Source organism: Gopherus evgoodei, chromosome 23 (genome assembly GCF_007399415.2).
Source record: "Gopherus evgoodei ecotype Sinaloan lineage chromosome 23, rGopEvg1_v1.p, whole genome shotgun sequence".
NCBI lineage: Eukaryota > Metazoa > Chordata > Testudines > Testudinidae > Gopherus > Gopherus evgoodei.
Window position 1 is genome coordinate 5,473,447 of NC_044344.1, and position 52,621 is coordinate 5,526,067.

At 50.4% G+C, this 52,621-nt stretch overlaps 2 protein-coding genes across 10 annotated transcripts; one reads left to right on the forward strand and one right to left on the reverse strand.

The window, feature by feature from the left end:
• Nucleotides 1–1,720: 1,720 nt before the first annotated feature.
• On the reverse strand, nt 1,721–17,245 carry COPZ2 (coatomer protein complex subunit zeta 2). 7 transcript variants are annotated; one of them, XR_003997601.1, is made up of 11 exons: nt 17,105–17,245; nt 14,008–14,082; nt 11,610–11,691; nt 10,822–10,913; nt 10,394–10,449; nt 9,590–9,667; nt 8,675–8,726; nt 8,564–8,589; nt 5,382–5,420; nt 4,217–4,305; nt 1,721–2,825 (listed from the first exon to the last, which is right to left on the reverse strand). XR_003997601.1 is itself a non-coding variant. In XM_030541466.1 (10 exons), the coding sequence occupies exons 1-10, from the start codon at nt 17,222–17,224 to the stop codon at nt 2,783–2,785; spliced, it is 657 nt and encodes a 218-aa protein (XP_030397326.1). In that variant the 5' UTR covers nt 17,225–17,245; the 3' UTR covers nt 1,721–2,782. The 7 variants fall into 7 exon arrangements, 4 of the variants coding, with proteins under 4 accessions (XP_030397326.1, XP_030397325.1, XP_030397327.1 ...); XR_003997602.1 differs by lacking the exon at nt 8,564–8,589; XM_030541466.1 differs by lacking the exon at nt 4,217–4,305 and having other exon boundaries at nt 14,008–14,076.
• Nucleotides 17,246–27,354: 10,109 nt separating this feature from the next.
• Nucleotides 27,355–45,355, forward strand: NFE2L1 (nuclear factor, erythroid 2 like 1). Of its 3 annotated transcripts, none has more exons than XM_030541176.1 (7): nt 27,355–27,443; nt 29,665–29,878; nt 30,199–30,710; nt 39,392–39,607; nt 40,765–40,854; nt 41,268–41,429; nt 42,093–45,355. In XM_030541176.1, the coding sequence occupies exons 3-7, from the start codon at nt 30,201–30,203 to the stop codon at nt 43,377–43,379; spliced, it is 2,265 nt and encodes a 754-aa protein (XP_030397036.1). In that variant the 5' UTR covers nt 27,355–27,443; nt 29,665–29,878; nt 30,199–30,200; the 3' UTR covers nt 43,380–45,355. The 3 variants fall into 3 exon arrangements, with proteins under 3 accessions (XP_030397036.1, XP_030397037.1, XP_030397038.1); XM_030541177.1 differs by lacking the exon at nt 27,355–27,443 and adding an exon at nt 27,804–28,308; XM_030541178.1 differs by lacking the exons at nt 27,355–27,443; nt 29,665–29,878; nt 30,199–30,710 and adding an exon at nt 37,334–37,549.
• The last annotated feature ends 7,266 nt before the right edge of the window (nt 45,356–52,621 follow it).

The window sequence follows — 52,621 nt, forward strand, 5'->3', positions numbered from 1 at the left end:
GAGGAACAAGAGACAGTCCCAAGCCGAAGCGTTAGGGACCGTCACCAAAGGAGGAGAAATCAAGCCGTGATTAGCGAGAACCCTGGCTTTACCTGGACATCTTTGGAGGAGCCCAGGCCAGGTGCATGAGGTTCCCAAGAGATGAGGCGCCAGGAGGCCACCCCAAACAGAGTGACTTTCTTGGAACTAGGGTGAGTTGACGTCCAAATATTAGGGGCTTTATCTTATATAGGACTCTATTACCCATCCTTCCTGTCCCAATTTTTCACTCCTGCTGTCTGGTCACCTTGTTTGGAACCCTGCCCTGGCCATGTGGCCGTGCTGCATTAACCCATTCTGTCATGCTGGGCACGGCCACTCTAGGTATTTTGCCGCCCCAAGCACAGCAGGCAGGCTGCCTTCGGCAGTTTGTCTGCGGGAGGTCCCCGGTCCCGCGGCACACCTGCAGGAGTCCGCCGAAGTTGCGGGACCAGAAGACCCTCCGCAGGTGTGCCGCCGAAGGCAACCTGCCTGCCACCCTCGCAGCAACCAGCAGAGCACTCCCCATGGCTTGCCGCCCCAAGCACGTGCTTGGCATGCTGGTGCCTGGAGCCACCCCTGATTCTGGGTCCACTCCAGACATGGTTCCTGCCCCCACTAAAGAGCAAGATGTGAAAAGACAGTCCCTCATACACTTTAGGTTGACTGGATGTCTTGTTCTATAGGGACAGTCCCGTTTTTTGGGACTTTTTCTTATATAGGCGCCTATTACCTCCCCACCTCCATCCTGGTTTTTCACAGTTACTGTCTGGTCACCCTAGCACACTTACACATTTGATCTGCGCCACTTCTAGTGGCTCCTAATGAAAAATCACTAGATGTTCCCTTTTTTCAGAGAGACTCCTGGCCCTACAGTGCTGTGAGGACACACGCAGCAGCCATGCAGGCTGAAGGCAGACCCGGACCATTTTTCATGTACACTAGGCCATGAAATAAATCTGCTGTCCCGAAGTAAAATAAATATTTCAGCCCCCTCAAAGCCATGGTATGAAGCTGCAGGGTGCAGAAGTTCACTGCAAAGATAACAAATGCAGGCTCCCCGGGAGCGCTGCTGCCACCGAAGGAAAAACATTTAACAAAAATAGACACGTCCCAGGCTGACACTGTGCTTGTGTCCGGAGTGATTTTAATGGATGAGTTATAAACCCCTCAAAAAAATCAAGCCCTGTAATGGAAAAAGTGACAGTCTTAATTCTGCATGCTACAGTAATAGGAGCACGCCGGCACCCACATGCATTACAGATAGGAGAGACCAATAGGGAAAGATGACCCATGTGCTATAAAACTTTATTTGTTGAGCATAAAAGAAGCTGGACATGCCCAGTTTACAGAAATGGATTGAAACGTACCAAGCCCTCGATGAAGCATCACAAAGCTAGCCAATTCCCCTTCATTTGGTTTTCATATTTTTTTATTATTGATAATCTGAGGTGTTAAAGGGAAGGAAATGATCATTCTGAAAATAGGATTTTTACCATAGCTGAGTCCTTTCATGATGTTTGAGCCGACAGCTATTTGCAGCAGGATTGTTTTTACAAAATTAACGACAGCCAAAGCTACATGAGGGAGGCAGTGCTGCCTAGTGGCTGGAGCACTGGATTGGTATTTAGGAGACCTGGATTCTATTCCCAGCTCTGCCAATGGCCTACTTGATGACCTTGGACAAGTCACTGCCCTGCTCTGTGCCTCAGTTTCCCCATCTGTATAATGACCTGACCTCTTTTGTAAAGTGCTTTGAGATCTACTGATGAAAAGCACCCTGTAAGAGCTTGGGGGGGTTATTAGTGGTCGTCACTGAATCTTACTCTGACAGGGTGATAATGATTCCTGTGCACTCATCCCCACCCTGCATGTGGGAAGATGTGACAGTGGCACTTACTTTACGCCAACCCTCTGCACAGGCATGGCCATCCCCAAAAGGGATCAAAGCGCCGGTTCCCTTGGGAGACAGTGGAAGAAATTTTGGAAGTGGCTGAGATATTCCAAAGAGCTTAGCGCCACCTGGATGACCAAGCCCCATTTGTCTGAATGAGAAAAGGGCAAGCAAATCCCTTCCTATGGTTTTGAAAGCCTCAGGCTGTGTCTGTAGGGCCCGACCCTCACTGAGAAGCAAGCAAGCATCGGCTGGCTGTTTTGATCAACAAGTGTGCAGGCACTAGTGACAGCCCTGCAAAAGAAGGAGCCAGCTCTTTACTGGTGAAACTGAAGATTCAACTCGTTACGTTCTGGCTCTGCTAGTACCAATCAAATTCTAATTGACTCTCGTGCAGGGTTTGAGGTGGTGCAATTACAAATGATCAATCCGCCTATTCATTCCTTAAATAACTGTAATAACGCTGAGGAATTCTGGAGCTCTTCATGGATCTTGGGCCAGGTTCTGCTCTCAGTTACACCACTGTCAATCTGAAATAACCCCATCGATGTCACTCCTCATTTACACTGGTTTAAGGAGCAGAATTTGGTCTGTTAACCAGTTAATTCGCCCAACCCCCACCCTCCCCTTTAGCATGCAGATAATTTCATGGTACCGAGACTGGGTTTAAACCCGTGTCCGTGGAAGGCTGGCGTTCCCCCAGGAGGCGCGGCCAATGTCAGCCATCTTGCATCCTACCCAAAAGCTTTTATCAGACTTTTCATGCCAATTTGCAAACGGCTAATCGAATAAGGCGAGGAATCATTTGCCGTCGCAGTTCAGATCCATCCAATCGGGAGGATCCAGGCGCTCTCCTCTGGGACGTTCACTTTAATAAGGACCATTTAATTTGCTCTTTGGCAGATTGCAGAACCTATTAAGGAAGTGGGGGGAGGGAAAGGAGAAGAAAAACAGAGAGACATTAAGCCCCACAGCCTCGGGGATTCTGCAAACGGATTATGACTCCATATGAACTCAGCAGGACTCCTTCACAGGCACCAAGAGACCCATTTAGTGCCAACATAAACCTGCCCCATTCAAGAGAGGGAGATTTCTGATGTCTCCATGAGGCAAGCAGGGTGGTTTGCATCCTGATTTCTCAAAAACAGTCACTAGGTGGCAGATGTGCCTCTTCGAGGAGTGGCCCCTGTGTAGCAAGGGTGAATTCGCTCCTTTTGCCTGTTTATCTCTACAGTTCCCCTCATCCCTGGAAGGAAACAGGGACTCAACTCCCAGAGACCTGACAGCCATAGTGTCCCCTTGTTCTCGAAAGCCCTCCAGGCTCAGATGCCCAGGAAGATGCAGCAGTTTTGCAATGTCCTGGGGGAAGGCACTTCTCTCATCTCGCCAGGTCTCCGTGACCCTCCTCCAGCTGAAGAGGGCTCTACTCAAGCCAGCAAACTCCATTCCAGGAATTAGTCCTGGAACCCCATTTTAGCCTCAGTCGGCATCCTGGACACTAAGCACCAATCAGCAGGTGCTACCCCACCACCAGAGTTTGCTGGGGCTAGAGTTCGAAAAGAACCCCCGGTTTGAACATCCTCGGATCCAGGAGGCCTTCACATTGGGCTCTGCATATCGCAGCTCAGGGGAAATGCTGGCTGGAACTGATGTTTAAAACCCGGCCTCGCACCTGTCCACCAAATACAGTTCCTGATCCAACGTAGAGAGAAGATTTTTCCAAGGAACAACGCCATCAGTGCTGATGGGAACTGGCTTTAGACCCGTCCACCTGACTGGGCACTCCAAGCTGTGATCACCCTGGATACACATGCCAATTACATACCACAGAGTGCGTTTAGCAGCCAGCAAAGGGAATCCGGTGGTCGGGACCATTACAACAGGTGACCACGTACTGTCAACGAACCTCTCTAGTCACGGCTTAATGTCATTTTTAGCCACCCTGCCCTCAGTCTCAAATGGGCTTTTCCGTCCAGCCGTCCTGACCACCCGGTGATTTGCACAGCTGGGCACGTCTATGGGTGGAAACATGCTAAGCTCCCTGGGGCGAGGGGAATGAGTACTGAAGAGAGGCAATTCCCTACGAGTGGTCTGATGCCAGCCATGCACAGAGGTGAGCGGGCACAGCAGGTGGCCGAGTGCACTAGCTGCACTGTGTATACAGAGCAGACACCAGGGCAAGGTGTTTTCCAGCTGGGTCTTTGGAGGTGAGTGAAGGAAGGAGTTAAGGGAAGTGACTTGGGTGCTGCAGCCAGAGGAACAGAGGCATGTGCAGAGATGGGCCCAGCTGTGGGAGTCACTTACTCTGCCGGGTGTGAGAAGGTGGTTAGTGCTGGGTTAGACACGGACAGCCACAGGGCTCATGCTGACAGGATTAGTCTAGACAGAAAGACCTGCAAGGAGAGAGCACGTGAGGGGTATTGCAAGGTTCCTGCTGATACTCCCTGACAGACCCTGCCTTTCCAGCAGCCTGGAGACCCTCCCCAATCCCCCCCAGCATGTGATGTAAGGAGCCTGCCCAGAGAAGGACGCCCTGTTTCCAAGCCACCCACTCACCTTGCACCATCCTGAGTGGCTATTTGAGGAACCAGGTGGAGCTGGGGGCTTGGTCTGACGACTCACAAACCTGCTGTTGGCGCTCAGGCGCGTTGTTACAAGGCTGGACCCAGCAGAGCAAAGCCTGCTAGTGACATGTGAGTTCCAGGCATAGCACATTTCTAGTCCAATGTTTTCCCGATCTCCCGTCCCGCAAAATGTTGCCTACTGGTGAGAGCGGGGGAATTGGGAGTCAGGACGCCTGGGTTCTGTTCTTGGCTCAGGAAGGGGAGTGTGGTCTGGTGATTGGGAGTCAGGACTCTGGGGTTCCAGTCTAGAGGGAGGTGGGGGTCGGCTGGGGGGTTAGAGCAGAAGATTTTAAATCAGGACTGGTGAGTTCCCCCTCCTGCATTTGAAACACTGTGTGAACTTGGCCAATTCACTTCACCACTCTGTGCCACAAGGTCTTTAAATGGGGATAAAGATACACATCACGGGGGGCTCGGAAGCTTCCTTGGCCATGGAAAGGGATATTGACACATTGCTCTGAGTGGGAGCTGGTGATTTAAAGGTTGACAGCTCCCAGTGTTGCGAGGTGCTCTACTGATGCTACAGGTGCAAGGGGAGGGTGGATTCCGACAAACCCCTCTGTGCAGACAGCCCCAAGGGGTAGAAGAACCCCTCCAAGGGTCTGGATGCCCCCAGGGACTGGGACTATAGAATACCCACTATGCTTCCTTGTGTGACACAGCCTTGCCTGGGTACTCCTGGCTAGCACAGGGTGCCCAGGAGCTGATCCCTGCAGCGCACGGTGTCTGTCTCCTCCATGCTGGTGCTCTAGGGGCAGGTCACTTCACCAGGCCTCCTCCACTGCCCAGGTGCTGCCCTCCCACGCCAGCCTGCAGAGAGGAAAGGGGAGTCCTGGGATCCTTACCTGGGCAACGCTTTGCTCGGACAGAGGGCTGTCGTCCACCTAAAGGAAAGAAAAAGACAGGGAGGCTTAAGGAGGGAGATGCCTGGGGGAAGGGGATGGGAGCGAGGTGATGGATCAGACAGGGTACATGGGGGGAGCAGCTCAGAGGGGCTTGGATAATTTATAGTGTGTTCATGGTGCAGGTGATGATGGCCAGGAGACAGAAACCAACCTGAGACTTCCCAGGCTGTGCCTTTCTGAGCTGCAGCCTCTTGCCTTGGCTTGGCGGGCAGTGCAGGCTGGCAGCATGGACTGAAGCACGGCTGGCCGTTCTGTGTAGGTGCAGCTTGGGGCTGGGCTGTGTGCGTGGGGGGGAGATCACACAGGCTGGAGGGCAAGCTCCCCTCCACTAGACATGATGGGGAAGCCCACAGGGGCAAGGCCCCGCTTGGCACCTGCTTTCAGCCTCTGCTAAGGTGCTGTGTGCCTGCACCACTCCCCAAGGGCTCTAGCTGGTCTGCCTGCGCCTTCACCTACTGCCAGGCCACCTGCTTTGGGATCCCATCACTACAAGGAAGCTAGGTAGATGCAGGCCTGGCTCAGCACTTGGATGGGGGACCCTGCATGAAACACCTGGTGAGATTTTTCAAAAGCAGTTATAGGGACTTGGTTGTCTCATTCCTTAGCAAACCGCTAAAACCAATGCCTGAGTGTGACGGGGTGCTAAGCAGAAAGCCGCTTAGCCAACCCTCTGTCACTCCAGCTCCAATTAAGGGAGGTGAATTGGAGCTGGGTAGATCACCTGGCCCTGATTGGGAAACCTGGAACAGCTGCTGCCTCATCAGGCTGGGGCTGAATGGAAGCCAGGGAGCTGGGAAGAGGAGTAGCTTGTCCCCTCTCTCCTGCTGGTAGACAAGCAGAAAGGGATTGTGTGTATTGTGGTGAAAAGGTGGTGGAACACTACTTGTAAAATAAAGCACCAGGTGAGCACTGCAACAAAGGACTCTGACTCTGAGTGACTTTCTCAGCCCAGCGGGGGCAGGAGCCAGGTGGGCCCAGCAAGGACCCTGCTACACTGAGATTAGGGTGAGCTATTCTCTGGAGGGTCAGATGTGGGGCAACACACAAACCTGCGGTCATTATGACTGTTTGCCAGCATTAAAGACATGTAGGCACTTCAGGGCATTAACCCCAACGTCCTGGCCTTGTTCCCAGTCAGCTAATTGTGTCCTGCCCATCTAAATTCCCTCTGTAGGTTCATCTGAATAAAACAGGCTGCACTTCCTGTTGTGCTGTGTGGCTGTTAAAACAGCTGCCACGTTCCACCCCAGAGGTGGCTGCATTTCCGCCATGGGTGGAGTGAACCCGGCAGAGCCCTCCCCTGCCTTAAGAGGGTTTAATGAGATGAAGCACTGGGATCCTCAGACAGAGCCATGCACGACATTACGACGGTTATTCTCATTGGCCCACACACATGCACACTGCAAGAAAACCCATGATGAATATTCGCTCAGCCGACCACGCTGCCCTGCAGTCCACTGCTCAGCCCCCTGGAGCCCCTTGGAGTGACATCACGGCGGTGGAATGCTATTCTCCTTCCCAGCTGCCTGTGGCCATGCCGCTATCGGTCCACGGCTTGTGTTACGCAAACACCGAGTGCGCCAGAGATAGCAGTGCCTCCCGTCACAGCTGTTTCCAACAATCTTATGGAGCTGGATTAGGAAACGCCTATGCGGCTGGTGTGTCCGCTGTATTTGTTTACTCTGTTCTCAAACAGAACAGCCGCCTCCGCTCTGGCTAATGACATGTCTGGGCAGCTCTGGGCTCACATGCTCCCATTGCATCAGTACAGATCAGTTGCTGTGGAAGAGGCAAGTCTTGCTTGGGACAGTTCTACTTCTCCCCTTTGCTTCCAATTTAGGCCCTGGTAGAAGCATGGCAAGCGTAGCTCTGGACATGCTCAGTGGACAGCGCACAGCTAATGTGACTCAGTGTGTTCACGTAGCACCATTTTCCGTGTGCCCTGTGTCAACCATGCTGGATTTTCCACCCCCACCATACAACAGTGCATGCTGGGAAACTCTGCTGGCTATCCCACAATGCTTTAGCTGTTGGTGCACAGGACTGCTGGTGCAGCATGCTCTGGGATATCCTCCCAGCCAGAAGCCTGGGAGGCAAGATGACTGGTTAATTTGATTACATCTACTCAGATAGACCATCCAACCTCCACAGCAGGACAACCATGTCAGAAGCTGGTAATGACCAGATAACCGCGTCATGGGCAGAGTTGTTACACCGTAACCCCACAAGGTTCGGGACCCAGCTATGTCTTGACATGAACTTTGTACGGGGACAACCTCAGTACAAATGGGTATTGCCGAAACCTCCTTAGCAGGCAGCGAAATTCTCACTCTGTTAGCGTTGGATCTCTCCTTGAGCCCAGAGTTCAAATGGGACAATCCCAGAAGCAAGCACACATGGCTACTACAGGCTTGGAACGATCCAATTAGCCTCAATCCATTTTGAAGGCGATTGATGTTTATTTAGGAGAACTTTGGATTTTTTGTTTATTTTTTACAATATTTTTATCAACAAACTCTGTCTTGGCAGGAAATAAATATGATTACTTCATGTTAGTTAGTCAAAAGCTAGCAACAGTTGAGATGTGCAATAGGTTTGTTGATAAAAATCATGTGCCGTCGTTAATATTCCATAAGCATACCTGTCGGATACCGGTGAAGGCTGCAGGAGACTATAGTTCTCTATGAGAATACGGTATCCTACTGGGAACATTTTAAAAAGCACTCAAAGCCCAGCAGCTCTGTTTAGGTGCCTAAATGGGAGCTGATGGGTGCTGGATCCATGTGAAAATCTGTCCCTTCCTGCTTCCTCTGTGTCAGTTTTGTTAAAGATTTGGGGAAGGAGGCAGAAACTGACAATGAATAATAATTACTAATGAAAACAGATTCCCTCCAAGCCTGACTGCCACTCCAAAGTCACCCGTGGCATGCAGAAGAGGGTGTGACCTACCCAGCTAGCCCGCCTGAGCGCCCCATGGCCACGGAGCGGGACCACGTGTGACATGCTTAGAAGGAAGTGACCTCACACCTGCTTCCCAGCTGGCCGCTGCCTATTTGCCACCCCTGGCAGGCATGGATTCACTTTGCTCTGAGTTACTGGCGATGTAATCAAAGAGAACAAACCCGTACGCCGCCGGCTCCGAGACTGTCTGGGGTGGAGAGAGTTAGAGAGGGAGATTAAAGCAGAGGGCTCGAAGGGCAGAGAAATGAAGGGGAGCAGCGGGAAGCACTCACCCTGAAGTTCACCTTCTGGATCACTTGTTGAGGATCGCTCTCCAGAATCACCCTAGGACCAGGGGGAGCAATGGGATTTTCCAATCAGATCACAGCTCTCTTAAGGGTGCTTTCATGGTGCATTTGCTCCCCGTTGCTACAAAATGGGACACGAGTTCTGAGCTGGGGCAAGAGGCCAGATGGACAGCCGTGGAAACTGACCCCCTCTCCTTGCCCTAGGAACGTGTACAGCATAGGCCCTAGCAGGGCAGGCTTTTCCCTCCTCCCCACCAGCAAGCCTCAGCTCTGATAGGACACTGGACTGGGACTCAGGAGTTGTGGGTTCAATTCGTAGCTCTGCCACTGGCCTGCTGAGTGGCCATAAGCAGGTCACTTTCCCCTCTTTGTGCCTCAGTTTCCCCATCTGTAAAATGGGGGTGGTGATACTGCCCTCTTTTGCAAACCACTTTGAGAGCTCTGGATAGCAAGGTGTGTAATGTAATAACCAGGTCGTGGTGCTAGCGGTGGGTGTGAAGTTCTGCTGTCTTGGCCTGTTCGTTACTCAGCTGACAAAGGGGTCGGCGAGCGCTGATGGTGGCTGTGGTTGGTTCACTGGGGGTTGGACTGAGACTTGCCAAGCTCAGTTCACGTTGGCCATCAGCAGCCACCAGATGGTAAAGGCTCTGGGTTACTACCAACATAGGCTAGATTTGAACTGGAGACCCAGAGATGGAATGTTCCCGCCCCAAGCCAGCAACCAGTGCACCCAACACTGTAGTGGGAAGCCTGGCTCTGATGCTTCCCTCATCCTCCTGGGACCGTCAGACTTTTGGCCTCTCTCCCCTCAGTGCATGACTAGCCCGTCTGCCCTCTCCCTCTCTTCCCCGCCCCAGTTCTGAGCGAAGCCCCAGTGAGCAACTGCACATGATGCCTCACCCCCCATCGACGATCTCATCCACCACGAGGAACGCCCCGTCCAGGTTGTCCAGCAGGGAGCGCTTCTCTACATTCTTCCTGAGGGCAAGACAGCATGAGCCGGTGAGAGTTTGGGACGCTCTGTACCACCAGCATTCAGACCCGGCACTGCTCCGGAGCACTGAGTCCCAGAGCAGCTGCAGAGACCTCCCCCCACTCCCAGCCCCCTTTTTCCTCCCAGCAGAGTAATAGGAGACCAGAGGCCCTCATGTGTGGGGGAAAAGGTGACACCCACTGTCTCATTCCAAGACCCTGCAGCGGGAACTGGCTTCCAGCTCTATGGCATGCCTAGCATATGATGGTCTCGTGCTGAGAGCAATCGGCTGGAAGCCAGGTCTCCTGGGTTCCCTTCCAGCAACAAGAGCAGGTGCAATCTAGATCTAGTGGTTACAGCATGGAATAGGAGTCAAGACTCCTGGGCGTCGCCACTGAGTCTCTAGGTGACCTTGCGTGAGTAACTTTCCTGCCCTGTGCCTCAGTTTCCCCATCTGTAAAATGGAGAGCATAGCAGCCACCCCACAGAGGGCTGCTACTGAAGTATTCTGCTAGTGCCCATGGTGTGCGAGGCACTGCCTGTACCCCTGGCTTTCAGGTTATGAGGCTTGATTCCTTCATGTGAGTAAAGGATTTTGAGACCCTTGGGTGGAAGGGTCTGGAGCAAGGCAAAGCGCTGATGTTATCAGAGCCAGTTTGGGACCCTGGAGCCTGTCCCTGGTTAATCTCGCTAGATGGGATTGGGAGCTCTGGCCGTGGCCACATACTCACCGTAACATGTGATTGAGGGAGTCGAACAGACAGGTGAGAACTGTCATTAGCATCAGCTAAAGGAGGAGAAGGAGACATAGGTCAACATGGCACAGAGCTGCCCACAGGGACCTCCCCTCCACACTCACTCTCCAGCAAGCCCTGGGTCTCGGGGTGCCTGACGGACAGCAATCCTATTACTGGCAGCTGGACAGAAAGCCATGGCTGCAGCATCCGCGAGTCTCCTAGGAACAGGCTCATGCATCAGGACCCATTGCACGTCAGGGAAGAGGAGATGTGAAGGGCCATCCATGTGCAGGGCATGGTGAGTGGGAACGGAGCGCCTCTCTCCCATAGTGGGGAAAGTGGGGAAAGAGAAGAAACTCCCAGCATGAAGCTGGCCCTCCCGCTCTGTTCTCTTCCGGGAGGAGCAGGCCCCAAGGAGTTACCTCATTTTCCTGGGAACTCCCCACCACGTAGAAAAAGAGGTCGATGCTGCTTTTATAGACAATGGTCAGCCCCTCCAGAAAGGCGATCTCACCTGACACAACGGGAAGGAAGGGTGGGGGGCAGCGTTAGGCTGTCACTGAGCACAGATCTCTGTAACCTAAGAACAGCCTGCCTAGACAGGGAGATGGGATGGGAAACCTGGCTCACCCCTACAGCAGGGTAGTGGGCAGACCATCCACACCATGGGAGCATCAAATGTTTAAAGTTCCTGGTCGTCTCCTTTTGCCACCAACAGTCCAGTGTGCCCAGCATGGCAACACTGGTTCTGATTTGCCAGCATGTGACTGTGATGGCCCCAGTGCATTCTGGGACTCCTGAAGCCTCTCCACGTCTTTCAGGTTCCTACCCACCCATGGACACAGTATCGTAAACGGCGCGGGGCTGAGCTAAAGCCCTCATCTCAGGTGTTGCAAACTCCACTTGTCAACCTCCTGGACCAGCAGTTGTGTGACATGAGACGTTGTACAGGCCTTGCCAGCGTCCACGTGCTATTTCTTTGGAGCGATCTGAGATGATCACCTCCAGGGTGTTATCGTCAATAGCGTGACCCCTCCCTGGACTGCAATGTCCGTGGGAGAAAGATGTTATCACACAACCCAAGGGATGAACAACTGCTGGCAAACTTCATGTAGTACCTAGTGATATAAACAGCCAGTGGCCTGCAGGAACATACAGGAAAACCCTCCTCTCCATCTTCTGGTCCCCTACCCAACACTCAGCTACTTACTGTCAGTTTTGTGGGTTTTATTGAAAACGCTCCTCTCAAAGGTCTTCTGTTCTTTCGTGGATGGAAAGGTGTCGTCGTAGTACTGAAGAGGATGGGAACAAAGGAGTTAGTACAGCAGCCATGGGACCAACCAATGGGACAGGCAGAAAAAGGAAGGAGAACTTGGCTAGATGGAACCAATCATGGCCAGAGAATCAATACAGAGACCCCAGAAAGGCTATCAATACTGACAGGCATGTTAAAGAACAGTTTGGAGTGGCTGGGAAATCGTCCCATAAATTGGTTTGGGATCATTGTTTATCTCAGCAAGTCAAGGCCGCTTCATTGTCGCTCTTCAAATTCTTTCCTTAAAACTTGCCTGGGCAGTGGTGCCCCCACTCATCATGCCCACCCGTACTGTGCTATTTCCATGTGCTCCCCACCCGGATTGGTCTGTCTCTCATAGACTTGGACTGGAAACTCTTTGGGGCAGGGATTTTCTTTTTGTTCTCTGCTTGTCCAGCACCTATCCCCACCCCCGGGCTCCTCGTCCATGAATGGGGTTTTTAGATGCTACCGCGATACCAATAATAATCTAGAAGTCGCAATCAATGTCCATTACACCGGGAGCTTCCATAACAATTACAGATGCAAGAAATTATAAAGATCAACTAGCCCAACACGCAGCCAGTGTATATAACGCAGTCCCGGCCCACTCAGTGGAGGTCTCAGAAAATACCATTCTGTCCGGGGTGAACATCTAAAACGGCAAACGCTGTTAACATGAGCAACTTGCCAGGTGTCTTACAGACAGCTATGAAGACAAGGCTCATAATTTGAACAGACAAAGGCTGGGAGGAATGGAGACAGCAAAGCAAGTGACTGATGGGTTTTGTTTGCTTCTTGTCATGTTAGTTCCATGATTTGTGTGTGTGTGTTAATACTTAACGGTATATGTGTTGCCTGATCTATTGATTGTGTATTAATTACATTGATTACACTCCGAGGTCTGGTAGGTTCTTATCCCAAGATCATGCGCAGTATTATTATTATTATCATCACCACCAGTGGTCGTCCACCTGTCCTCTCCCACGGCTCACAGGCCGAATTGCTGACACCCTAAGGCCTACTCCATATCTTCCTACTTCCTACTGTATTTTCCACTGCATGCATCCGATGAAGTGGGCTGTAGCCCACGAAAGCTTATGCTCAAATAAATCTGTTAGTCTCTAAGGTGCCACAAGTCCTCCTGTTCTTTTTGCGGATACAGACAGATTTATTTGAGCATAAGTAGGAAGATATGGAGTAGGCCTTAGGGTTTCAGCAATCCGGCCTGTGAGCCTTGGGAGAGGACAGGTGGACGACCACCGGTGATGATGATGATAATAATAATAATACTGCGCATGATCTTGGGATAAGAACCTACCAAACCTCAGAGTGTAATCAATGTAATTAGTGCACAATCAATAGATCAGGCAACACCTATAAACAGTTAAGTGTTAACACACACACACAAATCATGGAACTAACATGACAGGAAACAAACAAAACCCATCAGTCACTTGCTTTGCTGTCTCCATTCCTGCTACTGTTGGGGTACCCTTCTCCCATAGGTCACTATCAGATTAACTCAAGCTATTAGCATATACATCAATTAGTTTCCATGGCATTCTTGCGGTCAGACATCTGCTGATGTTGCTAATGAAAAATATCCCCAACTGCTACAGACTAGCATCCTGTGGTTACCTGTCAGCCATTCAGTCCCTGCAGCAGCATTCTCTCTTGTGGTAACTTACGGTCTAGGGTTAGCTGCTAAGCTATTGTCTTACAGGCCTTGTAGGCTCATGAGTTTGCTGCCTTATCTAGCAAGTACCTACAGGGCACACAGGCCTCATGGAGGAACTGTATTTTGAGGAGGTCTACTGGCCCAGGTCAGTGGCAGTCTTCCAGGTGCTGGGAGATGAGCATGGGGACATTACAATCGCAGGACCCAATCCTGCAACTGGATCTGTGCTTGGCATGCATCCCAGCTAGAGTTAGCAAAAAACTTCTGAGAGCAGGGTGAGTGTCATCACCCCCATTTTACAGATGGGAGAAACTGAGGCACAGAGAGGTGAAATGACTTGCCCAAGGCCACACAGTGCCAAGAATAGAACCCAGGAGTCTTGGCGGGTGCCCTCTATGCTGACCCATATGGCCAAGGACGTAACTTTTGCCCAGGTAGCTTTATACATCTCCTAAACGCACGTCAGGCTGCGGCACAAGAGAAATTAACCTTGTCTAGAAGGGCAGAGGCTGCCATAAAGCCATGATGCCCCTGGCTTTGCTGCTCACCCCACAGGAGCGTCTTCCCCAGCTTGCTGGGACGCCAGAGACCTGGGATTAGGATTTTCTTCTAGGGCAGGTGGGCGGCATTTACCTTGGCTAAGAGTCGCCGTCCATCATTGTCCAAGATGAATATGGCCTTGACTGTGTAGAGGGAAGGCTCCTGAAACTGACACAAGGACAGCGTGAAGCCAGAGGCTGCATCCAGCAGCCCCCAAGGTATGTCCAGAATCCACGGTACCTCCCGTGCCCCAAGACTGGGTCTGCAACCCCACCCCCCCATCCCAGAGTGACCCCTTTAAGCAGGGCTGCCCAGAGAGGGGAGGGCAAGTGGGGCAATTTGCCCCAGACGGGCCCTCACGAGAATATAGTATTCTATCTTATTGCAACTTTTTTTTATGGAAAGGGCCCCCAAAATTGCTTTGCCCCAGGCCCCCGAATCCTCTGGGCGGGCCTGCCCTTGAGCCTGAAATGGGGCCACAGCACCATTTCCTCCCAGTGAAAGTGCACAGAAAGCCTGGCACTCTCTGCGCCTGGCCTTGTTCTGATTCACTTCCATCTCTGTGAAGCCAAAGGCCCCACTCCATGCCGGAGCCCGAGTCCCAGGGCCAGAGGGGATTTGACGGCTAGGGGTGATCTGCGAAAGGGTCCATCCAAACCCAAGTTCTGTCATGCACTGACTGCTTCAGAGTCCAAGTCCAAGTGTACCACAGAACCTAGGCCGAGAGGACTGAGATGGGCCTGGCACCAGAACCTGGATTGGGACGGTTCACAGGGACCGGCACCAGAACCAGAGCTGAGAGAAGGGCCTAGCACCGGAACCTGGCCTGGGACAGTTCACAGGGACCTGGCACCAGAACCAGAGCTGAGAGAGGGGCCTGGCACCAGAACCTGGCCTGGGACGGTTCACAGGGACCTGGCACCAGAACCAGAGCTGAGAGAGGGGCCTGGCACCAGAACCTGGACTGGGGCGGTTCACAAGGACCTGGCACCAGAACCAGAGCTGAGAGAGGGGCCTGGGACTGGAATGGTTCACAAGGACCGGGCACCGGAACCTGGCCTGGGACAGTTCACAGGGACCTGGCACCAGAACCAGAGCTGAGAGAGGGGCCTGGCACCAGAACCTAGACTGGGACGGTTCACAAGGACCTGGCACCAGAACCAGAGCTGAAAGAGGGGCCTGGCACAAGAACCTGGACTGGGACGGTTCACAGGGACCTGGATCCAGAACCAGAGCTGAGAGAGAGGCCTGGCACCTGAACCTGGGACTGGACGGTTCACAGGGACCTGGCACCAGAACCAGAGCTGAGAGAGGGGCCTGGCACCGGAACCTGGCCTGGGACGGTTCACAAGGACCTGGCACCAGAACCAGAGCTGAGAGAGGGGCCTGGCACTGGAACCTGGCCTGGGACGGTTCACAGGGACCTGGCACCAGAACCAGAGCTGAGAGAGGGGCCTGGCACCAGAACCTGGACTGGGGCGGTTCACAGGGACCTGGCACCAGAACCAGAGCTGAGAGAGGGGCCTGGCACCAGAACCTGGCCTGGGACGGTTCACAGGGACCTGGCACCAGAACCAGAGCTGAGAGAGGGGCCTGGCACCAGAACCTGGACTGGGGCGGTTCACAGGGACCTGGCACCAGAACCAGAGCTGAGAGAGGGGCCTGGCACCAGAACCTGGACTGGGACGGTTCACAGGGACCTGGCACCAGAATCAGAGCTGAGAGAGGGGCCTGGCACCGGAACCTGGACTGGGGCTGTTCACAAGGACCTGGCACCAGAACCAGAGCTGAGAGAGGGGCCTGGCACCGGAACCTGGCCTGGGACGGTTCACAGGGACCTGGCACCAGAACCAGAGCTGAGAGAGGGGCCTGGCACCGGAACCTGGCCTGGGACGGTTCACAAGGACCTGGATCCAGAACCAGAGCTGAGAGAGGGGCCTGGCACCGGAACCTGGCCTGGGACGGTTCACAAGGACCTGGCACCAGAACCAGAGCTGAGAGAGGGGCCTGGCACCGGAACCTGGACTGGGACGGTTCACAGGGACCTGGCACCAGAACCAGAGCTGAGAGAGGGGCCTGGCACCAGAACCTGGACTGGGACGGTTCACAGGGACCTGGATCCAGAACCAGAGCTGAGAGAGAGGCCTGGCACCAGAACCTGGACTGGGGCGGTTCACAGGGACCTGGCACCAGAACCAGAGCTGAGAGAGGGGCCTGGCATCAGAACCTGGACTGGGGCGGTTCACAGGGACCTGGCACCAGAACCAGAGCTGAGAGAGGGGCCTGGCACCAGAACCTGGACTGGGACGGTTCACAGGGACCTGGCACCAGAACCAGAGCTGAGAGAGGGGCCTGGGACTGGAATGGTTCACAAGGACCGGGCACTGGAACCTGGCCTGGGACGGTTCACAAGGACCTGGATCCAGAATCAGAGCTGAGAGAGGGACCTGGCACCAGAACCTGGACTGGGGCTGTTCACAAGGACCTGGCACCAGAACCAGAGCTGAGAGAGGGGCCTGGCACCGGAACCTGGACTGGGACGGTTCACAAGGACCTGGCACCAGAACCAGAGCTGAGAGAGGGGCCTGGCACCAGAACCTGGACTGGGACGGTTCACAGAGACCTGGCACCAGAACCAGAGCTGAGAGAGGGGCCTGGCACCAGAACCTGGACTGGGACGGTTCACAGGGACCTGGATCCAGAACCAGAGCTGAGAGAGGGGCCTGGCACCAGAACCTGGACTGGGGCTGTTCACAAGGACCTGGCACCAGAACCAGAGCTGAGAGAGGGGCCTGGCATCAGAACCTGGACTGGGACGGTTCACAGGGACCTGGCACCAGAACCAGAGCTGAGAGAGGGGCCTGGCACCAGAACCTGGACTGGGACGGTTCACAGGGACCTGGCTCCAGGCCCCCTGAGAACAGCTGCTGCAGTGGACTCCCTGGCACTGCGCTTTTCCCCAGCGCTTCCCCCCATCTCTTCGGCCCCAGGGGCTCTGCCTCCTGGGACTCCCCGCACCGGGTCTCCCCTTACAACCTCCCGGAACCCCCTGGCTCTTCCCCGGGGGTCCGCGCCCCGGCTTTGCCCCCGGAGCTCCCAGCGCAGAAAGTTTCGCCCGGCAGCCGGGAAGTTGGCGGAGCCCCCGGGGCAGGGGGGCCGCCCGCGCTCCCGTCCCCGCAGCCCCTCGTACCAGCAGCCTCGTGGGGTCCATGGCTCCCGCGGCCGCTGCAGCTGCCCGCTCCCCGCCGCTTCCGCCCCCCGGGGCAGCCCCCTCGGGGTGCTGACGTGGCCGGGCCTCGGCCCGCTGCATCCCGCTGCACAGAGAGCTCGGCCGGGCCGCTCCGCCCCATGCACTGCGGGGGGGTTGGGGGGCAGCCGCGCCGCGCCCCCTGGGAGCTGTACGAAGGGCGTAGCGGGGGGTGGGGGCTGCAGTCCTGGGGGGGCTGGGCTGCCCTCTCTACTGGATCATCTGAGAGCTCCCCCCAGGGCAACCTGCACTAACGGGGGGGGGGGGATCGGGGTGCCCACCCAACTGGGATCCCTCCACCCGCAATAGGAGACAGCCTTCCCCCAGCCCAACAGCCTTGCAATAATGAGGGGGGGCTCGTAGCAGAAAGCAGGCGCCTCCCCCGCACCCACCACACTGAAAAATAATGGAGGGACCTAGGGTAACCCACCCCCCAATACATTAACCTGTCTTCTCTACAGTCAGCAATGGCGGGGGGAGAAAAGTGGGGGAGGGCTATTTCTTCAATGGGCTCCACCCTACAATAATAGGAAGGATCTGGGGGGACCCCAGGGCAGCCTGCAGCAGTGTGGGTGATCTGGAGAGCTGTGTCCCCACCCCCCCACCGCCACCAAAAAATATCAGGGAAGATGGGAGGATCTGGTGGTTCAGGTGAGTCCATGTAGTTATGTATGTGTCGCCTGGGGTTGTGGGCAGGCGAAAGGTGAAGGCCTGGCACATGGCCACAGGTATGTCTACATGGGGGCTCTTTGCAAGAGCCTTGGGAAAACAAGGAAGAGCTCCCAGCTAACCTGATCCCTGGGACCGGCAGCTCAAATTCAGGGGGCCTCTGTGTCCCCTGTGGATGGGAGCCATGGAAGCATCACAAGAATCCAGGGCAGAGGGAGTGGGTGGGTGTGTCTGTGTAGACTCACAGCCCGACCCAGGAACAGGCTGGGATTGGCACAGGAGAGAAATAGGCTTGTAAGTGAATGAGTGAGAAACGGGGAGCTAACAGCTGAGAAGCAGGAACCAGGCTGGCTGGAGAGGCCTGGGGGCTGCATCAAGGTTTTATGGGGTTCTGCGTGGTCAATTGTGTGACGTCTCAGGCAGGCATCTACTCTGAGCTGGGGCTTCGGGTTATGAGAACTTAAGTGGGGGTGATCAGAAGATTTAGTGACTGGTGAATGTGATCTCTCTAATCACCCCGTATCTAAGTGCTTTCTTTTGAGTGGAGGGCACTTTGTCATCAGGAGTCAGATGGGACAGGAGAGATCACAGCTTTTCTGGAATAGCTCCACGGGGAAGCCTCTGTTTCTCTCCCTCCTTCCTGCATCCTGAGGGTCTGGAGAGCGCTGTCTCTATGGGATGGCATGCATTGCACGTGTCTCTGGAAGTGGCTCTGATTCCTGTGGAGCAGGTTGGTGGGCTGGACCGAGTAGGTGGGTGTACAGCTGAAAGGGGAATTAGAAGATCAGGTGCAGTAGCCTCAAGGGCAATCATTTTCAGTATGGTCTGTGCTGTGTTCACAGCATTTGCCTTTGACACTGGTGCAGAAGCAGCAGCAGACACACTAACGTTAATCCTTTCTTTACTGGTCCTTGACGGCACCTGTTGTCCTGCCATCGACCATCAAATATTACAAAGGACACGTTCCTGTACTCCCACCAATTCTCTCCCAGCTTCCTTCTCTGGGCCTCCCCTCTAAGGGCTTGTCTACATCAGAAAGTTGCAGCGCTGGTGAGGGAGTTACAGTGCTGCAACTTAGGAGGTGTACACATCTGCAGGGCACCACCAGCGCTGCAACTCCCTGTTTGCAGCGCTGGCCATACTCCCGTTTTGTCTCGGGTGTAGAGGATCCAGCGCTGGTGATCCAGCGCTGGTAATCAAGTATAGACACTTACCAGCGCTTTTCTTGACCTCCGTGGAATAAGCAGGTATCCCAGCATACCTGAGGAAGCCTCTGGTAATCAAGCTGGTCTCCTTTCCCGGTTTGCTCTCGCGTTCCCCGAACCCCCCTTGAAGCCGCCCAACAGCGCTGCAGTGTGGCCACATCTAACACCACTTGCAGCGCTGGTTGCTGTAAGTGTGGCCACTCTGCAGCGCTGGCCCTATACAGCTGTACTAATACAGCTGTAACAACCAGCGCTGCAAAATTTTAGATGTAGACATGGCCTAAGACACACATCTCTGAGCTCTTAGGCTGTACCTGGCTATTCAGCCGCACACCAAACACACCCTGCACACCACACTCTCTCTTTTGCCATTAGGTAATTCAAGTCTCATTACCTATCCCGACGCTGCTGAAATGGTGTAACCAGGTTGCTTGCTAGATTTCTCAATAACTCACAGAAATGCCACCTGTTTTACTTCCTTGTTTGCTGTCACCTTTGGGATTGCAGGCAAGTGATGAGATGGAAGGAGACAGACTCCTGCACTGGTGACTGGGGGACAGATCCTCTAAAGTTCCCAGCATGTTGGGTGCTGAGGGTCAGAGTAGGGGGCTGCTGAAAAGCTGGCCCTGAGGACTGGGGGATGGGCTCTTTTGCAAATTTGTGGCCCATATTTTGACCTTTCAGCATTGAACTTTTGAAGCTGTTATAGTGAATTTCCAATAATGCCTGTGCCCCCATGAGAGACGAATCCTGCAGGCTTTTGCTGAGGCTTCACTCCCACTGCTGTCTCTGGGAGTTCTGCCCGAGCGAAGACTGTAGGATTCACTCCCATCTTTAGAAAATGCCCAGCCACAAGTCTTCTCTGTGGAGGAAAAGGTCTTTCCTCCCCTCCTGTAAGTGTCCCTTTTATATCTCACAGTGATTGGGACCATTCTCTTGTACCTAGAATCATAGAAATGTTGGGCTGGAAGAAATCTGAAGAAGACATCTAGCCCATCCCCCCACAGGCAGGCTTCAATAACCCTAGGCCATCCCTGAAAGGGGTTTGTCCAACCTGTTCTTAAAACCCACCAGTGATGGGGATTCTACAACCTCCCTTGGAAGCCAAGTCTAGAGCTTCACTAACTGGGACCTAGAAAGTGTTTCTTAATATTTAACCTAAATCCCCCTTGCTGCAGATCAAGCTGATCCCTTGTCCTATCCTCACTGGGCATGGAGAACAACTGATCACTGTCCTTGTCACATCGCGACAGGGCAGCCTGCACTGTGTACCTAAGTCTTTATTTGTATAGGAGGCACCAGCTGGAATGAGTTCCCATCCACCACATGGGTCATCACTGGGGATTGAATGGAAGAATTTCTGGAATAAATGCACAGACTTCTACCACTTGAGCTAAAGGAGTAAAGCCATTATCTGGCAGCAATAGTAGGCTCTTATCCTCGTATGTAGGCCACCGAACCGGTAGGTTATATTATCGCCTTTCATAGTCAGATTCAGAAAACAGTATGTAAAATAGCTTCACAGCGCCCCTGTGAATTAGGTAGGTACCATTGTCCCCCGGAAGAGTCAGTGACAGAGGTAGAATTAGAGGTTTAGGCTCCCAGTTCCCATCACGTTACAGCCTTTAAGCCCTGTAACACAGCTGGAATTTATTGGGCCAAGTTCAGTTTAGGTAAATGAGTACAAGCTCCGTGGAAGTCAATGGTCCTGGGCTTGCTTATGCACAATCTGAATCTGGCGCCATGTCTTTGGAGCTGTTTTAGTCAAACCCAGGGCAGCTCCTCCATTGTCGTGAGGCCTAATGAACTTGCTCAAGATACTGATGTTAGACGCAGAGGGTCCAGTTGTCTGGATCTGTTTGGAAACTGATGAGAAAGGTTGGGGCCCCTGGGAAATATTGCAGTGTGGGAGACTCCAGGCTTGAAGGGTTAAAAAGGAAAATGAAAAGGTTTTAACCTGTGTGTGTCCGTCTGTAAGTATGCACATGCTGGGGATGGGTTGAGTCACTTTAAAAAATACCACTGCTTTCAGTGTGGAGTTTGAATAAAGGGGACAAGCCACTGGCAATAAACGACATCACTTCACCCCTCCAGCAGAACTACGCTTTTGGTCTGTTCTGTTCTGTCCTGTGCTATAGAGGTTCTTCTACTGCTCATCACTGTAGGATCCGAGCGCCTTCCTGTTACTTCATTTAGCATCGTAACCACGGGTGCATCGTAGCCTTTCCTCTCCCTGCCTCTTCCCAGGGGCAGAAGCGAGTGCAGCAGAGTGTCACATCGTGGCTGGGTTTTGTTTTGTTTTGAAAATAGCACATTGCTCTGGATTCATGCTAGAGAAGGTGGGTCAAAGAAATGCGCCTTGTCCCTGGAACAGCATGTGGGGAGCAGAGCCGGCTCCAGGCACCAGCCCAGCAAGCAGGTGCTTGGGGCGGCCAAGGGGAGGGAGTGGCATGTCCGGCTCTTTAGCGGCAATTTGGCAGCGGGACCCTCACTCCCTCTTGCACCACTGAAGACTGAAGTGGTGGCGGTAGAGCTGCCGCAAATTGCGATCGTGGCTTTGTTTTTTGCTGCTTCGGGCGGCAAAAACCGTGGAGCCAGGACTGATGGGGAGGTGTGAGATGGTCTTGGACCAGCTCCTGGGAAAGTTCTACGTCCCGCCAAGATGAGCTGAGGGTTGCACAGGCAGGCCTCCCTCGGCCTCCCATCTCTCCTAGTGCCAGAGACTGCAAAGGGAGCATGCTGGGCACAGCAAGGGAAGTGGAGGAGCGTTCTGTGCTCTGGCAGAGGGGCAGATACTGTGATTTAGAGCAGCCCCAGGGCTGTTCTTATTTACGCCAGGAGCTGCACTGACCCATCGGGCTACCCAAAATCTTGCAGGAGAAAAGATGGCTTAAAGCCACCCCTCTCCTGAGCTGCTTCCTCTCTGCTGCACCTCCACAGCACAGACTTGGGCCCAGAAATGCTATAGAAGTGTCTAAGTATGGTGGTTATTATTAAGAGCTTCGCACCCAAGCTGTGCTGTCTCTCCACACAGCCAGCTGGTGGGTATTTCAGTTTCCTGCAGCATGCTGCAACCTTTTCACTCCCGGCTGCCACATGCTGCTTCTGAAGAAGGCTGGCTGTCTCTTTCCAGACCCCGACAGAGCTCCGAGCAAAATGCAAGGGATGAATCAATTAGCAAGGTCTTGCTTCAGCCCTCTTGAAGTCCAGGGGAGTTTTGCTTTTGATGTCAGTGGGAAAAGGCCTAGGCCTTAAACCAGGCGTGCACCTCAGTGCAGGAGATGAAGGTGTTTGTGCATGAAAAGAGGATGGAGAACAGAAGCTTTCAAAAAAAATAATCCTGTTGAATGTAAGCGTTGGTGATGGATAAACAGCTACAGGGGCTGGAGGTAAGAAAAAGCCAATTTGTGTCCATTCTGAGACAGAGTCTTGTGATGGAGGGACGCTTATTCATTGGAAATTGACTAAGAGTTGAGACCCACCCAACTCATTCCACTGAACAGCTGTCAACAGGGAATAATGACTTTTAGCCTCGACTGAATTTGAACGGATGGCATCCCATCACTAAATGCACTAGGCCAGTCCCACATTGAGAGGTGTCATTAAGCCGTTTAGACCAGTCCAGCCAAGCCCTATCTATATAATATGGTAAATGATACCAGAGCAAGGCAATAGGGAAAAGCCTAAATTACACGATTTGCAGCCAAACTGCAACTGTCTGATTGGCATGGGGAAAACTGAATTAATCTGGACAGAGGGGGTGTGTGCAAGGAGTTGAGAGACTATTCAGTGCAATTGGTGAGTATTGTGGGCCATGATCATACTTTGGATAAACAAGGTTCTCTGATACTTGAGGTTCAAATAAACCCGGCTGGGCAGTATCATGGATGCTTAGATTGTCAGCTCTTGGGGGCAGGGACCATCTTTACGTTCTGTGTTCATACAGCCCCTAGCGCAGTGAGGTCCTGATCCAGGTCTAGCCGCTACGGTATTACAAATAATAATAATTGTAGAGCTCGGTCTCTACACAGGCCCCGATCCTGCCAGCTGATTCGTGTGGACAGGTCCCCGGCCATTGATTTCATGGGGCCTGCTTGTAGGCACTAGGATTCTGACTGCCTGGCTTGGATTCCAGGATCAGGGGCATAGAATTCCTTTCTTGGCTGCTTCTTAGCGTCCCCAAATCAGTTTAATTCTGAAGAGTGCAGACCAATGCTGGGAGCAGTCATGGCGGTTAGTCAACTATCACATGACTTGGACATTAGCAACTCCCTTCAAATAGCTCAGAAACGAAACTAAAAATAAATTCACACAGGGACAACTAGATCGGATTGCATCAAATACCCCCTCTTCTGCATTCCTTTCTATGTAGGACTCTCTACGCTGCGGGCAGAATTGAATGCCAGGCAGTCACAGTTGCTTTGCTGCTCAGGGGACTGGCTTGCTGGAGAGAAGTTTTGTTTCCTTTCCTCTCTGTAAATGTGGTTAACCCCAGTGGGGCTGACACCCTAAATTATCCTGACACTGAGGCTGCATGTGAAATCAGAGACCTGATTGCCAGTCTAGGGGAAATCCACCTTCCACTCAGAACAGTCTAGGAGGAGTTTACATCTAGGGTGACCAGATGTCCCAATTTTATAGGGACTGTCCTGCTTTTTGGGTCTTTCTTATATAGGCTCCTGTTACCCTCCAGCCTGTCCCGATTTTTCACATTTGCTGTCTGGTCACCCTATTTACAGCTGACCTTCTGGAATTAGCCAGTGATGAGCTATAAAATGTAGGCTTGTGTATGTGCTCAATGGCCCACCTGTATCAGCTTTGTCCTCGTTGCTCGGGCTTGTATACCATGCACCCAAAGTCCTGTTCACCTGCCGACAGCAGAGACAAACAGAAAGCAGGCTCCTTGTTCAGAAATCACCAAGTCTGCCTCTCCAGGGAGCTCTGCACCCAAAAAACCTCCTTCTCCCTCTCAGGGTCACACTCACAAATGTTTCTCCAGGTTTTCAGCTTCTAACTCACACAAAAGGCAGCTTCAAAACCAATCTCTTAGCTCCTGCATTTACAATCAGGGAAACCCCTCAGCCCACACCCTTGGGCAGTCCCTCCATTGATAATTGCTGTTGTTTCCTATATAAGGGGGGCTTGTTTGCACCTTCTGTTGAATCTGAACAAGTGTGTTTGGCTCATCCATTGACTTCCCCTATGCCTTTTAAATCAAGGACTCATCAGCCATTCTCATGTTTCAACATAACCCATCCTCATCAGGCTTCAGAGTTATACAGCACTGCCTCCACATCCTCCTGTGCTTGCACTATTGCCTCAAACATCCTATTTGTCTGTCAGGCTGTAAGCTCCCTGGGGCAGAGGCTGAGGGTGTCTGTTTTAGGCAGCTGTTTTCTGTGCAGCTTTGGCATTGTATAAATAGCAATCAGCTGGGTGGTGCTGCTAAATGCCTTAGCTTCCTGATGGATCCACCCTCAGTTAGCCACCCAGCTTCAGACAATTGCTGGGAAAGTTCCATCTTAAAGGGCGGGTGGAACTTGGAGCTAAACAGATTGGATGCTTTTCTAAAAGAGATGCTCTTGATCTACCACAGCAGGAATTAATTCAGGGAAGTCCTCTGGCCTGTGTAATTCAGGGGGGCAGACAGGATGACCATAGTGATCCTTTACAGCCTAAAAATGTATGAATCTCTGTGATCTTTCCCATTCCAGTTGAGGGCCATTTTCCACAGCCCTACTACCGAGGGAGGCAAGCTTAATACTCACAGAAATGTAGGGCTGGAAGGGACCTCAGGAGGTCCTAGCCCCTGCCATGAGGCAGGATCAAGTACCCCTAATCCAATGATGGGGATTCCACAACCTCCCCTGGGAGCCGATCATCCTACTTCACACATGGCTCGGGGGAGCAGGATGAAGACCCTTTCCCTCCCAAGTTCAGGCCAAGGCTGGCAGAGCCCCGCTGTGACCTACATGCAGTAAGTTGCTGGGCTGAGCCCAGCTCCCAAATGTCCACCTCAGATATAATGGCATTTCACATATAACGCAGTAAGGATTTTTGGCTCCTCACGACCGCGTTATATTGGGGTAGAGGTGTATGTCCCGTGGCAGCGATGGTTTGGGCCATTGGCATTTTGATGCGGCATTGGGTGCTTAGGTGCCCTGCAGCTGCATTTGATAAGGACACGTTTTGACACAAAGTCGTCAGCATGGGTGAAGTTCCGGTGGATTTTGGCCGCTTTATAAACAGCATTTTGGAAAGGGCCAGATTAAGACAAGCTGGGCCCTAGGCAGGCCCCATGCCATGGTCTTGGGGATAGCAGTAAATTTCAGAGCGAAGATGAAAGGGTCAGTTCACACTTCTGAGCTGTTGTTTAAAGCTTTTCTTTGCACTCCTGAGGGCTAGAAACGTTTCTTTTAAATGAAAGCTGAGATTCTGGTGTATTCATGTGAGTCCAGGAACTGAACCCTACGCATTTCCCTATAGCACCTAATGCCAGAGAGGGATTAAGGTTTTGTGGGGCCCTGTGTGGCGCTAATGCCCTAATCTGACCCTCCTTGGGGGTGGGAGAGAATGGATTGAGGCTTCTCGGTGGTGCTGGGCAGGGGCATTTCCAGCCCTTGTACTGGGGGTTGGGGAGATCTTATGCCTGCTTCATAATAAAGAGGATCATCTCCATAACTTATTGCTGCAAAACCGCAGCCAAGATCTGGTGTGACCACTTACCTCGAATAGTTCCTTGGGAGTACAGGATGTTGACAGAGGGCACTGCACCAGGCAACTTTAAAATATTTGCCTAGTCTCTTCACATTCACATTTGGGGTCATTCCTCCACTTCCACTTGGTCATATAGTCTCTAACCTTTGCCATCCCATCTCTCACTCAGTTTAGAGCATGTCAGTGTTTTTGTTCAAGGTTCCTTCCTGGAAAGGGGAGTTGTGCCAGAGTCGGGGTCTCCAAGATTATCAGCATTTCCTGCGCCAGTTGGTTACTCTGTAGCCTTCCACGGGAGGATTTTGGGGTAAGGGATTTTTGGAGGCAAAGTTTTTGCTGGAATTCAGCCTCTTGGGTGGTGCAATGTGTCCATGCAACAGGCATCTTGGATCTCACATGTTATGTCTTTTGCCTGCCAGAAAAACAGTGTGGAGAGTGTATTGGTACCAAAGGGCAGTTCCAGAGAGAGGTGGGTAGCCCAGGTGGCTGAGGGACCCCATTACTGTGTGTGTTTGACAGGAGCTTTTCACTGCTTGGAGATAAACCGGTTTATGATGCAAAGGTCCAGGGAGAGATGGTTTTGAGGCCCCCTACGATGACAGCGGGCAGTTTAAAGGCAGTTCTGAGGCCCTCAGGTTGGCAGCAGGAGGTTTCAAGGCCCATGCAATGACAGTGGATGGTTTCGAGCCCCCTGCGATGTTGCAGCGGGGTTTTGAGGCCCTCAGGTTGGCAGCAGGAGGTTTCAAGGCCCATGCAATGACAGTGGATGGTTTCGAGCCCCCTGCGATATTGCAGCGGGGTTTTGAGGCCCTCAGGTTGGCAGTGGGTGGTTTCAAGGCCCATGAAATGGCAGTGCGTGGTTTCTAGGCCCCCGGTGAGTACAGTGTGGGGTTTCAAGGCTCCCCGGGATTACAATGTGTGGTTTCGAAGCCCCCACCCAGGATGGCAGCCAGCAGTTTTGAGGTGGTTTCCAGGCCCCTCGGTGGCATTGAGGAATAGTGTCATGTGAGGGTTACAACGTGGCGCCCCCTGAGGGGTGACAGTAGGATCTGCAAGGCCTAGTGAGAGCTTGGGAGCGAGGTAATGGTTTCACATGGCCAGCTCGGGCCTAGACTCTCCACAGGCCTCGCCTAGAGCCGGGGCACTCAGTCCCCATGGCAACAGCACGGGGCAAAGAGGCTGGTAGTGGATTCGCACGAGGTGATTGGTCAGTGGTGCTGTTAGTCAAGCTGTTTGGTGGGCGGGCGTATTTGCATGGTTAGGATTGGTGAGGAATGCTGTCGTTCGGCATAGGTTGCCCAATACGGGTAGTCTGCATTTTGTCTCTCAATCTGACGCGAGCATAGGCGGGCTCAGTTGTTCTTTGGCTCATTGGCCCCGCGCTCCGTCACTGAAGCGGTTTTGGGAGAGGGCGGGGGCGGGAAAAACATCAATTTGCCGATCTCCTATTGGGTATTTTAGCTGCCACTCCCCAGGGTGTGAGGGCGGGTGTAACTGCTCGCCCGGGGATTTGACAACCGCCTTGTCAGTCACCCTCCCTTCTGTGGCGGATTGGAGGGAATGCCGCGCGTGGGCGGGCTCAGACCCGCGGTGGCAGGGAAGCGGCTGCTGGTGCGGCTGGGAGTGGGCCCGGCCGGCCGGCGGTGGCTGCCTGTGGGGCCGGGAGGGTCGCGGCTGAGGAGCGCGGAGCGCGGGTATCAGAGCGCGGCCTGGGAAGGGGGGCGGGGGGAGGGGAAGTGGAGTGGGGGAGAGTGGAAAGGGGGCAGAGGGGTAGGCGGGCTAAGTTTAGGGGGAGGCTGAAGGGGGAATAGGGGCTGCTGGGGGGGGAGTAGTGGGGTAGCTCGGGGTAATATGGGGAGGGGTGGGCGGTGCATGGACGGGAGTGTGTAAATATGGGGCAATCGGGGGATAAGGAGAGACCAGAATTGGGGGGGCTATAGGGAACCCCCCCCCTTCGGTGAACGTCCCCTCTGAAATATGGGGTAAAAGGCGGCACATAAGTAGTGTTATGGGGTAGTTCTAATGGGAAGCGTGAGGGGAGTGTGTTCCCCCTGGTGAGTTGGGGGGAAGGGGTTGTCTTCCGTGGGATCAGAAATGGGGGTCAGTGAATTAGAGAATTGTAGGAGATAAAGGGGTGTAGGAAGACAGGGTAAAATAGCTGGAGGGGAATTTAAGGGGTGAGATTTGTTTGAGTGCCGGGGACTAAAGAGTCTTAAGTAACGTGGCTTTGAGTAACTTGCACCCCATGATGCTATTTAAATAAGAAATGGGAAACCCCATCTATAGTGTTCAGCACTGGTGGAGTTCCTGATGCTCTCACACGTGCCAAGGGGGGTGTCTTTAGGAAGATTTAGGAGGATGAAATTGTTATTAGAGCGACTGAAAAGCTCAGAAAAGCATGGTGACCTAGATGCTGTGATTAAAGGGTTGCAAGAAAACTGAAACCTGGTGGGGAGGGGCTCCCTCTTCCTTTCTGTTTATGAGTGACTGAAATCAAAAATTTTCCAGTACAAAAGGCAAATATTTTGACTACTGGATTAATTAACTGAGATCTGACATGTGAGTGAGTTGATCAATCAGAAAAATTGGGCTGTAATTATATATAGGCTTGGAAGAATTAGGGTTTTGTCGGTGAATGCAGTATATATTGATTTCACTGTATACGTGCAAACTGACAAGAAAATATTTCAATCGATGATAATCAACACTTAGACAATGCTTGATAATTTGTGAGAGTTAGATTTAAGGTTATTTACTTTGTGTATTTTGACATGTGGTGTTGACAATTTTGGATTTTAATGGTTATAAAGTGTTCACTTTTTGAATCTCAAATCTCAATATCTGCTATCACTAAATAATTGTCTGGCCCTCATAATTTCCCACAACTGTGAAAATTTAAATTGATAAAAATTGAAAGAAGTGCTAAAAGAAATAAAATTGATATTATCTGTTGAAATTGTAAAAGAAGAATTCTACCAAACCTAATTATATGTTTACATGTAACAACTAATGGGGGAGGTGGGGAATTGAAATTGTGCTTGTTTTGCCCTGATAGGTTACTTGGTTGCAGAAGGGACAGCTGAGATTTTGGGATTAGAGGTTAATTTAAACACTCCTCCCACTCCTACCCGATTTGGGAGTTGAGCAAAGATATCCATCAACTAACAATCCTCAGGTGATGATGAGTCCACACCTGGCAACCTTTGAAATCTATAAAAACCCAACAACCTGGAGATGCTGGGTGGAGGAGAAAAATAGGGGTGTACCCTTTGACATCCTCAAAATACATTGAACTAGGACAGGGGTTTGAAGGGACAGATGGTGGGGGTACGTTTTGCTACAAAATTGGGGGCTGCACTCTCCTCAGTTGGGACACTTGCTGTATGGTGAATTGCCCAGGAAGGTCACATTGTGGAATAAAGGCATCATAAGCATGTTTTTTTGTCTTTAAAGTTCCCTTGTGAGTGATGGGCAGGCAGAGGAGAAAGGACTGCATAGGAAGGTAGCAAGCCCTAGTGTGTTGCAATGTTGTTCTCATTGGCTGTGCAGTGGTCATGGTTGCTTATTAACCACGGAAAGCCCCTGTTGGATTATTATAATCTCACTGAAAACTGGAGTGAAAGGGAGTAAGAGCTGAATTCCTGCTCCAGAGAGTGGAAGCTGACGCACCAGTCTAAGAATAGAGTAGGGAGGGGGAACTCAGACAATATTGATTCAAAAGATAACCTTTGTTTTATGTGCGTTTGTGACTATTTAGTCAGCAAACCATCCTTTTGAGGGAAATAGATTTTATTTTGTACATTGCTTGTATACAGTGGTGAAACTGATACTTCCTAGTATAGTAACTGCATATGTAATGCGTAGGGTGATGTCTCGTCAGCGTCTTACCGTGTTTGTTCTCTGGTTATATTTCAGCTTCTGATGAAACCTCAGCTAGGACTGGAGGAGCTGTTGAACCCTTCCTTGGTCGAAACCTTTTGACTCTTCAAGCTTCCTTCAGGAAGCTTCTCAAAGCAGGAGGAGGGGGAGAAGAAGCTGCCAGCTGTCACAGAGAATACACCCTGCTGTGGAAGCAGGGTAGGGAATCAGGAAGGCTAGAGGAAGTGACTGCATGTGGACTTTTGAGACAGTAAGTCACATGGGTTTATATGTAGCCTCGTGGACTGTTATCAAATAGCTATAGTTCTGAAGAGGAGGGGAGAGTGGAGATTGTTTACTAGGGTATAATTTCTTTCCTCTGGAGATTTAGATCATTAATTTGGCTCGTCTGAGTAATCTGGTGACCTTTTTTTAATTCCTGATTGTTCAAGAGAACCTAAAACTGAAGTTTTGAATTTTCCTTAAACTCTTAATCTTGGTGAATTATGATACTTTGAGCTCTTAATTATTGGCTGGTTGTTTTTTTTTTTTTTAACATTCCACCTATGTTTGCTTTTTTTCCTCCTCCAGAAATGCTTTCTTTGAAGAAATATTTCACAGAAGGACTCATCCAATTCACCATTCTACTCAGCTTGATAGGCGTTCGTGTGGACGTGGATACCTACCTGAACTCGCAGCTTCCCCCTCTGAGGGAAATCATTCTAGGCCAGAGCTCTGCTTACACCCAGACCCAGTTCCACAACCTTCGGAACACCTTGGATGGATATGGCATCCATCCGAAAAGTGTAGACCTGGACTATTATTTCACAGCCCGCAGGCTTCTCAACCAGGTGAGGGCCCTGGACAGGTTTCATGTGCCCACCACTGAAGTAAATGCCTGGCTGGTGCACAGAGACCCTGAAGGTTCTGTGTCCAGTGCCCAGCCCAGCCCAGCCATCACCCTAGAGAATAACAGTGGCCTGCAAGATGGGACCAGTCCTGACAATGGCGTGAGGGAGAGTGGACCTGAACAAGGATTTGGTGAAGAATTGGAAGACCTAGGAGCGGTGGCTCCTCCAGGGAATGGAGACTTGACCAAAGAGGTAGGCGGCACCTTCGTTTATAAAAGATACATGCCAAAGAAAGGGAACTGTTTGTGGATTTCTGTGGGATAGGAGTAGTTTAGAGCATAACATTGAGTGGTGCGTAGCTTCCACTTTGTACTCAGCACATATGTACTCAGCACCTCTGAATATCAGGTCCATTAGTCTGTGAGCCACATGGCACTGAACTTAATATTAAGGTTGGGTGGTTCCGGGCAATTTCTCTTCATGTGTGCTATGTCTTGGTCTGAAATTGGGTGGCTAGTCAGTAATTCAGTTTGAGTGCAGATTTGCATTTATGGGAATGATATAATAGCACCTTCTCTTTCCCAGTATTGGGTAACAGGTTCATCCCATGAGTCACCTGGTGGTAGATTACTTGACTCTGGAGTTTGTCCAAATAATGTTTACAGCTTGGTTGCCAACAGAGAGTGGGGAGGATGGTAAATTAGAAAGTGGCTTTTTTTTTCCATCTGAGTGTATTCTCCCAGTTGCTATGACAGAGTCACGTGTTTGATACCCCCCCCCCCCGCCCCCAGCAGCTGCTACTCTTTCTTTGCGTTAGGTTTCTTTGGCAAGGCATGTTCAGACTTTGCTTCCCTGTGGCTGTATTGTACTGCTTTTAGTGATGGATTCCAGTGGAGAATGTTTGCATGGATGCTGTGCAGCTCAGAGAAGCCATTATGTATGGTGGGGAGTAGGCATGGGGATTTCCCAACTGTCCTGATCCCTAATCTCCTGTGATGAAGCTTAGAGGCAGCTCTTTGGAGTCAGAAGCAGGGGAATTTTGCAGGCAGCTGTTGAGGCTATCTGGAACTTGTCATGTGATTTCAGTATAGCTACAGGCAGGAAATAGCATAAATGTCTCTCTGATGTGAAAGTGTTCATCCAGGAGAGGAAAAAGGTGAAACTTTCTTCAGATCTGATAATGTACTGAATGGCATAATCTTGCCACTGGAAGCCTACATGGAGCATAGCTTGCCTGAATATAAGGCACTTCCCCTATCCGCTAGAAAGGGCACCTGCTAGGGGAAGGAACAATGGCTGAGAGAGCTAAATCTGGCACTGTTACTTAATGTTTAGAGTAGGGGACTGAAAGTAAGAGATACTTTCTATTTTCATTTCTAATTACTTACTTTCTGTGTGACTTTGGACAAGCTGATAATTTATGGCACTTTCCATCTGAGGATCTCAAAACACTTTACACAAGTGGTCACAAATCTAGCTTCTTACCAGTCCAGTGAGAGACGTGTATACTTATTCCCATTTTGCAAATCGGAAACTGGAGCACAGATGGAAGTGACTTGCTCAAGGTCAACAGTCTGTGGTAGAGTGGGGAAAAGAATTCAGATCTCCCACTCCCATCCTATGGCTTCACGACAAGACCAGCCTTCTCTGTGCCTTGGGTTTTCCCTCTTTAGAATGGGGATAATGTACCTGGAGATCTTTTGATGACAAATACTATATAAATACAAAGTGGGGGTGGTATTTAGGAAGCCGGAGTGAGAGGAGGCAGAGTGTATGGATTGTAGGAAGAATCCTACTGCAGATTTGTTTGGTCTGTAGGTTGGTGGTATCACTGGTTTCCTGATGCCTGCTCAGCTGTATTTTTTTTAACTAAAATTGTGCATTAAATACCAATCCAGCTGTAAGCTCTCCATATGCAGGATGCAGTGACCCTGCTGCAAACCTGGCCAGCTCAAACTCGATTTGCTGCAAATGAGTCTCCTGGATGATCCAGATTCAAGCCTTCTGGAAAGTGTACTTGTCTGGACTACTATAATTGCTGCTTTTTTGGGGGCCGGGGGAAGGGGGATTGCTAACCCTTTCTTTCTGTATTCTACGTATTCTAGTGCATGTTTTCTCCTCTCATCTTTTCTATTTTTCACTAAGAAGTCTGGCTCACACCTTGTAGAGTTTTTTTTCTTTAAACCTGCATCCAGAAGATGTGCTGTGACTTCCTTTGGGACATGGCACTTTCCTGATGATTTTTTTTTTTCTTTTCTCTCTTCCTCCTCCCCCCCGCCCCCCAAATTTATGTTCAGCACTAGTGGTATGCAGTGCTGGGAAATCCTGCATCCCAATCCCTCCTCTCCTGATGAACATGCACTTCATACCTTGGTCCTGCTCGTGAAGGCAGGGGGCCGGACTCAATGACCTTTCAGGGTCCCTTCCAGTTCTATGAGATAGGTATATCTCCATATATTATATTACCTCCCTATGTTCCCCAAGGGGTGGACAAGACTGTACTTGTGGCTGATGTGAAGCTACAAAGCATTCTCTACGTAATCATTTTTCTTTGTCTAGAACCTTGAACCTCATTCAGCTGTATGGCCGGTAAATGTAGACGGACCTAAAAGCTTTTCTGTCAGGTGTGCTGTTGTGCTATGCTGTGCGGTTCCTGGCAGACACTGTAATTGGAAATCACCTGAGACAGGCTGGAGGTTTGACTCTCCTGCTGATATCCTGTGCGAAGCAGACAGGAGCGTAGTGTTAGGCAGACAATTGCAGAAGTAGGGGAGAGACATTTCCCAGGCCTTCTGACACTTACAATCTGAATAGAGTGGCAACATTTTATGGTCCAGACTAGATCTTGCTGTGGGGGAAATGCATTTTATCTTGGAGCTGGAGCTCACCCTGTGGTATGGTGCAAGACACTCTCTGTTTCATTGTTCTGATTAGCTTTGAAGATGGTTCTGACTTGGAATTTGACTTGCTGTCCTGTTCTGTAAATGTACTCATGGTGTATCCTGGTGAGGTTATATTCAGGAGCATCCCAGTGCTTGCTCTTTCTTGTTGTTTTGCTATTATAGCATCCCAAGGGCAGGGTTTTCTTTGTCCTCTGTGTCTCGTCTGAGGTTTTTCCTCTTCCCCGGCACAGCATGGGGGAGGGAATTGTAGTCCTGTTGGCTGATCTTTGAAATGAGTGGCCCTGTCCCTATAACGTTTCCACAAGAGGATAAAAATACCCACCAAGTGGAACATGTGACGAACTGCTGGTGCTGGGTATTATCCCAGTATGACAAAGTCCCTCTCCAGCCAGTACTCTGGTAACAGGGTATTAGAACCTGGGTAAGATCTTCTTACACTTGGCTGTCTGCATAGGAACTGACTGTAAACAAGTCCGTTCTAAGGGACAGCAACCAGATAAAGTGACCAGCTGAGGACATACTGTTTCTGTTAACCTTAGTGATGAGGGATAATGGGAACTCTTTTTTTTTTTTTTTTTTTTTTTGGGGGGGGGGGTTTGAGAGGATTTAGGTGTCTGCTTAGACTGGGAGGTGCAGTGTTAGACAGGGATAGCCCAAGGTTATATAGAACTTCCTTGTCAATATTGAGATTGTAAACAGTAAATACTAAGTGTTTCCATAGACGTAAAAGCTTTTTCAAAGAGAAAAATCTTATTAAACAGGTAACTCATCAGTTACCCATCTGTAAAATGGGGATAACGACAGCCATCCATTTTATTAAAGTGCTTTGTGATCTGTGGATGCAAAATCCAATGTACATACGAAGTATTATCGTTTTACACAGATGGTGAAACAAGGGCACAAAGAGGCTAAGTGAGTTGCCCAGCATCACCCAGCAAGTCAGCGGTGGAGCTGGAAATATAATTAAGGTCTAATAACTCTGTCCTGAGTTCTAATTTGCCACAAGACTGTGAACTGCATCCACTTTAAGTGCTGGTTCTTCTGAGAGGCCTCTAAGTAGTGGTGTATTTAGAGGAGAAAGGCAGAGACTGCAGGTACTGAGGGTTAGCTCTGAGGTTATAGACTTTAGCTTGCAATCCAGATGTTATGACTTGGATCAGATAAGGATCAGTAAATGGATATTTCAAGATGAGCATTTTGCATGTGCAAGACTTCCCCATCAAGCTCCATAGGGAGCCAGGGCATGTCCCCTGTACATACAGCTTGGGGGGAGGGGACGGGGGGCTGTGATAACTAAAGGACATAGCAGAAATGGAAGGGATCCAGACATGGAGCTAAAATGATTTGAAACGTGTGGAGAATATCATATAAAGGGATTGAAAAGGTTAGGATTTAAGTTTAGAGAGGAGACAAATAAGGGGGGCACAAGAGAGAGAAAATAATAAATTATATAGAGAAGGTAAACTGGGCACTCTTGTTTTTCCTTTCCCTCTTTGCCATAACTAAAGCTGCAGGTTTGTCACAGCAGGGGGAAAAAGTCAAGGGTCGGGTGATTTTCCTGTTTATCAGTGGCGTCCTTTGTTTTGTGTGCGTGCCCATGACTCACCCCACAGCAGCGGCTTCTGTCCCACAGGGCTGGGCCCAGCTCCCTTCTCTGGGCATTATGATCATGTGTGTGGAGTTGCAACACAAACCAGATTTGGCTAAGATGCCCCTTCGTCTTGATGGAGGGGGATAGGTCAAACCTACGCAGTGCTGTGACTTGGCACGCCAGGTCACAATACCCAGAACATGGTGCTGGGCCCAGCCTCATTGGACGCAGGAGCAACTTAGGCCAGAAATGAGTGCAGGGTATGCTCCATCTCCCCTCTGGGAGCTGCTCTTCCCTGGGATGAGTGCAGGGCAGGCTCTGTTTCCAGCCTTTCTCCCCCTCAGGCTGAGCTGGCGCAGAAGGTTCTATTATGCATAGTCAGTGCCCCCTCTTCTTTTCATGGCATTTTTTCCTCAAAGGTTACGGAGCAGTCACTCAGTCTGGACTCTTACAACATTTACCATGACTGTGCTGTGATTATTTATTAAATACAGAGACAAATCTGCAGCCGTACCCATAATGCAAGAACAAGGGGATAGCCAGTGAAATTGAACAGTGGCAAATTAAAAACCGATACAACAGTTTACACAACACATAATTAACTTGTGGAACTCACTGCTGCAAGATATCAGTGAGGCCAAAACTTAGCAGGATCAAAAAAAGGATTAGACCTTTATATAGAAAATGAGAATATCCACAGTTATTAGGCCAAAAGATGATAAAGCACTGGAGGTCAACCCCGGAGTACATGTACCCTTGGTGGTACAGAGAGGTCTTCCAGGGGGTACATCAACACATCTAGTCTTTTTGCCTAGTTTTTTTTATAACAGGCTACATAAAAAGTAGTAGCAAAGTCAGTACAAACTAAAATTTCATACAGATAGCGACTTGTTTATACTGTTATATATACTATATGTTGAAATGTAAGTACAATATTTATAGTCAGTGGATTTATTTTATAATTATATGGTAAAAATGAGGAAGTCAGTAATTTTCTAGTACTAGTGGCTGTGACACTTTTTTGTATTTTTATGTCTGACTTTTGTCAGCAAATAGTTTTTAAGTGAGGTGAAACTAGAGGGCATGCAAGACAAATCAGACTCCTGAAAAGGCTACAGTCGTCTGGAGAGGGTGAAAGCCACTGATCTAAAGGATAAACACTTCTTGCTTCATAGCATAAGCCAAATGCTTACTGTCAAGGGTTAGACAGGAACGTCTCTTATGGGCAGCTTACTCCATAATTGTACAATGTGAGGACTCCAGCACCTTCCTGAAGACTCAGTTACTGGCCACCACTGGGGATATAGTGCACTGGACTAGATAGACAACTGGTCTGACTGGCATAGCAGTTCCTATTTCTATCACGCTCCTCTCCTGCTGGTGTGGGAATGATGGGTGCAGGTCCATGACTGGCTCTGGCAAGGCTCATGCTCTCACATAAATATAGTTTGCAAATCCTCCCCAATCTCCCAGTGACATCACTGCACATGTGCAGATGGCACAGACACCCTGTCTCTGGTTCTGACCTATTTTCCCCCCTTATGGTAGGGGAGGCCTGTTTCCTAGGGGGTTCTGGTCTTGCAGGTGGTCTACCACACCAAATCTGGGTCCCGCCCCTGGCCCGGTTTATCCGGGCTGGGGGGGGGGGAAGACTTCGCCTGTGACAAAGGGGGGAGCCGAGCTGCTGGTAACCTCCAGGGCGAATGTAAAGAATCCTGGCAAAGGTGCCATTCGGCCCAACCTCATGGCAGCCCAGGCCAGGCCTCCCGTGGGCTGTCACTGCCTGGAGCTGCTGCTGCTGCTGCCAGCAGATGCTGTGAGTTTCCAGGGGGGGTGGGGGATGGAGAGATCCCTCTGACGCTTCGCTCCCCACTGCACCATCCGGGGAGCGCTGGGTGGGGCACCTGGCGTGGGAGCGGCTCCTCAAGGAGACACAGGCCCAAGCAGCTGAGCGCGAGGGGGGAGGGGAGACTCTCCGCTGCACCCGGGGGCGGAGCCGGGCTCTCGCCGCAGCCTAGGTGACGAGCGCAGGGCGGGGAGGAGACTGGCTGCCTCTGCATCCTCGCCAGTGACCCGGGGCACGGGATTGGCCCGCGCCGCAGCCTAGGTAACAAGCGGAGGGAGGAGACTGGCTCCCTCCGCATCCTCCGCGGTGACCTGGGGAGGGGATTGGCTGGCGCCGCAGCCTAGGTAACCGGCGGGCGGGGAGGAGGGGGATTGGGTCTCGCTGCAGCCCCAGCGCTGAGCATGGGGTGGGGATTCCATCTCGCTGCAGCCTCAGCCATGAGCGGGGGGTGGGGATTCGGTCCAGCTCCTGCCTACGCAACAAGCGGGGCCCATTACTGGAGCTGTGGCTTAGGGAGGGAGGAGGGGCCGGAGGGCTGGCTGTAGCGCCCCACCTGTGGATCACATGCTGTTAGGGGGGCTTGCAAACAGCCCGGGGGCCGGCCTGCCAAAAAACGCTCACTTACTGAACTCGGAGATGTCTGTGCGGCACCGTGCCCGGGTCTCACAGCTCTGCCTGCCTGGAAGTCGCCCCACATAGACCATGATCTGCAGGGACAGCTCCATGAGCAGCAGCTGGGGACATGAAAAAGGTATCACTTACCTTAACCCTTTTATTGCTGCTCCAGGCGAGGCAGAGGCAGTGGGGAGAGACCTAGGAAGTCTTGTCTCGAGGAGACAGATGTATGATCAGAGCACAGGATAGCTGGGGTAGTCAGAGAAAGGGTCCTTGCTGAGGTTGATAAGTGACATTTGGGCCTGGGGGGGACTGGTCTTTGGGGAGGGTGTGACAGTGAATGCTCAGGGCAGAAAGGGGGTCAGGGGATGGTTTCATGGTAGCATTTGGGATACTGTAGACACTGTGTATGGTGACATTGACCTCACAAGAGGCTGGTGTTTAGGGGGCTCTGGTTGTGTTTCTTGGGGGGAGGGAGGTAACTATTGTGGATTCTTGTCCATTTCTGTAAGTGCCAAATGTGATGGCAGCTTCTGGGGAACCCTTTTCACAAGAGCAGGGAGAATCTTTTTAAGGAGGCAGAGATGTCCTGTCTCCTTGCTTTGAGGTGGGGGAAGCGGGGCTAAGGGCTCATTGATAAACTGTGAAGTCGACTGCCATAATTTCTCAGTAAAATAAACCATCCATGCTATGATGTGGGAGGCAGGTTGGGGAGGAATCTGTACGTCCCAGGCTTTGGTGGTAATTCTAGGGTAGGGCCTTGGGTCCTGGTCATATTAAAAGACCCCTGAGGTTTGAACCAGCACAGGCTGCTTTTCAGGGGTGTGGGGTATGCCCGGAGTTAGGCTTGCATTAGAGGGAGGGGCCTGTGGGTAGTGGTGGCTGTAAAGAGACAAATGTTTGCAGATTCATATTATGTGGTTAGGGATGAGGCATTTGGGTTCTTGATCATGTTGATGCTAGGGAGCAGAAGGGTGGTAGCAGGCATTTCCCCTCACGCTCAGGGTCACAAATTCTTTGCAGGGGGACCCTGGGGCTGTAGAGGGAGGGAAGATGACAGAGTTCTCGGAATGGGGTTAAGTTCCGGCAGGGTGTGTGTTGGGAGGGATCTCAGTTGGAAGGCTGCATTGTCTCTCATTTGAAGGTGATGGGCTGGGCAGGGCTGTTATCTCTGCTGTCTGTAGACAAGTGGTGAGCAGGCAGCAGGCCGGCAGCAAGGATCTCAAGTTGCATCAGGTGGCTGGGAATGCAGGGTTTTTCCTCTCCAATGCACTCCACCCCTTTATGCAAATACCGAGAATGGCACCACAGGCTGATGCAAGCTCCTCCATGGAGCAGTAATCCTGCATGACAATTGGTCCTCGCCATCTAGCCGGCATGGTGCAACCCAGAGGAGTTAAAGCTGCAGACTCCCTTTTTCCTGAGACGCGAGGAGGCCCCTGCAGAGCATGGAGAGCAGGGAGGAGACAGCTAACCTCGCTTTCCAATGGAGTTCGGTTCTTTCTCCAGCCTGGCTCCATTGCACAGCTGCTGTTAGAGACCTAGCCAGGCAAAATGACCATAGGCTGTTGTGCAAAGGAGGCACAGCAGCTGGCCTCTGTGCAAGGCAGGAGCGAAGGACTGGTGTCTGGAGTCCCTGATGGGGGTGGGGCAGTACGTGAAAGAAACCATCATGGAAAGTTGGAACTGTGTCCAGTACTAATAGATGGGTGGGGACAGGGCACTGTGCCCCAAGGAAGGTGTTGTAGCAGGTGGGAGTGTTGGTAGGGGGGGTGCAGTGTAGTACAGAAAGGGTGGTTATGAATCTGGGTGGAATGAGGGCATTGTGTTGTAGGGTGCAAGTGGTGCTTGTCTGGGGAGGTTGCTGTGCTGCAGGAACGGGCGGGGGAGGGGTGCAAGGGAAGAAGAGGGTCTTCCCTCCATAGTGGGGTGTAGATGAGCCTGCCAAGTGCTGAAGGAAATCTTGTGTGTCTTTCAGGACATCGATTTGATTGACATCCTGTGGAGACAGGATATTGATCTCGGCGCTGGGCGAGAGATTTTTGACTACAGCCATCGCCAGAAGGAGAGCGAAGTGGACAAAGAACTGAGTGATGGGAGGGAGCATGGGGACAGCTGGAGGAATGGAGGGAACGAGACCTTGGATAGAAACCTGCTAGTTGATGGAGAAACGGGGGAGAGTTTCCCTGCACAGGTAACAGCCCCCTGAGTAGGGCTTACCCCTCATTCCAGGGTGTATTGCAGTGTTCTGCAATTCATGTGTCTGCCACTCAGCAGGGGAGGAGAGGGAACCATCAGCTAGCTGTTATTAGCAGTGGCACTCAGTGATTTTTAGAGGGGACACTCTTCCTCCCCTCTGGCTGATGGTAATGGCTGTTGAGCTAAGAAAGGGCATGAAGCTGAGCACCACACATCTGGATGACAGGCTGCGATGTTGGAGAACAGCTTGTCTCCCAGGCTAGAGAGAACCAAATACAAAGGTGAACTGGGGAAATAACCAGGAAGCTGTTGGCACCCTGATTATCTGCTGCGAGGAAATACGCAGGAGGATCAATGGTCACAGAGCAAGACAAGGCCAGAGTCTCTTTGAATGTTGACAAAGCTTTATTCCAGTGAGCGGTTTGGGAGTGGGAGTCGTAGGCTCCTGTTCTGCTTTTAGGTTCTTTGTAGAAGTTGTGAATGAGGAGCTGCGGGAGGGGAAGAGCATAAGCACTGAGCAAAATCCTCACTAGGGGTATGTCCACACTACCTGCTAGTGATCGATCTATCGGGGATCGATTTATCACGTCTCATCTAGATGTGATAAATCGATCCCCGACCGTCGACTCCGAAACTCCACCGGGCTGAGAGGCGGAAGCGGAGTTGACGGGGGAGCTGCGGCTGTCAGTCCCGCGCTGAGGACGAGAGGTAAGTCAATCTAAGAGATGATGACTTCAGCTATGCTATTCTCGTAACTGAAGTTGCGCATCTTAGATCGATTCCCCACCCCAGTGTAGACCAGGCCTAGGCTATGGGAAGTTTGAAGCTGAGTCTCTATCTGTACCATGTGTCAGTGAAGCTAATCCAGAAAAGTCAGCATGAAGCTAACCCGAACAAGAGTTCATTTGACCCCCTGGCCCATTTATGAACAGTATTGACTAGCTTCAGAAAGTCATGGCAGGTGCTCCTTGGCTAGCAGGATGGTGATTGCAACTTGATGCAAAAGTGTGGGGGACTCTGGATATTTGGGCTCTATGAAGAACATCGTAAGCCATTGGGTCCATGATGCCCTTGGTTCAGAAACTTGTGTCCTACCCTTTAGGGAGGTCTTTACCCTTCAGTAAACTGTGCTGAAATGATTCATTGTCCCAGGTGCCTGGCGTGGTGGATCAGACGGCCCTGTCGCTGGAGGAGTGCCTTAGGTTGCTGGAAGCCACCTTCCCCTTTGGGGAGAACTCTGAGGTGAGTTTGTGCATTCTTGAAAATGGAAACCATTTCTCCATGAGTCATTTCTAAGTGTGACAGATCCAGAGCCTGGTTTTGTTGGTGCATTGGGATTTGATGCCTTTTGCCTCCCATTTAAGACAAATATTGGAAACCACTAAACTGGTAGTAAATTGGGTTAATCTGTCTAAGGAGGCTCCAGGCACAGCTCCTGTGAAGCAGCCAGTGGGGAAGATGGTCACAATTAATTAAGGGCTTCTGATTTTGTTTCTAATTAGTTCGCAGTGAACTGTAGGGGAATAACAGCAGCTAGTTCTGTCTGAATAAAAGAAAAGCAGTTCCCTGTTGCGGAGCCTGAAAGGCATTTAGGGCTTTGCTGACCTGCCTCTCCTCAGCAGACCAGATGTGGACGAACACTGCTCTGTATTTAGTTTCCAGCTGCAGATGCCTCCCACCTAAACGAAGCTGTGCCTGGTGAAAGCGAGTCTTCAGCTATCCAGAGCGGCCTCCTGTCTCCTCTTCTGACGGAGACAGAGTCCCCATTCGATCTGGAGCAGCAGTGGCAGGACCTTATGTCTATAATGGAAATGCAGGTTAGTTCTTGCTAATTGCTTTACGGTGGTTAATTGTCTGGGTCCCCATTTCTCCCTTTTCTCTCTCCAGTGGGTACGCGAAGCAGGACTGATGGAGGCGTGTGTGTGTTGTGGGCATTCCTGATCTGTGTGTAGGTGCAGAGCAGGACTGCTATTGGAAATGCTTGAGAGATATGCCCCCAGGATGTGATATCTCATCCCCTCTGGGCTAGCTGAAGTATATGTCAACATGCTGAATGTTTAGGTGAGGGTGTTACCTGGTGCGTGCTCTTCCCATCTCAAGCTGCTGCTGTTCATTGTAGTGGTTTGATGGCTGTTCTAAGCAGCTGAGATCTAGAGTGTAGTTGTACTTTTGGGTAAAAAACTGCTGCCCCTATGGCTTGGCTCATAGTGTGAAGTTTTAAAACTGCCTCTGTCTTTGGGGTGGGGCGAGGGAGCATAGAGGGACAGGAATTTCTTATTGTTGGCAACATGAGTCTTAAATCTTCCAGATTCTCCAGACTTCATGAGTGCTGCTGGAACTAGCTCACTCCATGATCTCTGCAGGCTCCTCTCTTTTCTGATTTTAGCCTCTGGTGGTGTTTGCAGTGCACAAAGGAAATGGGGGAGAAGGATAGTGCCCAAGGCTGGATCATTTGCTGAACTGCTTTTAATCTCTTTCAGGCTATGGAAGTGAACAACACAACCGCTGAAATCCTGTATAACGGCACAAATGGAGACCTGCTGACTGCTAACTACAGTCTAGCTCCAAACACTCCCATCAATCAGAATGTCAGCCTGCATCAGGCATCTCTGGGTAGCTGCACACAGGACCTCTCCTCCCTCTTCAGCTCAGAGATTGAGAGCCCCTCCGTGGCTAGCAGTTCAGCCCTGCTCCAACTGGCTCCTGACAACTCCACTGGCCTCAACACCACCTTTGGGTCTACCAACTTGAGTGGGATCTTCTTCCCTCCACAGCTGAACAGCACAGTCAACGAGACAACTGGCTCTGAATTACCAGATCCATTAGGGGGTCTTCTAGATGAAGCCATGCTTGATGAGATCAGCTTGATGGACTTGGCTATTGAAGAAGGTTTCAACCCAGTGCAAGCCTCTCAGCTGGAAGAAGAGTTTGATTCTGACTCAGGGCTTTCTCTGGACTCTAGCCATAGTCCTGTTTCCTTCAGTAGCTCAGAAGCATCTTCTTCTTCCTCCTCCTCCTCCTCCTCCTCCTCCTCCTCTTCTTCCTCTTTTTCTGAGGAAGGAGCTGTAGGCTACAGCTCAGACTCTGAAAATGTGGACTTTGAAGAAACCGAAGGGGCAGTTGGATACCAACCGGAGTACAGCAAGTTCTGTCGCATGAGCTATCAAGACCCATCAGAGCTACGCTACTTGCCTTACCTGGAGCATGTTGGTCACAACCACACCTATAACATGGCACCTGAGAGCAAGGAGAAACAATCTGATTTCCTGGATAAGCAGATGAGCCGGGACGAGCACCGAGCTAGAGCCATGAAGATCCCTTTCACCAATGACAAGATTATAAACCTGCCAGTGGAGGAGTTCAATGAACTTCTCTCCAAGTACCAGCTCAGTGAGACACAGCTGAGCTTGATCCGGGACATCAGGAGGAGGGGCAAGAATAAGATGGCTGCCCAAAACTGCCGCAAGAGGAAACTGGACACCATCCTGAACTTGGAACGGGATGTGGGAGACTTGCAGAGGGACAAGTCCAAACTGCTCAGGGAGAAGGTGGAATTTCTCAAGTCCATTCGCCAGATGAAACAGAAGGTGCAAAACCTGTACCAGGAAGTGTTTGGGCGCCTGCGTGATGAGAATGGCCAGCCCTACTCTCCAAATCAATACTCCCTACAGTATGCCAGCGATGGCAGTGTTATCTTGATACCTCGTGCCTTGGCCGACCAGCAGGCCAGGCGGAAGGAGAGAAAACAGAAAGACAGGAGGAAGTGAGCCAGGGGGAGGAGGAGGGAGCTCACTGAAGTTAGACACTGGAGAAGGGCTGAGCCTGGAAGTACTAAAGGAACTTTCATGCCTTCTTATCCAATATATCTTCTCAAATGTGACTGCTGCCGGTCAGTGTACAGGAAGAGACTGCTGCACGTGGAGGGTGCAGGACCTGCACTTTGAATTTCTGATGGCTCCCATCAGGGAGTGACTGGGGAGGAACACACAGTGAACTGGGTGAGCCCAGCTCCCTCTACAACCTGGAATCCTTTGAGTATGGGGAATAAGATGGCATCCTTGGTAGTGAGAATCTGCAGAAGATGGAGAAACTACTGTTTAGGAACTGGCTTCAAAAAAGATTTAAGCAACTGAACTTAGTTATAGGAGAGACATTTTTCTGAACTTCCAAAGTTCTGTGACTTCAGGTAGTTGGGTTTTTTTTTTTTGTTTTTTTTTCCTGAACCAGTTTTGACATTGGTGTGTGATAAAACCTGACTTAATTCCAGATTAACCAATTTCCCTTCCTAGATCAGACCAGTGCATACATGGAAACACAAAGTGGTGTGACTTTCATTAACTCTTTCCAGTCTGAGGAACCTTAGATGGGGGTGGGAGAGCTCTTAGCTTACCGTCTCTAGAGCTGTAATCCTCATGTGCAGTGGACTTTAGCAGCTGCGCTACAGCTTTGGGTAGGTGGATCTGGAAAGGGTTGATAGAACCAATGTGATGATGTATCCCCCACAAAACTCAGAGCATGTCACTGCCAATTAGCCAGCACCATGGCATTAGATGATGGCAAGTAGTAGCCTGCATGCAAACACTGTCTTCTCCCACTGACTGGCTGAGGAAGAAGGGTGGAAAGGGGTGGGTGGGCTTGGGTCTAAAGCTTGTCTGCAGCCAGTTCCTTTCCAGCTGCAGCAGCTTTGGGAACTGGCTGCTGGATGGCCTGAAAGGAGGCGCATGTGGGGTTGAGGTGTAGCAATTCTGGTTGGTATAGAGCACAATAGGGGGAGCAGATGGTTCCTACCCCACGAAGTGGGCTTGTCACTTATAGAAATAGACATTGGTTAGGATTCCTGTTTCTCAGCCATGCTTTGTTTTCCCAATAAGCTCTAGAGCGCTTGTGTTGAGTGAAAGAGAGAAGCCCCAATGTTCAAAGCTGCTCAGTGTTCTCTTTGCCATAAAGACTCAGTGTAACTGTGTGTGATCACATTAGAGGAGTCTTTTCTGTCCCTAGGTGTTGGTCTGACTTCCTTTGTTTTAAGAAGGGGGGTGGGGGTAGTGCCTTGATCGCTGCTGGTCTTGGTCTGTAAGACTGAGACAATCCTAGAAGCTGTATTTACAATATAGCACAGCTGGGCGTGTACTGACTTTACCAGCAACCGAAAAGCAAAATGGCTTTCCTAGCCAGTCCTGTGCATGTCATATGGGGTGAGGCCATAGCACTGAATGGAGAATGTGCATCCTCTAGAGGACTTGGAGAGGGAGGCAGTATCTGCAGTGAAAGTAACCTTGCAATGGAAAGTGAGAGCAAAGGTCTGCTGTAGACAGCCTGGAGAAGTCTAATTTCATATTCTGGCACTGCAAAAGAAGACATCTGTCTAAAATGTGTATTCCAGGCTATTTTAAAAGCAGCTGCATCTTGTCAGAGTGCATCACGCTGAGAACTATAGGGCACTTGGTCAGTATATTCACTGTGCCATGATCTCATGCTGAATAGCAGGGGATGGACTCGCTAGGACCAAACCGGTCTCTTCCATCTTTAACTTCTGTGATTCAATGGCTTTACTTTTGTATATGCATGAGATGAAGCACAAGTAGTGGAGATGTGGCTGGGTGCAGGGAGGTTGGAATGGAGCCCTGAGTGTATGTTTTAAATTATTTTCCTCTTAGGACCTTTATTTTAATGATCTGTGACCTGTCAGGGAGAGAGGAGAGATTGTGAGCGCACAGGACAAAAATAAAATGGCTTATTCGCTGTATGTTTGTTTCATGGAGTCTCTTATTATTTTTGGAGCAGAAGGAAAGCTAAAATATTAATGATCCTACCTGGCAGTTGCTTGTATAAAATAACTGCCCTCTCTGCACCGATTACCCCCAGACTGTCTCTAATCCAGGAGAAGGAGCAAACTTGGTTCGCCTCCTGAGCACTAACCGGGCCCAACCATTGTAAGTATCTGGTATTGGCTTAATTCTTATTCCTACTTTTTTTGGGGGAAAAAAAAGAGGCTTAAAGGGCTTCTTTCCTAGTTAAGAGGCTCTCCTTTCTCCTTCAGAGGCACTTTGCTCCAGCTCTCTCTGACTTTGTGCTTCCATCACTGTAGGGTCAGACTCTTAAGATAAAATATTCTGTTTCAGAGGTGCTGCATATCCAGTTTAAGTACAGCAGGGAGAAGCTCCTGGTTTAAGGCTTTCTCCAGAGTTCCTGACTGGAGTGAATTGGATTCTGACATCCATGGAGTAGAGCTAATTCTGAGCAACTGACTTTGTGTTAGTGGGTTGAAAGGTTTCACACTTTATCAACTAATTGGTATCACTAAGCTCTTAACCTTCCCCAGGAGTCGAGTGGTGGTTGCAGGGGCTTTGTTCTTGACAGGGACAGACTAAGAAAAACAGCTTGAAGGCGGGCGGGGAGGCATTGAAGCAGGGATGCTCCATGGAAAACAGCACCTACTTTCATATTTCCATACCCTCCCTATTGAAAAGCAGCTGCTAAGACAAGCTTCCATTCCCACTGCATCGGTCAGATGCCAAAATCCTCCCTCCCCATGAGTGAGAGAACATATTGGGAATGGAACTGTTGGCCAACTATCTGCAACAGTCTTAAAGTCCTAGCAAAAAGAAGTGCAGGGCACTCTGGAAGTATAAATTAAATGCAACCCTGCGGCTCCCCTAAAATAAAAACAACCACCTTTTGCATTGGGCAAATTTATATTCAAGGTGGTTTCTGGAGGTTCACTCAGGAATGAAGAGGGACATGGGGGGCACTATTATGGTCTCTTCAAGCACAATCCCCCCACTGCCTATTTAGCAGCTGTAAGGCAATTTAGAAAATGTGACGGGGGTTCTGCTTGGCTGCCTTGAGCTGCATGTGATGGCAATGCTTGGTCTTCCTCCTATTGCAGTAATTATCTGGAAAGCTTCTTGATACAAGAGCCTGCTGCACAGATGGGGAATAGGAGAGACGTTCTTGCCAGGTGTGTGTCAAAAACAGTCCTGATGGAAGCTTAAACAAGCAGCAGTGGGTACGTGAGTATTACGTTACAGGGAGTGGTCCTCATGACACACTGCATTCTGGTGAGGACCATTTTAACAAGTTGCTGTTTCTCAATCTGACCTGTAAAGCTCTGGTTAAACCAGAGAGTGAAAAGTACTGGCCTAGGATTGAGTAGCTCTGACAGCAGCTACTCTGTCACTGGCAGTCACCAGTAGAACCCAGGAGTCCGGCTGCCTACCAGGAAGCCTAAACCACAGCTAGAAACATCCATTAATACTTAGAATATCACGGGTTAGTCAAGGCAGCGTTGTTATTATACTCACAGGAACCCCTCAGTCCTCAGCAGACACAGCAGCTGGTTATGACACAATCTACCTGATGCTTTTGCAAATAACTCACTCCCTTGAGGGACTAACCTGAGACAGGAGCTGAGGAAGGGAATAAGAAGAAAAATGAAAGTAGCCAGAGAGAGAGGGACAGCAATAGGGCTCATCCTGAGAGAAACAGCCTCATTCCTAGGTCTGCAAGGGGATAAATATTTCAACATCACCTGCACCCTGTTGTCAAGTGACAGTTACTAAGGAGTCTCTGAAAGTCCATGGGAGTTAGGCAAGGAGCTGGTGAGTAGAATTTTCAAAAGCACCTCACTTCCCCTTCCCCTTTCGTTTTATTTGTGGTGGTAACTTTTGGCCTAGGGCCTTGGGGTGTTTGCCAGGCAGAGGGTTGAAACAAATCCAAGCTCAGTCATTTGCAGGCAATGTGCCTCCTTGCAGACTTTCCAGACCTTTCTAGAGGCAGAACTAATTAATAACCTGAGCAGTGAGGGCGTGCTCCAGGTGACAAACCCACCCAGGGGCTCACACCCTCCACCCACGCTGCCCCGATCTCTCTGAGGCAGATGCTGGGTGAGTTGGATCCTTAGCTGATGTAAGTTGGGGTAGTTGCACTGACATGAAGGGAGCTATTCCTTCTTGTCAGCTGAAAATCTGGCCTCTTTGATAGACCCTGCCCCAAAGAGCTTCCAAGATAAACAGTGAGAGAGGGGAAGTAATCAGTCCTGTTTTACCGGATGAAGTGACTTGTTCAAGGTCCAGGGAGTCTGTAGCAGACCTGGAAATTGAATCAAACCTCCTCAGGCCCAGCTCAGTACCTTAACCCACAGCCCATCATTCAAAGGCCTGGTCTAAACTGGGCCGGGGGTGTTGATGTAAGATCCGCAACTTCAGCTACGGGAATACTATAGATGAAGTTGACGTATCTCATTCCGACTTACCTCCAGTCTTCATGGCATGGGATTGATGGCTGCGGCTCCCCCGTCGACTCTGCTGCTGCCGCTCGCTCTGGTGGAGTTCCAAAGGCAACGGGGAGTGTGTTCAGGGATCAATATAAGCAGGTAGTCTGGATGTACCCAAAGATCTGAGCTGATAGTTTGAGAGGAGTAAAGGAGCTCTGGGCCCAGCCCATGCTGTATTTCCCCTCCCTCTCCTAAAGATAAGCTGCTCCTGTGCCAGAAGCTTTGCAAGTAGGAGTTGCTCTGAGGCAGTCCTGTGGCAGTGGCTTCTCCTCCCAGGGTTGGGGTTTGTTGTTCTTACAGGGGGAGTAGAGGCATAGGCCTGCTATAAGCCCCATAGTGCTCCCCCACTCACTGTACTACTACTAACCCCCTCTAGCAATACCTTTCTCTAGTCGCAGGATCCCACAGCACTTTACAGACAGACTTGAGACAAGAGCTACCTCTGTTCTACAGATGAGGAAACAGGGCTGCCAATCTGGAATCGGACTCAAGCATCCTGCACGTTAGACACAGGTTAATGTTTTCAAAAGTACGTAAGTGACATTGGAGCCCAGCTTTCCTTGAAAGCTCATGCTCCTCCTGTTTCTAAACCCCCCAAATTACTTATGAATAGAAAGTGCATTTCAAAATTACCATAATATAGCAATCTCCTACCCCTGGTTATGAGAGAATAAATGGCTGTTTGTTAAAGGGACCATCAACTATCGGCCAAAACTCTACATTTCAAAATTCAAACCATTAATAGAAATGCTTTCACTAAACTTAAACCCCCATGAAAATAGTAGGAGGGGAGGGGTAACATGAACATTCCTCTGCAGCATTTTGCTAAGCTATGGAAAGTAAAATCAACAGCTGTTTGTTTCTCAGCAGAGTGCAAGAAGCACACATGAACTAGCTTTTTAAAAATATGATGGAGGTCAGGCTTTAAAGCTTAAATCTCTAGTAATGACTACAATGCCCAGGAAGGGTCCTGAAATGTTTCCAGTAGCTCCTACTATGGATTTGTGCCAAAGTGGCTCCTGCACTAATTTTTTTTATCCAGTTCTCTGTAGAATTTATCGATACCTAGGGCAGAATAAGACCTTTTAAAGCAAATGAATTTCCAGCCAGCGTTAGAAGCTATGCAACTGATGTAAGTTTCCAAAAGTATCCAAATAAATGTGACATGTGCAAATGTTATTTTTACTTAGTGCATCTATTGGAATAGTCCCTCTCCATTTAGGAAAGTGGGGATTTTATGTAATATAAAGTGTTTTCCTGAGAAGATCGGACTAGAACCAGCAATGCTGCTAGTACATGAACCTGACCAGTCCAGCTTCGGTCCAAGCTGAAATGCAAAAAGTAAGACCGCATTGGAGGTCAAGCAGCTATTTTAAAGTATTAAACATTTCAGGATATTTGTTTTAAAGAGGATTTTTAGTTTTGGCAGTTTCACATAGCCCCAGGGGGAGAGTAAAATTTACTAATATTTCTTGGTTTACTCAAAATGACACTACTCAGTTGGTGCTAGTCAATTCAATGTATTTTTAGAGGTTGCGCCTGGGGCTAAGACACCCTGAAAATGTTAATTGTTTTACAACATTTTTCCAAACTTTCTTGGTGGGAGCTGTAAGGAGGAGAAACTGATTCCCAGTATGCTCCTGCAAATGCTTATGTGAAGAAAGTTGATCAGGAGTTGGAGTTGGCCCCTTTAGGCCTCAGCCTTGTAGGATGGAGATGGACTACAGAGGGGAGGGAAACCATGAAACTGACCACATACAGAGGTGCTGTAAGTGAGCAAAGAGAGCTACAGTGTCCCCATGCTCAGAGCACATCTTACTCCAGCGATTATTTCCTGGATTTAATTTTACAACAGCCAACATTTGCATTGTGATGGGACCTTTCAGCAAAGGATCTCAAAGCACAAACAAGTAATAAAGCCAGGCTCAGAGAAGAATATTTTCCCCCCTTTTTTGTGTTGTGTTAAGGGCCAGCTTGATTCATTAACTTCCTGGAAGCCACAGAACCTGCGGGAGGAGAACCTGAGTCTTGCTTTAACCACTGATCATGCTCTTCTCCACTTTCTGCTGATTTCCAGCAGAAAGTAGCAGGGAAGGAATCTGTTCCAACAGGGTCTTGTCCATCTTTGTATCTGAGCCTGCGATTGAAATTTGTGCTTGTGTGAGTTGGAGTCAGAATGTCCCAGCCTGCCCATCTGGCAGGCTAGACACAAGTGGAAAAAAAAACAGTTGCCTCACAACACATGCAGTTGCAAAGCAGCAAGTCTGAGAGGAAAATTAGCCTGACAGACCCATTTACTTCTGGGCTCCCTGCCCAAAGCTGTCAAGTCTCACTTTGGGCAGCCAGGCCATGGCCTCTTAATACAAACCAGAGGTAGAGGGGAAGGGGCGTAACCAGCTCCCCCCATTCCATGGCTCAAGCTGGCTCCCTGCTGCTCAGTAATCAGGTGAAGGGGAGACCTTTGTTTTCAAAAGCAGGAAGTGTTTCTCCACTGCCAATTCTGTTCTGATCTCAGCGAGTGGTGCTGGAATGTCATTCTGAAGGAGCGTCAGGCTGTTCACCACTGGGGTCAGTCAGTTCACTGTTAAGTCTCATTAAGCACCTGACAAGAGAGGGCAGCCCCTTGCTTTTCCCAGACATGTAGGATCTGGTGAAAGGATTGTGGCTGGAGCCTGCCAAGGAAACAGCTACTGTTCCCATGTCAGAGTCCAGCAAAGCCCCGTTCCTAATTAGGCAGGGAGCACACCAGCCGGGCACCATTCAACACAGCCCAGGGAAGAGTCCTACTCCAGGCCTCTCAGAGGCTTAGCTTCACACATGGAGAAACTAAGGCAGTGAGGTGTAGCATCCTATTCTGCCACAGGGCAAGTCGGTGGCAGTGCTGGGAACAGAACCTAACTCACCAACCCCTAGGCCCAATCCTTTGGTGCAGCATTGACACCGTTAGGAGGGAAGCTGGGCGCTGCAGTTCCATCCCGGGGCTGTTGACTACACTAAAACCTCTTCAGTTACCTGCTGCAATTTCTATCACCAGAACCTCCTAAGGGCTCCAAGCCTCATGTTTAATTAGCTGGACACCAGTGATTACTACAGAGGCTGTAATTTCATTGGGCTGTTGGGTAGAGTGCACTTTTACAAATAAGCTCAATTCCAATTGGCTGCACAGTTTTGTTTCACTAACTAAGCACCAGCACTCTGCTGGGCCCCCAACAAATGAGACGCACTAGTTCCTCTTGCCCTAACTGCATAACTCCAGAACCTAATGACCCAGCCCACGGAGTCCACTTTTCAGTAATGGCAGGCCCAGGGCTGCAGCTGTCTGAATTACTCAGGTTTCAGAATACGCATTAGTTGGCTGAAACAAACCAGCCATGGTACATTTCACAATGCAGTAGCCCTGCTTTGCAGGTTCATTCTTGCACATTTGCAGCATTCTGTCACTCCTAAAAGGCTGGACAGGAATTAGCGAGGTTTGATCTTCCTGAGACCTACAGTCCTGGAACCATTAAGAGAGCTTTATAAAAACCACTGCTATAGGCAAGACAGCTGACAACTCTGCACTCATTGCACAGAATCTTAAAGTCCTTTAAACAGGAAGGAAGCCTCATAACATCCATTCCACGTTTGTGCTGCACTTCCCCCTCTGACTGCTTAAGCGACTTGCCCAAGATCAGCCAAGTTGGTACCAGAGTGGGGAACAGCATGTGACAGCATGGCGGTATAGACACACAAACTTCAAGCCCAGGTAAGTTTCACCAGTGCAAATTGCATCCAGATCCTGTAGTCATTGGCCAGTGATTACCAAATCCAGGGCTACTAGAACCCTAGGAGATTTGCACTAGACCGGGGTAGGCAACCTATGGCCTGGGTGCCGAAGGCGGCACACGAGCTGATTTTCATTGACACTCACACTGCCCAGGTCCTGGCCACCAGTCCGGGGGGCTCTGCATTTAAAATTAAATTAAAATGCAGCTTCTTAAACATTTTAAAGACCTTATTTACTTTACATACTATAGACTTAGAGAAAGAGACGTTCTAAAAACGTGAAAATGTATTACCGGCACACGAAACCTTAAATCAGAGTGAATACATGACGACTCGGCACAGCACTTCTGAAAGGTTGCCGACCCCTGCACTAGACACTTGCTCTCTTCAGATGGGAAGTCAAAATAAATAGGCTGCTCTGAACTTCCTACCTCTGTAGCCACTTCATTCACAAAAGCACCGGCCTATCACCCAGGCTGCATCAGTGATTCAGTCCTGCTGCGAGCGGACACCTGTAGCACCATGTTACACCACCTCTCCATTACCTGCTCTATGCCTTGCCATTGACTCTCACCCAACCACAGCTGCAGAAGGGAGCAAAAGTAAAATCGGGATTATAAATCTAAAATTTTATTGAGACAAAAAAACCAGACAGAGCTTGGTATGAAGTTAAAATCCAAACACTTACTTTACATTTAAACAATGTTTTCACAGAAACCTAAACACATGCTTTTAAAAAAAGGTTTGTACAATGCAGTTCTAGATACATATCACCCTACAAGGAGGTGCCAGGAGCCTGTAGGAGCTCATGACTCCAGACATTAAATATTTCAGTATTTTTAATAAATCCGTTTGATTAAAAAAAATTTCAACAGAGCTGGCTCCAGTGCTGAAGTTTGAGCTTGAAAACAAATCACTTGTTAGGGGAGGATTTTAAAATGATTTCACCTCCCTCTCACATTACACTAATGG

Coding starts and splice junctions, on each gene's coding strand:
- COPZ2 (XM_030541465.1), bottom strand. CDS start 17,224: ATGCAGCGGGCCGAGGCCCGGCCACGTCAGCACCCCGAGGGGGCTGCC. Junction 11,692..14,007: donor GACGGCGACTCTTAGCCAAG/GTAAATGCCGCC, acceptor CATCCTCTTCAG/TACTACGACGACACCTTTCC. Junction 10,450..10,821: donor GGAGTTCCCAGGAAAATGAG/GTAACTCCTTGG, acceptor CTCCTCCTTTAG/CTGATGCTAATGACAGTTCT.
- NFE2L1 (XM_030541176.1), top strand. CDS start 30,201: ATGCTTTCTTTGAAGAAATATTTCACAGAAGGACTCATCCAATTCACC. Junction 30,711..39,391: donor ATGGAGACTTGACCAAAGAG/GTAGGCGGCACC, acceptor TGTGTCTTTCAG/GACATCGATTTGATTGACAT. Junction 40,855..41,267: donor CCTTTGGGGAGAACTCTGAG/GTGAGTTTGTGC, acceptor CTCTGTATTTAG/TTTCCAGCTGCAGATGCCTC.